The sequence below is a fragment of the Eretmochelys imbricata genome, chromosome 1 (genome assembly GCF_965152235.1).
Source record: "Eretmochelys imbricata isolate rEreImb1 chromosome 1, rEreImb1.hap1, whole genome shotgun sequence".
Classification (NCBI taxonomy): Eukaryota; Metazoa; Chordata; order Testudines; family Cheloniidae; genus Eretmochelys; species Eretmochelys imbricata.
In genome coordinates this window covers 322,111,706-322,183,794 of record NC_135572.1, presented here as the reverse complement: position 1 = coordinate 322,183,794, position 72,089 = coordinate 322,111,706, and the positions used below count along the sequence as shown (strand labels likewise).

Here is a 72,089-nt window from a genome sequence, read left to right as displayed (position 1 = left end):
TATGGGGTGTGGAAGAGCTCTGTTAGTAGTAGGGAGGTACCAGTGGAATTCTGCCCTCTGTACCTAGCAACCTCCTGTGGACAATGGAAGGGAGTGGGGGCCACAAAGGCTATGACTCAACCCCTTTCAGATGGCTGGCACTTCCCGGGAAGACAGCAGAGAGCCCATAGGCTTATAAAGCCTTATCTAAATTCTAGCATGTGTCTTGCCTTTACAAGGGGAGGATCCTTGAGTCCTCTCCCTTTCTTGCACACCCATAAAGGCAGTAGCAAACCTAGCTAAAACCTGATTGGTTGACAAGCTGGTCCTTATGTTGCGTAGCCAAGGGACTACATGGCATTATAATTACTGGGAAATGAGTACTGAATTTCACAGGAATTTGTCCTTTCAGGAAATAATTTGTGGCACACATTGTCAAGTAAATTAGCATAAAAACACATTTAATTCCAATTATTGTGAACTACCAATTACTACTAATGAATTGCTGAATAGGTATATTCTTTTCCTGAGCCTAATGAGGTCTGGCCTTCTTCATGACATAATTTAGGGGGTAGTGGAATATTCTCTCTAGGAGATACATGTACTGTTGATCGCAAGCTGCAGCTGAAGGGGCAATGTCTACAAGACAGAATGTGTTTTGCTGAAATTTTTCTTTCACTCAAACAGACATGACCCGGACCTCGCTCCCCCTCGTATAAGACTGGGGTGTGACGTTATCTGATAAAATATGACCATGTAAATCATTGTTGCTAACACTGTTATATAATTGCAACAAATCTTGTACAAAGTATGTTGAGTAAAGTGTCTAGGGAAAGGTTATGATTTGCTGAATATGATTATGCTATTTGTATGCATGTATCATTTTTGTATTTGAAGTTATGAGTATTGGCTCTATACCTGTACTTCAAATATGTTTGCTCCTGTGGCAATGCCCACAAGGTATTTAGCTTGCACATCTTGAAGGGACTATTCAAGTTAAATGACTCACTGAGGAACACTTAACTCACAATGGGCCATGGAAGATGCCTATCTACACTTAATAGCCTTTCCTGCGGTGACCTCTGCTAATACTAAGCGAAATCATGCGTGGACATATGACTCCAAGCACCATCTTGTTACCTGTAATTTTCCACAGTGAGACAGTGGGTTTCCCTTCACTTGGCAGAAGCTATAAAAGGCTCTGGAAACAGCTCCATTTTGCTTTTTCCTGCTCAAACCTCTGAACTATGAACTTATACTAATGGGAGCATTCTAACCAAGGGACTCAGGATATTCCAATGATTCGGAAGCCAGCAGTTTATTCCATGTAGAGGAGTGATCACCCTGCTCCTGCCCTGAAGGGGTTAAAGCAGTCCTGGAGAGGGCTGTGGCTGTGTAAAAGGGATTAAGAACAGCTGGGGAAGCTGAGTGAGTAGCTGCCCACAGCTGTGGCTAGCTCAATCAGGGCCCAGCTGGCCCTTATAAGAGGGCTGTGGGCCAGAAGTAGAGGAGTCTCACTCTAGCCCTAAAGGGAGAAAGGCTGGCTACCTAGGAGCTGAAGGTTCCTGAGTGGAGCAGGGCAGGGGATAGGGCAAAGTGAGCTGGGGAGCTCTAGCCTGGTAAACTCCTAGGCTGCAGGCCTTGGTAAAGGCCCAGATAGGTACTGGGGCTGTAGAAGGGCAGCTTGGGAATAAGCAGAGGCAGCTGGTCCTAACCCCTTGCCAATGATGAGTGGCTATTACATTGCAGTCTGCACTAGTGAAAAGGGGCTAGATGGTGACTGGCATTAGCTACTGAGGCAAGGTGGGGATAAAGGGTTGTGGGTTCCCCTGGATGGGGAGACCCAGAGTGGGGGTACTGCTGGGGCAGACACCCAAGGTAAAGGGGCACTGGGGTCCAGGAGGTACATGGGGGCCAGCAGCAAACGAGACATTGGCCTGCAGTGGGTGCTCTGGGCTGGAAAGACCTAATTCCCAAGATGACTAGCAGTGAGTCTTTGCTCCTCTACATTCCATCACTCCCATAAGCTTGAACCAAGAACTTTGTAATTAGTGTATATATTTGATTCCTTTAACCAATTTTAACACTCACCTTTCTTTCTATAAATAAACTCAGATTTTTAGATACTAAAGGTTTGGCAACAGCGTGATTATTGGGTAAGATCCGAGTTGCATATTGACCTGGGTATGTGGCTGGCCCTTTGGGATCAGAAGAACCTTTTAGTTTGATCAAATTGGTTTTAAAGAACCACTCATCTTTAAGTCTAGTGGCTGGGTGTTGACTACAGGACTGAAATGCCTAAGGAGACTGCTTTTCTGGCTTCTTGTTAGCTAGTGTGGTGAAGCAGAAATTTACTTTTCTTGCTGGTTTGGTATATCTTATGGGAGAATAACCACCAGTTTTGGGGTGTGTCCGTCCTATTTCTCAGCAGTTTGTCCTGAATTTGGTATTCTCAGTTGTGACCCACAAAGGCACGGTGACATGGGGATAGGAGAGAAATTCTGTGCACAACATTTTAGGCCCGCTCCAATTTTTGCTGTGTTTTTCTAAAAGCTATCAATTCTAAATTTTCATTTTAAAAAATCTCTCTGCAGCTATTACAATGAATGCTGCTGCCTTTTTAACCCAGCCTTCCAGAACTCTGCCTCTGGGAAAGCACAGCACCAACAATGGGAACTGTCACAGACCCATCAGCCCATCATTTGCCTTTCTGAGCAGGGAGGTAACAGAAGAGTGTGGGTGGGTTTTGTGAAGGATCAGCAGGGCGACCTCCCATATGCTTTTGAGGATCCCATCCATCAACTGAGAAGAGCTAAGCAGCCAGAAATGCAGGCGCTGATTCAGTTTAACCAAAGCATAAGTCCCGCAAGTGGTTGGCCCTCTCCTACTGCAGTTACTATATCTCCTGTGCAGAGGGCACTGACTGCTGCTGAGCATGGCTGGTGCTTTAGGGTCACTCTAATAGCTGGCCACCCTTCTGGTAGCAGCATGATAGCAGCTGTTCTGGTGCAATCATTTCCCACCAGGCATTGTGAGCTTGTCTACATGGCCCCACAGTGCAGACTGCGGGCAGCGGGGGGGAAATGAACTGCAGTGCACACAGAGTGTAGAGCCGTAACTGCCCCATGTAGACCCTCCTACCACAAACGAAAAAGTGCCTAGTTTGCATGAACATAGCCCCATTTACAGTTGGTTCTAGCAGGTTCTATGTGGGGCAGTTACAGCTCAACACTTCAGTGGGCATTGCAGCTCACACTGCAGGGCCAGGTAGACAAGCCCTATGTCTCTAGCAAGCATCCAGGATCAGCTGATAGCAGGCTACTCACAAAGTAAAATGCCAAACATTTACTAATCAAGGAAAATAATGAAACAGCCAAGAACTTCATAGTTCCCCCATGGCTTGAGAGCAGATGTAATATGGACTTCCAAACTAATCTTCTCTGAATTGTCCCAGTCTCAGTTCTAGTTTCCTGATCCAGTTTTTATAGCAACTGGAACACATTATCTAAGCATCTTGGGAGCGCTTGCCTCTCCACAGGATTCCTTAGCTCTAGCTGGTCCTAATTGAAAATGCAGCCTCTTCAGGTCTCGGAATACAGAAAAGAGGATCTAGATGAACCCGAATGAAACAAAGACAAAAGAAAAGGGAAGCTTCTGAATGTGTGCTGGGGTGAACAGGTGACAGAGAGGAAAGGAGAGACATTCATTCCTACTTCATTCATAGCACAACAGATTCCCAAAGCAGACAAGGGGCCCATCCCCAGGCTACTGAAAAAAGAAAGGACTAGACTCTTGTCCTTCCCCTCCAGGACCACTACTTTCAGTGTAGTCAAGGAAGGGTGGTCTACTGGTTGGGAATGACCATGGGGTTTGGGTAACACAGGTTCAGGTCCCTGCTTTGCCTCAGACTTCATGCATGATGTTGGACAAATCATCTAGGGCCAGATTTTCAAGGGTATTTAGGTATTGAAAGAAGCAGACAGGCACCTCGTGTGGTTTTTCAAATGTGCGTAGAATTCATACTTCAGTTAAATGCAACCTGAATAGTCCATCACTTTAGGCTGAACTCCCTGTCACGCAGTGGTGGAAGCAAAGCCTTTGTAGGAGGGGAGCCACAACTATTCTTCAGGAGAGAGATGTTCAGGAAAAGGCTGAAGGCTCTTCCCCAGAAGTAGCAGAATCAGCTACTGTAGATTTTTCCTAAATCTAGGACTTCTTTGGGGCAGGCCCTTGAGATGAACCCTCAACAGCATGATGTGCCTCTGGGAATCCCCAGATTGCAAGAAGTCTTTCCTTTCTCGCTGAAACTGCTAATCGCACATGGACAAAAATCTCATATGCTTTAGGCACATCATCACAATTGGTACTGTGGGGCCCAACTCACTAGGGAAACCCCAAAGTGACCTCTAAGTGCAAAGAAGCAATAATAGGTTTAGCAGACAGACTGCTGGATTCCACTGGCAGATCTTCAAAGGTGGTTGAGAGAGGCTGTCAGGGTTCCTTCCCCACTCTGAACTCTAGGGTACAGATGTGGAGACTCGCATGAAGGACCCCCTAAGCTTATTCTTACCAGCTTAGGTTAAAAATTTCCCCAGGGTACAAACTTTGCCTTGTCCTTGAACAATATGCTGCCACCACCAAGCGTTTTAAACAAAGAACAGGGAAAGAGACCACTTGGAGATGTCTTTCCCCCAGAACATCCCCCAAGCCCTACACACACCCTTTCCTGGGGAGGCTTGAGAATAATATCCTAACCAATTTATTACAAAAATCATCAAAGACCCAAACCCCTGGATCTTGGAACAATGGAAAAATCAGTCAGGTTCTTAAAAGGATTTTATTTTAAAAAAAGAAAGGTAAAAATCACCTCTGTAAAATCAGGGTGGAAAATACTTTACAGGGTATTCAGATTCAAAACACAGAGAATCCCCCTCTGGGCAAAACCTTAAAGTTACAGAAGACAGGAATAAACCTCCCTCTTAACACAGACCCAGGAAGGTGGAAGCTGTGTGAACTTTGTGTCCCAAAGACAGGCTGCTCGTAGGAAGGCGACTGCCCCAGAGTCCTGACTGGCTTCATGGGGAGCAGTTCCAGAGCATCACCCAGGGACTCCGTGACAACTGGTGGCAGAGGTGGGATGTACTGCACCCCATGGATGGCACTTCCTGCAGTAAGTGTCTGGGGAGCAGTAAAACGAAGGGGGATTGACGAGGACCAGGCGTGCTGAAGGCTCAGAGAGGAGCGGTTTCGGGGGGCGGTTAATCCCTGGGAGTGTGTGACCAGTGAGAAGGACTGTGCAGTAATGGGGTCCCCCTGGGGACTGCAGTGAGCAGTCTCAGGGGCGGAGGAGCCTGCGGCTTGGCCCTAGGAGAGAGAAGGACATTTGCAGTAACAGGGTTCCCCTGGGGATTGTAGTGAGCAGTCCCAGGGGCAGAGGAGTCTACAGCTCGACCCTGGCAAAGAGGTGGTGACCTCGAGAAGGGCTGGCACACTAGGGGTTCTCCCTGGAAACCGTGGGGAGCTGAGAGCACACAGGCCTGTGAGTCCACAGCAACTTGGGAAGAGCAGAGTGATGGCCTGTCACCATCTCCTTAAGAAGAACATTGTAACCCTGTGCAGAAAGAGAGGGTTGAGCAGTGGAAAGTTCACCAAAGCATAGTTAATCGTGCAGCTGGAGGAGGAGGATCACTCTAAGGAGCAGATTCCTGACCCCAGATGGGGCTATAGCAAGATCTGGGAGCAGCTGGAGTGGTAGCAAGGCACCGCCAGGACTCCTGTCCCTGACCAGAATTAGTTCCAGAAAAGGGTGTAGTTTTGATCCAGTTCTTATTTTGCTTTAGCCATTATTAGCCAGTAAGGAGCTGTGTAGTGTCATCTGGTTAAGTCTCCTAAACCAGCTGTAACTGGCAGCATTAGTAAACTGTTATCCTTTATGTGAACCAGTTATTAAAAGGGTGTGGGGACATAGCATTCCTCTACTTCCAGGAAATAGCTGTGAAAAATACTGGAAAACTGAGACTGAGGACTCCTGGGTCCCATTCTAGGTCCTGGAGGAGAGTGTTCTATAGTGGTTATAGACCCTTCCGCCTCTGCAGCCCCCGCCTGCCTCTGTCCCCTTCTATTCCTATCCCACCCCTCCAGCTCCTGCCCGAATCCCTCTCTGCTCCTGTTCAATGCTCCCACTCCCTCTCCCCCTTCCTCCTTTGCTGCTATCCCCTTTCTCTTCTGCTCCTCCCCATCCTCTGACTTTTGCAACCTGTTCCCCCAAGCCCTCATTTCTCACTACTCTGCATTCCTACATAGCTAATTCCACTTTCTCCTTCTCCTCCCTGCTCTCACTTCCGGTACTTGCTGCCACAGCAGCCCCTGGCTGCTGGGAGAAGCAATTGCAGGGGAAGTACGGCTTAGCTTCTTCAAAGAATTTAGCTGCTAAACTCTAACATCTCTAGTGAGCATGTACCAAGTGGAGTTTTCCAAAGGCTCATAGCTTGGCCATGTTGTGCAGCTTTTCATAGGGATAGCAAAAGGCACATCCCTGACAGTAGGGATGGTTAAAGTTTGAAAAAATTATAGGCAAATGAAAACAGGGTCATAAATTGGGAAGTGTCAGGCAACCTTAACTATAGGCATAGCCATCAACTCTCCCTCTCAGAAACTAGTAATTGGAGGCTACATTTTCTGTAGTTACACCCATGTAAATCCATCTTAATTCCATTAAGTTCAGTGCAGTTTTACACAAGCACAGGGGCCAGATTCCACCACATTTACTCATAGTGAGAAACCCTAATTCAATTTCAGTTTGAAGGGTGACAGGGTCAGATTGTAGGCTAAGATGTTATTGCAACAAAGCACATTGGACCCAGTCCTTCCTTCTTAGTGAACAGGTTTTGGCTTTGGGTAGGGGTTCTCTGCTGGGGACAGATGAAGAGAATACTAACCCATATACCCAGATTGTGACACACCACTGAGAAGTGGGAGGAGCCAGGATTTGGTCCAATATGAGCAAAGAACTGTAAAATATCAGGAGGGTATTTATCTCCACTGTCCTGCAGTGATTCTGATAGAAGTGTGTATACAGTTATAGGGGGAAAGAGATATGTAAATTAACCAGTGCTTCAATTATAAATCCATTTCATAGTGCAAAGCTCCACACTTTCAGCTAACTGGAGGGTTTAGAGAGGCTATCTGTGCCCCCCTGCTCCTTGAGCTCCAGTCCTGGAGAGGCAGATCTTCCCCAACCCCAATCCTCCCTACCATCTCAGTAAAATGCACATTTGGTGTAATAGGCTTTAACATCAAAGAAGCCAAGAATTTTTTTTCCTCCCTCAGGCTCCTAGCGAACCATATGTTTCAGCTCGGCAAACATGTCTTCAATTGACACACTTTTTTCTTTTCTTTTTTAAATTGCCCCTGGAGGATCCTAAAACAAAAAGGCATGCAGATGGAAAATATATTTTATTGATCAAACACTTGTTCCACTCCCTCCTTCCCTCCCCTGCTCCCAACCTCCCATAATCAATCCCACATGGGTTTCAGGCATCAACATTGTTCATGTCTTTGTTAATGTCACTTCCTTATTACACAAAAGGAATTAAGAATGTTTGATAGGAGTTTGGAGAGTTTTAAAAGAAATAAATGACAAACACTAAACATTTTGTATTGTATGTGGTATTATTTTCAGTTGCAAGTATAAATAGTAGCATTATAATACAAGACAAACACTTCAGTTCATTATTTTGACAAAATACTTTTCTTAAGAACTATATTTCATGTAAAAGTTTTAAACAACCAAGAAACCAGAAGCCTGATCTGCTTCTCTTTGAAGTCAACGGGGGTTTTCCCATTAACTTAATGGGAGGAGGATCTAGTTCCCTAGAGAGGAAATGTCATTTTAATTTGGAATTATTTAACAAAGCTGTAAAGTTGTTTCCAGAAAAGAAAACAGGAAAAATGCCTTTGACTCAAAGAAATACAATACATAAAATACTGAATGCAGTTATGAGATAGACCTGAGAAGAATTTCAGGGATACAGGTCTGTCTATGGCAAGATTTGCCACAGTGCTCTAAAGTTATCAGAAAGGCTCTAGAAAATAAAGAAAGCTACGGTTCAGTTCACTAGAGGGAAGTAAATGTATTAACATTGATAAGAAATCTCTTCCATTCCATAACTTAGTAATTTAGGTTTATGGTTCTAAAAGGAAGATTAGAAATGTGTAATTCTTGAAGTACCCATAATACGGCAACTAGAGTGCAAAACTTGCCCATTTCTGGCATCTTAAATAAACCATTCAATTCACAGGAAAATGTGGGACAGATTCTCTACCCACATGATCTAACCAACATTTACTGTTCTTGAGATATAGGCAAACAGACTGATACTCCCTCATCTGAAGATGTAAAATGTTACACTCTGCACTTGTAAAGCCTTTTACACTTGTGAATAGTCCTACCAAAGTCGGTTTGCATGAAAGTGGACTATTCATGTGAGCAAGTAACATGTAAAGTCAACCTGATATTGAGAAGGACGCTGAGGATCTTGAAAGAGTTCTGCTAAATTCACCAGCCACCATCATCAATGCAAGGAAGAGGTACTCTTCGCTCTAGTGGAGAAACTAAACAGGACAGGAGATTGGCATTTCCCCTCATTTGGAACAGTCTATTGCAACAGTATAGCATTAGGATTTATACAGTTCTAAGCCCTTCTCAGCAACTCAGGGACTTGGCTGCTTGAGTGCACAGGTGTCCAAAAGAAAGAAATTATTACACTTCATGCTAAGTGGCATAGTTTTGCTTCTGGAAAGGCAGCGATTGGCATGGTGTGAGAATGGGAGCACCCTCTCAGCTGAGCAATGATCCCTCCACATCAAGCTTAAAGTATATTTTTTTCCTCTTCCCTGACTGTTTCCCTCTCTCCCCCTGCCCTCCTTTGCCTCCCTCTTTGGGCTGGGCCTTTTCAGTTTGAGAGCTTGAGGTGCTCTCTATCTCTGTTCATCTCACCTCTTCTGGGGGAGGGTCCAGAGCTTCGTTCTACTCTTATTATGGAGAAGTCTACTTTCCCCTCTTTCTCTTCCTTTATTCATTTATTCTTTCCTTTCCCAGCAATGGTACCCAGTCAGTTCTGACATCATGAGGTGCAGGCAAGAACCCAAAGAGAAACATGTGCTTCCAGCAGGGGCAAGAGTTTTATCAATGGCAGAGAAATATCAGGACCACTTCCAGGTATAATGGGATCTACAATACTAACTCCAGTACAGATATTACAAAGCCATTGCCTCTGCTTTGTGGACAGAGGGTTTTACCAAGGCTTCTTCAGGACTGTCAATCCCACATCTCTCACGAACATTAAAAAACTGACATGCTGTACACTGAAGAGAATTGCTGACTACCTCTGCCTTATGATCTGTGCTGGACTTCTGCCTTCATGTTTCTTTCTGTGAAAAACTGAGAAATAAATCATAATGTAAGATGCCATTTTATTTTCACTTTAATTCATACATTTATTTTTGCAGTAGCTGATTGGAAATAGTCATATCCCTTAAATTGCAGGGGGGAAAGCAAACAGCGGTCAAATGGAAAAGAATGTATAAATTAGAGAAGCCTTGCGTCTTAGGCAATGCTTTTAAAAATGAGGGTCTGACTACCCAGTTCTTTAAGCTCTGTTGCTTCAGAGGGAAAGTCATGCTGAATACAAATTTCAATGTCTGATGAAAAAAATATAATGTATTAAATATGCCAGTTGGACACCTTGCCTTGAATTTGGAAATAGATTAACCTTCATGAGCATGAACTAATTTTACCTCTGATATAAGGGTTTTGTAATTATTGGATGCTGAATTTCTGGTAGAAAAATAGAGTGGAAACATTAAAACCATTTTGAGAGGACTGCTGCTGGATGATGCTTTTACAGATGTACATGATAATTTCATTGTAAAGACATGCAATATATCTGGCATAAAACTATAAAGATGATCTTTTCTTCTCAATCCCATGCCACAGCAAACCAGGAAAAATCATTTACAAATATTTGCACAGTGATCTGATTGGGAAAGGGTCTGATAGTCATTCTAGCACCATGAGTCACAACTGAAAAATAGCACGGCCGCTGACTGTTACCAGCGAGACAAGCGCAGTGTTAATGGGGGAGTTTGAAGTATCTACTTTGACTAAAGTTTTTTATCTCTTTGTATGGTTTTGCACCCCTTACATAGCTCCAACAGTACTTATACTGATCATTACAACAGCCACCCTCTGCATGAAAACCTCGGTTACAATGTAGGACAAATCCTACTCTTACCCAGTAAAAAAAAACGTGAGATGAAGTATGAATGCTGAGGGCCAGATTTTGATACCTAAACTCATGCTCAGAGTATTTTCTACAGTTTTTACTCCACTTTCTCTGCCCTGTATTGACTGGCTGTTTTCTCCAACCCCGTCCTGCTCTCTCCCAGTCTCCTCACCTCTGCCTCATTCCTCCCCTTCCCCTCACACCCTTCTCTCTCTCCTCACAGTCTTTACTGCCCTGTCCCCCTCAGTCACCTCTTCTCTTCACTGTCCCCTCTCCCTTCCCTTGTGATGCTGTTTGGCTAATCCCCTCCAACTAAGCCCCATCCCCCACCCATGAGAGAGAGAGAGAGAGAGAGAGAGAGATTATGGAATTAACAGGATATTTGCAGGCCATCACACTGATTACTCTGTGTATGCTATTTCCCTTTCCCCCACTCTTCGCCTGTCTTATCTAGTTAGGCCATGTCTACCCAAGCACTTATGTCGGCAAAACTTTGTCACTCAGGGGTGTGGAAAACACACACACACACCCCTGAGCGACATGTTTTGCCGGCATAAGTGCTCATGTGCACAGCGTTATGTTGGCAGGAGACGGTCTCCCACCACTCATTAAGCTGGTTTTATTATGTCAATGGGAGAGCTCTCTGCACGAGCACTCTTAGGCCACGTCTACACTACCCACCGGATCAGCGTGTAGTGATCGATCTATCGGGGATCGATTTATCGCGTCTAGTGTAGACGCGATAAATCGATCCCTGATCGCTCTGCCGTCGACTCCAGAACTCCACCAGGGCGAGAGGCGGAAGCAGAGTTGATGGGGGAGCGGCGGCCATTGATCCCACGCCGCGAGGACGCAAAGTAAGTGATTCTAAGTCGATCTAAGATTCAGCTATGCTATTCTCGTAGCTGAAGTTGCATATCTTAGATCGATCCCTCCCTCCCCCACAGTGTAGACCAAGCCTTACAGCAGCACAGCTATATCGGTACAGCTGTGCCACTAAGTTTTTAAGTGTAGACATTGCCTTAGACTACAAGTTCTTTAGGGAAGGGATTGTCTATTACACCATATTTGTACTGTGCCTAGCACAATGGGGCCTAATCTTGGTTGATCCCTAGGCACTACCATAATAAATAATAAAATGCTGATTAGCACCTTGCTTCACAAATAGTACCATTGAAATCAATGAGTCAACTCTTGGAGTAAGGCACTATTCAAGGTGATTAAGGATTCCAGAATCTGGCTGGGAGTAAATGAAGTCTAATTGTCCTGATGTTTTGCAGACATCTACTTCTTGGTACATACTTGGGAGCCAGTTTTGTTTAAGCTAGCTGCTTGAGAGACTGCCTCCCTCTCTGTGCAATACCCTAGGACCCATGACCATCGCAGAGACTTCAGCAAGCAGTCCCCTTGTTTAAGAAGAAAGGGGTTAGCAAGAGGACATTGTCAGTTGCAGGCCCTGAGCTTTGGCATTAACTTCCTCTCCCTTAGTTCACCAGAGCCCAGATCTAGAGACCCTCAGCAGATGCTACAAAACATGCCTCTTCTTCCAGGGTTTTATCTGGGGCAGGAGTCCAGGGTACTGTGTGAATGATCAGGTGGGGCATCTGGGCATGGATAATGAGGAAAGCTTCATTCTGGAGGCTAGGGAAGGATTTTTAACTATTTTTCCACTATATACCATTAATGTCCATTCGTTTTTAAATCTATATTCCAGATTGTCAAGAAAATATGGACTGATTCTCCAATTAACATTCCCTTGATTATGTACCTGTTAAAATTTTATGTCCAAGGAGAGCCATCATTGTCACCAGGATTAAAATTATTGCTGTCAGCGACATGATCCTTATGGAGTTTTCATCATCTTCTTGACTCTCGGAAGATAATGCTGGGAAAAATGTATTTGTTGTTATGGAAAATGCACATCTGAGAATAAATAATTTCTAAATAGTGACTCTATTCACTAAAAACATAACACTTGCTGTAGACCACAAAGTGCATTTCTTTTAGCCTCCAAACAAATAGCTGGAACTAGGCACCCATACTGGATCACAGTGAGGTCCATCAAGTCCAGTATCTTGCCTCTGAAGTAGACAGTTTCAGTTGCTTCAGAGGAAGGTATGTGAACATTGCAATAGGCAAATGTGGGATAATCTGTATGACACATTAGATCTTATCTTGATCTCTAATAGTTAGAGATTGGCTTAGCCTTAAAACCTAAAGCATGAGGTTTTGTAGTCCCTCTACAAAATTTTAATTAGCTTTAATTATAACTGGATATTCTCAATATTCATATATGTGTCCAATGCCTTTTTTTAATCTTGTTGAGTCCTTTGTCCAAAAAACTTCCTATGGCAAGGAGTTCCACAGTTTAGTCACATTATGGGGGAGAATATTTCCTTTTATCAGTTTTTAATTTCCCACCTTTCAATTTAATTAAATGTCTCCTTGTTCTTATGTTATAAAAGACAGAGCAGAATCTCCCAGTCCACCTTTTCTAACCTTTCAGTATTTTATATGCTTTTATCATGTCCTGGAAAGTTATATCCTGATAACCTCAACTGTAGTGATGAATGTGTTTAAGTATTTGACTTCATGCGGTATTGTATTTTTCAAAGAAAATGAGTTACCAAGTCCCATACAAGCACTCCCTCAGAGCTCTGCCACCAGGATACAATTACAGGCCCCACCGTTTTTAGAGCCAGGCTTCTTAAAGTGAACTGTGAAGAGCTTTTATGGTACAACCAAAATGTGTACTAGGAATTATATCTCTAAAGCTATGTTTTTCAAAGGGCCTTATGAGCAGGTGATTTTCGTATCTGCTTTTAACACTCCATAGACCACATATGGTCTCAACCCTCACTCCCTTCCTGTGATTTGATTTGATTTATTACAGCAACTGAACAATAAGATGACCAAGTGCAATTGGAGTCTTCTTCCCAGCTTGACTGCACCTAGAGTTCTCAGTTCAGCGCTTCTCCTATTGTGCCTTAGATCCAAAATCCCTGTCTCAGGGCTATCCCTGCTGTGAGCCCTGATCTGACCTCACTATTGCTTATTGCTAGGACTTAAACTTAAACACAGTTGAACCCATCATTGTATCTGAGAACTTTTCAAACTATTAATTAATTTATCCTTGCAATACCTCCATGAGGTAGGGAAGTGCTATTATCCCCTTTGTACAAATGGGGAACTGAGTCACAGAGGGATTAAATGACTTGCCTAGAGTCACACAGAAAGTCTGTGGCAGTGCTGGGACTTTACCCTTGAAGGTTTACTGAGTTCCAGTTCCGTGTCTTAGTCACAATGTCACCCTTCCTCCTTTACTTACGGAGTAAAGAGATCAGGATTTGACTCTGAAATCTGCAGCCCAGAAGGATGGGGATTGTTGTGTCAGTCCCAGGAGACCCTGATTCTGCTGTCAAACCCATCTCATCTTCTATCTCAATCTTTCATGTGACACATTATTAGTACTTACTGCATTGGATATCGCAGATCTGTAGTGGAACAGAATAATCTACATCTGTCCTCCCCACCTTTTATAAAAGAAAGAAAAAAATGGTTATATCCCTCTCAACAATATTGTTTATGATCATTTGTTTTGGCAAAATAAACATTGGCTTGTTAGTTTACTGAAATGAATGCAGATTTAAAAAAAAAAAATCTGTTTAATGGTTTAGCTTATACTTGTGTCACTCTTAGTCACTTTCAGGGTTACAGAAGATGTAGCTACCAGGGAATTTTCTGCTGGAATGATTTTCTGATGGAAAATAAGGGTTCCCTAGTTGCCTTTCTAGATGGCCCTTGTCACTTTCACTTTCTGACTAAAGACAGAAAGTGACAACAGCCTTCCAGGCCAGCTGCCAGAAGAAGAGCACCAGAAGAACTTTCTACCTCCCCATGCCTCCAAGCCTATCTGACTCTGGATGTTTATTTTTAAAAAAAGTGATTTTTGTTTTCCAGTGTGCCTAGCATACTTTTGGGTGCTATACAATAATAAAAATAGTTCTAAGTTTCTGGTGAAAATACTCATAAAAAACAAATGTAACACTCACTTTCCAGGTGGAATCAGACCTTTGAGTTTTAAATTCATTTTCTATGAACATATCTGTTAGTAAAATTCAGTTCTACAGATATGTGCTGGCATTTTTGCATATTATTTGCCCAGCTCTGTTTCAATAATAGTCATTTAAATATGTATCAGTGCACTTAGTATGCTGCATGTCTCCTTGTTTACTATTGTATACATATGCCTGAATGCGCTAAAGTCCTTAGACTTGTTTTTTAGAAAATGTTAATACATTTGTTACTTCCCTCTGCCCTTCTGACTCCAATCTTTTCATCATAAGAGGTTTTATAGATGGAGGGGTTAATTTAATAGCCCTTAATATTCCACTGTTGCCATCTACAAAAATAAGAGATCAAGAATGGACCTTAAATAATTAATACAAGCTCAGCAAGGGACAATAGCAGCACATTCAAACTATTAATAATGCTCTTTGCAACCTACAAGTGGGTCATGGTCAGATTTGGCTGGGAGGAGGCAGCTGCGACACTGCCCACAGTTTCTTATTTCCACGCCAGCTTGTTTATTTAGTGCAGAGTATATCTACAAATCAGCAGACCTACCTGAATGCAAACTTCTGAGCCACATATTTCACCTGAAATATTGACAGATGTGGGCTGAGAGTCACCCTGATGAAAACAAAGTGGAAAGCTGTTAACTTCAGAGCTTGTGGGCAACCAAAATGCATAGTCTCCCTCCAGCTCTTTGGCTCTTTTGTCAGTAATGTTATGTATTTAACTACCTTAAAATATGTGGCAGATTGTTTTCATTATTGAAGGTTCTTTTCCTTTTAAGGACTTCCCTCCCTCAGGGGTACGGAACGCCGTGAGCACAGTGCAGCCAGTTTGGTTCTCCTGCGCAGGAGGTGCAGGATTTGAGGAACCCATGAAGAGGGCCCATATCCCAGCACATTATGGAGCACAGCACTGTGTCGAAGTGCATAAGGTGGATTTGGGGGTGGACCAGGAAGGGAGACTGGGTAATGATCCACTTTCCATTTCCCCCACACTCCCAGAAGGGGAGGATGCCAGTCGTGGAGGTTGCTAAAGATGGGAGGCTATGGCAGAAGCCATCGAAGGCTTCTACTTGTACTCCATGGCCTAGCTGGGCCAGAGGGGAGAGCCCTGTGTGCTGCAGATCTCCCCATCCCACAGCCAGCTACTCAGGCTGTGCTCTGAGAAAGGATTACCCTGATAGTAAATTTCAGAGTAGCAACCGTGTTAGTCTGTATTCACAAAAAAAAAAGGAAGACTTGTGGCACCTTAGAGACTAACCAATTTATTTGAAAATTTATTTATTAAAGCTCCCATAAGCTTTCGTGAGCTACAGCTCACTTCATCACAAAAGCTTATTTGAGCTTATGCTCAAATAAATTGGTTAGTCTCTAAGGTGCACAAGTACTCCTTTTCTTTTTGCAAATACAGACTAACACGGCTACTACTCTGAAACCTGTCATTGTGCAAGGCACTGAATTTAGCTGTATGGAGTGGAAATATATCAACTTCATGAAAAAACTTGCACCTGATGGTAAAGTTACCCTAAAAAAATTGTTCTGCTGCTTAAAATAGTTATTTGTGGCTTGTGCGCAAAAAGGAAAATGACTATTTCTCTGGAACTATGGGCCCTGTACTGCTTTTCCTTCCTCAGCAAAGCTCCTGAAGACGACAGGGATAAATTAGGTAAATATGGCCTTAACCCAAAACTATTGTGAATACATTAATATTGAGGCTATGAACAATTGTTTATGAGAACAATAGCTCAGTGTTAAGTCATCATGAGACCCTGGTGGAAATTGCTCATGGTCTTGGGGCAGGGAACCATGTGTAATCTACGCGAGTTCCCATTGTATCGTCACTAAAGAGACCAGGTCAATCTGTACCACAGGACAATGGAAACAATGGACATTTCTGAACAGACTGGCACTCTGTTTGATATGTCCAGTTTCACAATAATATCTGGCTCGGATCCAATCCTACTTAGCCCTGGTCTACACTATGAGTTTAGGTCAAATTTAGCAGCATTAGATCGATTTAACCCTGCACCCATCCACACAACAAAGCCATTTTTGTCAACTTAATGGGCTCCTAAAATCGACTAATATCCTAAGAGGGGATTAGCGCTGAAATAGACATCGCCAGGTTGAATTTGGGTTAGTGTGGACGCAATTAAACTGTATTGGCCTCCAGGAGCTATCCAACAATGGTCCATTGTGACCGCTCTGGACAGCACTCTGAACTTGGATGCACTGGCCAGGTAGACAGGAAAACCCCTGCGAACTTTTGAATTTCATTTCCTGTTTGGCCAGTGTGGAAAGCTGATCAGCACTGATGACCATGCAGATATCAGCAAAGGTGACCATGGAGTCCCAGAATTGCAAAAGAGCTCCAGCATGAACCGAATGGGAAGTACTGGATCTGATCACTGTATGGGGAGACGATTGCGTGCTATCAGAACTCTGTTCCAAGAGATGAAATGCCAAAATATTTGAAAAAAAAAAAATCTCCAAGGGCATGAAGGAAGAGGCTATCACAGGGACCCACAGCAGTGCCACGTGAAACTTAAGGAACTTAGGCAAGCCTACCAAAAAACCCAAGAGGCAAAAGCCTGCTTGGGGTCAGAGCCCCAGACATGCTGCTTCTAGGATGAGCTACATGCAATTCTAGGGGGTGCCCCTACCACTGTAGGTGCCCCACCCCTCTACATGAACTCCTGCAAGGGTGGGGAGTCTCACGCAACAGGGACGAGGATTTTGGGGATGAGGAAGATGAGGGGGAGGTTGAAGATCACTTGCCTGGTGTGCGCTGAGAAGCCATTCTCCCTGACAGCCAGGAGCTGTTTATCACCCGAGATCCAATACCCCTCCCAACCCAGGCTCCCAGATCTTGAAGGCAGAGAAGGCAGCTCTGGTGAGTGTACCTTTATAAATATAATACACGGTTTAAAAGCAAGCGTGTTTAATGATTACTTTGCCCTGAAGACTTGGGATGTATTCGTGGCCAGCACAGCTACTGGAAAAGTCTGTTAATGTGTCTGGGGTTGGGGCAGAAATCTTCCAGGGACATCTCAATGAAGCTGTCCTGGAGGTACTCCCAAAGCCTTTGCAAAAGGTTTCTGGGGAGGACAGCCTTATTGCGTCCTCCACGGTAGGACACTTTACCACATCAGGCCAGTAGCATGTAGTCTGGAATCATTGCATAAGAAAGCATGGCAGCATGTGGTCCCGGTGTTTGCTGGCATTCAAGCAACATCCGTTCTTTATCTCTCTGTGTTATCTTCAGGAGAGTGATATCATTCATAGTCACCTAGTTGAAATAGGGGAGTTTTATTCAGGGAACACTCAGAGGTGGCCGTTCCTGTTTGGCTGTTTGCCTGTGGCTGAAAAGAAATCATCCCTGCTGTTAGCCACGGGGTCGGGGGAGGGGTGAAGCGATCATCTCAGAGAATTGGGGGGGGGGTGGTAGTTGTGTTTGTGCTGCACATTAACCCGAAAACATCAGCCCTTCCTTTTAAATGGCCAGTGTGTCTTTTTCAATTTTAATCTCCCTTTTTTCCTCCCACAGCTGCAAATGTTTCAACGCTGGGACTAGCATCTCTGTCCCAGAGGCTAGCACAGATAAGAAGGTGAAAAAAAACGCACTCGCGATGAAGTGTTCTGAGCTCATGCAGTCCACCCAAACTGAAAGAGCCCAGCAGAATGAGTGGAGGCAGACAATGGCAGAGGCCAGGAAAGCACAAAATGAATGAGGGCAGGAGGGATGCACGAGAGGATAGATGGCTGGAGCAACAGGAGAGGTGGCAGCAGCATGATGAGAGGAGGCAGGATGCAATGCTGAGGCTACTGGAGGATCAAACTGATTTGCTCTGGCATATGGTTGAGGTGCAGGAATGGCACAGACCGCCACTGCAGCCCCTGTGTAATCAACCGCCCTCCTCCCCAAGTACCATTGCCTCCTCACCCAGATACCCAAGAACATGGCGGGGCCTCTGGGCACCCAACCACTCCACCCCATAGGACTGCCCAAGCAACAGAAGGCTGGCATTCAATAAGTTTTGAAGTGCTGTGTGGCCTTGTCCTTCCCTCCTCCCCTACCCCACCTGGTGCTTCCCTCACCCCTCCCGGGCTACCTCGGCAGTTATCCCCCTATTTGTGTGACAAATTAAGAATGTTTCAAATTCATGCAATGACTTTATTGTCTCTGGAAGCAGTGATTGAAGTAGGGAGGGAAGGGTGGTTGGCTTACAGAGAAGTAGATGGAACCCAGGGGGTGGGTTTTCCTCAAGGAGAAACAAACAGAACTGTCACACTGTAGCCTGGTCAGCCATGAAACTGGTTTTCAAAGCTTCTCTGATGCGCAGCGTGCCCTGCTGTGCTCTAACTGCCCTGGTGTCTGGCTGCGTGTAATCAGCAGCCAGGTGATTTACCTCAACTTCCACCCCACCATAAATGTCTCCCCCCTTACTCTCAGATATTGTGGAGCACACGGCAAGCAGTAATAACAGTGGGAATATTGGTTTCGCTGAGGTCTAAGCGAGTCAGTAAACTGCGCCAGCGCGCCTTTAAACTTCCAAATGCACATTCTACCACCATTCTGCACTTGCTCAGCCTGTAGTTGAACAGCTCCTGACTACTGTCCAGGCTGCCTGTGTATGGCTTCATGAGCCATGGCATTAAGAGGTAGGCTGGGTCCCCAAGGATAACTATAGGCATTTCAACATCCCCAACGGTTATTTTCTGGTCTGGAAAGTAAATCCCTTCCTGCAGCTTTTGAAACAGACCAGAGTTCCTGAAGATGCAAGCATCATGTACCTTTCCTGGTCATCTCACATTGATGTTGGTGAAAGGTCCCTTGTGATTCACCAGTGCTTGCAGCACCATTGAAAAGTACCCCTTTTGGTTTATGTACTGGCTGCCTTGGTGTTCCAGTCCCAAGACAGGGATGTGTGTTCCGTCTATCGCCCCACCACAGTTAGGGAATCCCATTGCAGCAAAGCCATCCACTATAACCCACACATTTCCCAGAGTCACTACCCTTGGTAGCAGCAGCTCAGTGATTGCGTGGGCAACTTGGATCACAGCAGCCCCCACAGTAAATTTGCCCACTCCAAATTGATTCCCGACTGACCGGTAGCTGTTGCAAGCTTCCAGAGGCTATTGCCACTCGCTTGTGAGCTATGAGGGCTGCTCTCATCTTGGTATTCTTGAGCTTCAGGGCAGGGGAAAGCAAGTCAAAGTTCCATGAAAGTACCCTTACGCATGCGAAAGTTTTGCAGCCACTGGGAATCATCCCAGACTTGCAACACTATGCGGTCCCACCAGTCTGTGCTTGTTTCACAGGGCTCACAATCTGCATTCCACAGCATGAGCCTGCCCCATTGCCACCAGGATGGCCAAATTGCCTGGGCCCAAGAAGTCTGTGTCCTTGTCCTCATCACTCTCGTCACCGCGCTGCCATCACCTCCTCGTCTGTTTTTGCAGGCTCTGGTTCTGCATATACTGCATGATAATGCCTGAGGTGTTTACAATGCTCATAACTGTCGAGGTGATCTGAGCGGGCTCCATGCTTGCCGTGGTATGGCGTCTGCAGGAGAGCAGAGTGGCAGCGGAAGCGGTCGTTCAATGACGATGGATTGCAGACCTACTGCACCGTCTGCTGCCAGGAGACAACAGCTGAGCGGGCTGCACGCTTGCCGTTTTATGGCGAGACAAGAGCAGCGACCATAGTTGCAGCGGAAGCGGCCCTGCGAGACCACCAGAGAGCAGAGTGGAAGTGGAAGCAGTGGCTGATGACCTGCGAGATGGATTCAGGAGAGCAGAGTTGCAGTGGAAGTGGGAGCCCATGAGACAAAACATGGAGAAATTCGCTATCGAGACAAGAGCAGGAAAGCAGAGTGGCAGCGGAAGTGGTGGTTTGATGACAGTTAGCAGTCCTACTGCACCGTCTGCTGAAAGATCAGCAAGGATTTCACTGTTAAGCCAAGCTGGTCGCCTGCCATATTTACTAGTCTTTCCACGCATCGGGATGGTTTGTCCCTGTAACCTCAATAAGGATTCTTTAAAATATAGCCAGCTCTCCTGGACTCCTTTCCCCCTCATGTTATTCTCCCAGGGGATCCTGCCCATCAGTTCCCTGAGGGAGTCAAAGTCTGCTTTTCTGAAGTCCAGGGTCCGTATTCTGCTGCTCTCCTTTCTTCTCCTGGGCCCAGGTGCTGGGTTCAGGGAACCCAGCCTCACTCTCTTCTTCTCTCTCCTCCATCCTCCTGAGGAGTTGGGGGTGCTCAAGCCCAATGTGGGTTGCCCGAGGGGCAAAGATACGCCTCTGGGTCCCAGAGAAGTCCAGCCTGATTCCTGCCCCATGTGGTGCCCCCAGACCAGACCAGACCAGCTCTCTCCTCTCCCCCACCCAAAACATCTGCTCTATGAGCTCCCAGGACAGTGTCTGCTGCTGATGCTGTGCTGGTAGCAACATGAGGCCAGCCATAGAATGTTTGTGTATAATTATTATTTTGATATGCTGCCAAAACTTCCTGAGGAATGTAAGGGAGAGGAGAGGAGAAACAGCAATTTTTAATCTCAGCAAAAGCTGATCAGAATGCCATGGGACAGGAAGAGGCACTTTGCTAGCCAAGGGCATTCTCCCTGCAGAACAACAAAGGCCTGCTAGAAAGGAAGGCCATGAGAGCATCTCAAAAAAAGGTTGCAAGAATCCTTTACAGTGGAAATTTAAATATAGGGATCGCTAACAGTTTCCCCATAGCAATGCAGAAATGAATACATATATGGCCAAGTGCATCCAGGATCAATGCTTAGCTACCAAGATAGGTGCCTTAGTAATAATAATAAAATAATGGACTTTAGATAACAGAAAATTCACTGATAAAGAGAATATTTTCCTATTTGAATATAGCCAAATACGAATGTGAAACTAGGCATTCCACACAGAGCAGGTTTAGAAACACGCATTGAGTGCTCTAGCCTAATAGGAATATGAGTAAACTACATGGAGTGCCTGTCAGAAGACTGCAAGCATATTCCCCTAGTCTGCTGATGAATTAACCACAAGCTATTATTTCCATAACCATAAACAATGGCTTGCAGCCACAATAACTGAGTGTAACATGTTAACAAGTATAGGTAGTCAGGAATTTTCCAACAAAAATGGTTTTTCCATTGGAAAATGCCAATTCATCAAAAACTGAATGTTGTTTCTAAATGAAACTGTTCAGAATTTCCTACCTGCAAGAAATTTCAAAACGTCTCATTTCCATTCCAAATCAGAACAAAAGCATTTTTCAAAATGTCGGGATTTCCCACAGAACAGAAATTCTGAGTTACAACCAGCTCTATAAAAATACTGTTGGCTTGAGGATATTCCCGCAATTCTCTCATTGTACTTGTATAACATGCAGTGCATGGTTCTCAGTGACACTAAGGCATCTTTACACCAAACTGGCAAAGAAAGGGGCCTTAACTAGGGTGTGGGGGGGGATAATATATGTCCATTTTAACGTTCCTTTACACTGGTGTAAAGATGTCTTAGTGTAAGTGAGAATGAGGCCCACAGTGCTTGCTAATTCTTCAAGAAAATAAGGGTCAAAAATAGCCAGCTGTGTCCATGGAGTTCAAGGATAGGCTGTACAGTGGTACTGCATCCACAAGTGTCCTATGAAAAGCCCAGCAGAGCATAAAGCTGCCCTCCCTATCAGAAACCTCAAAGGAGGTCAGACGTGGGATCCACTGTATGGCCCTGTCTTGTGTAAACTGCCTGCAGCACAGCAAATCAAGCTGGCACAGGGAGGTACAGCTCTGGAACATCCCTGCACCAGTGGTAATGAATTGGGCCTATGAAGTGCACATATTTAGAACAGTACAACAACAAAACATTAAAGGAACATTCAAGTTACAAAGTCAAGCACTCAAAAGTCACTTCCACTGGTGTGACTCACTTAATTTCAGTGGTTTCTCCTGTCTTACATCAGGGTGAGATCAGAACTAGGACTAAATGCTTTAACTATGGATATTGTTCCAAAGTGCGTGTGCCTGGCTTTTGCTAGTTTTGTCCAGGCATCAGAGTTATGGATGGCAATAAATTCAAATTAAACATGTTGAAGCTGCCTTATTGATAGCAACTTCTGATAAATAACGCATACCAACCGCTGAGACTGAGTGGCGTATCCCAACAGAGTCACATGAAGACAGCTGTGCCTTGTTACACACCAGCACTGAAAATTTTGCCTTGGTTTGTGACATGAAGGAGACTTGTATCTGTTCCGCCCGGGCAGCAATTCTCATTTTCCAAGCTTTGAAAATGGGGAGAAAGGCTGTTATTTTTAAATGTAATCACTCACACAATGAATGACGTATGAGATACTATAACAGTAGATACCATGCTGCGCTAAAATAAAACCATTATCAGCTTGAATACCGTCAACTGTTATATCAATAGCTATCTTGATTTTGAACAGGTTACTATTTATCTTTACAAATACTTGATTAACTGTGGGAGCTTACAAATGGAAAACCTGCACTGTTAAATATTATTGATGCAATTTGGAGGATATAACAAGACCACAAGCTTTACTCGATGAGAGTGGTTGTAGTCTAGTGGTTAATTTAATTTAATATAATTATTAATGTGTCATTTTAATTTAATAAAATAAAGTTATTTACCTGGGAAATTCCCATGAGCAAATGGGCATCGAACCCAAGAGCCTTGCTTGGTTGTAAACTGAAAAATAAAGAAAGCTGTTAGAAGAACAGAATTTTGAAGTTTGAACTTGTGGCTATAGATCCAGCTAAAGCCAGCCACTGAATTCCAGAAAGCAGCAAAAGAATTATTCACAGCTTACCTCCCACGTTATGCTCCAAGCTCTGATACTCACTAAGGGCCAAATTCTGCAAACATTTATGCAAGTGTTTAACTTTACGTTCCTATGCAGTCCCACTGACTTAAAAAATCCGTTGCTTAAAAGCATTTTAAAAACAACAACAATAGGGAGCCCTATACTGACTTCATTGGCTATTTTGCCTGAACAGCAGCAGTATGATTTGGTCCAGGGATGCATAGCACAAGTATTCAAAGAATTCACCATTACTCAAGTACATAAAGTTAAACACATGCTTGAGTGCTTGCAGCATGAGGGCATAAAACGTTCTATTCTGCTTTTTTGTATTGTCAGCTTAAAGCTGTGCCGTAACCATTCCTATCTCTTAGGGAACAGTAACTGTCCTGATTTCTTCCCCTTAATGAATATTGTTTTGTTTTTATCTTGAGTCATATTTCTTTTATTGGCTGTTAGTTTTATTATTCTATTTTATGGCCTTGATACTATCAATCATTAAAGCTGCATATGGTAAATGTTCATGATGATACTGGAAACATGTCAAATCGCATCTCATTTTGTATTTCACTGCAAACTCAAAAGTCAGACCAGGTCCACTATTAGGACTGGAAACTTTTCCAGTGTGGATGTAGAATCCAACAAAGCCACACTTGGGTGTGGACTCAGGTGAACACTAGGCAAATATTCATATGATTTAATGTAATTTGGTTCAGCTTTACCTATGAAATTCTTATGAGGGTTGGAGAGACACTGAGTCTGGAGTTTTGGTATTTTTCAGTGTCTCAAGCGCTATTTCTCTCATCTGCAGTTGAACACTTGGAATATTGGCTTTGAGGACCTGATTCTGACCTCCCTTCCATTACTTTGATATTGGTGTATTTCCACTGATTCCCATAGGGTTACTTCCAGTTTGCACCAGCATGAATGAGAGGAGTCTTGAATTCTGTGTGCTTGATTTTCCATAGCTTTCTACCTTGCCTAGCGATTTACATCTGTGTAAAGTCTGTATAAAATACTACCCAAACAGAAGCACAGAGCTGCACACCCACTTTGTCCAGGTGTCCATAACTACACACTGCAATGGAGAATCAGGCCCTGAATTTTAATTTCAGTTCTGGTGGCAGGAATAGGTACTAAAGTCCTTCTTTGTAACAGCAGGGAAAACAGAACAAATGAATGGCAATATACATTGCTTTTTATCTACATCTTCTCATTCTCAAATTTGCCGTATTGTAAAAGCACATTTCTATTAGCCATGTTATGCCATCAGCTTTAAAGCCCATTAAAATAAAAATATTGATGCCAGAATATGGTCCCACATGAGCCATTTTTCATATCTGACATTTTATTGACTTCCTTAACACAACATCCTCCTATTCTAATATTTCATATTAAATATTTCTAAATATTTCTAATATTCTAATATTTCTTATTCCTATTTTCTTTTCATGGGTTATATGGTAAGGAGTATTCTTCCAAAAGATTAATGATGCATCTTTTGTAGCTGATACCTGCAAAATGAGGAGGGATGGTGTAAATGGTTAATCTACAAAAAAAGCAATTTACCTTCATGCAAAGTCTTGGATGAGTGTCTACACGGGAATATTTTACCTGCTTGAAAAGAGAGTGCACAGATTAGTCAGCTTTACAAACCAGTATCAACAGAAAGAACAAACCACTGAGTTGCAAACACTTGTACAATTGATGTATTAGAAAAGGAACTGAAGGTGTTCTCTTTTTTAAAAATGTGTCAATCAGTTAATCACATAAAGCAATTTAATTATAATGGACCAATCACTACCTTCAGTGGGAGTTTTCACTGAATACAAAGGTACCAGGATTTAATCTGGTAATACCTAGCATGAGTATAGCATGTCTCATTTTCAAATCACATTACAAACAACTAATTAATTTTGAAGTGAAATGTAGTTAATTTTTTTATAGTATGTTTTATACAATGGTTCATACTCTACCCTCTTAATTAAATAGGAATTCCTATGATGTCAATGGGAGATTTGTGCAAACACGAGAATATGACCCATTGAATCTAAACCTAATTGATTTGGTCATGACTTGCTTTCTTTAATTCAATAACAAACCGATTACACAGCTCTTGTTGTTTCAAGCATGTGCTGAAGTCCCGCTGACTTCAGTTAGGACTTCACACATGCTTAAAGTTCAGCATGTGCTTAAGTACCCTTCCAGAAAAGGTTGTTTTTCAGAATCAAGGCCTCAGTTTTTTTTAAAAAGGGGCCACATCCTTCAAAGACTCATTCAAGTGAGTGATCCTTACTCATGTACGTAATCCTATTGAAACGAGTGGAAGTGCTCGTGTAGTAAGGGCTTTGTGCCCAGGTAACAGCTTGCAGTGTCATGACCTAAGTTTGATTTCTATGCCGTAGACAGTTTGAGGACAATGTGAAGAATGTCATTGGCTGCACTTCTGTACCCAGACCATGTCCACAACTCAGCTCAAATCCCTTTATAAAGAAAAGAGAAAGAGAAAGAGAAGGAAAAAAAAAAGGGGGAGGGGGAATGCACCCTGCGTTTGAACACTAAAATTAGCCCAATAGCAACAATGGGGAAAGCGTTAAGTGAAAATACAAAATTCACTAGGGCATTTTTATTTTAATATTTATCTTCTGGTGGCAAATCCATTGTCCGTTTGAATGCTGGGTAATTTTACATGACAATTGCCAAGCATAGCAAACTTAGGCCTTTATTCTGCAAAGACTTGTACTGTAAGCACACAAGAAGTCCCACTGGGACCACTGACATGTGTGACATTAAGCATGCATGTGTTTGTGGATCAGGGCTTTATTAAAAGCTAGACATCAGGACAATTGTAAAGGCTGAATAATCACTAACCACCCAGCCAGGATATCATACGATTGGCTTAACAATTATGAGACTTAAATTTTAAGAATTTGTGGTTCTTTTTATTTGCCTTCTGGTGTTACAGTCTTTAGGTGTCACATTTTCAATCTTTTCTCCACAACCATCAGAGATAGAACCTTACTTTTTTTAAAAAAAATGAAAGCTGAGATTCTTGTCTAACCATATGAATCCAGAATCTGGGGCTTTAGGAAAAGCACTCAGTATCACAAGACTCATGATTAAATCACAAGAGTTGGCAACACTGCTGAGTTATAAATTCTCTTAGTTCTGAAAATAACTTTTCAGAAAGGATCAAGCCACCCACAATTTCAAGGAGACTGATTCTTATTTACACTAAGGCTCTTTACACCAGTCTGGGAGTGCAACTGTACCTTAAAGTGGGTACAAATGCTAAGGTGCCATTACACTTTCAGTGTGAAGGTTTCAGAGTAACAGCCGTGTTAGTCTGTATTAGCAAAAAGAAAAGGAGGACTTGTGGCACCTTAGAGACTAACCAATTTATTTGAGCATAAGCTTTCGTGAGCTCACGAAATTGGTTAGTCTCTAAGGTGCCACAAGTACTCCTTTTTTTTTTTTACTTTCAGTGTGGTGTAAAGGGGCTTTGCTGTACATGAAAATCAAGCCACAGTTATTTTAGGAAACAAAAAAAAAATTGTTTTCAGCAAAAATTTCTAGGTTCACAAGAATTTCTACCATGAACCATTTTATCAACAGCATGTATTCAGTTCTCTGAATAACTCATGCTGTTATTATACAATAACAATCTGACTGCTGTATAAGAACCTGTGTAGATAGGATAGAACAGAAACAAGTATTTGCAACTGCCCTTATTCCATATCCTAGCTACTTATGTTATGCATTGGATTTAGGATATCACCCTTAGTCTTACAGTCCTAATGACACTAAATAATGCTTACTTTCTCTGGAGCTGTAGTTGATGCGTTTTGTAGATCTACACATTGGTCATTCGACTGTGTTAACCTGCATAGGTTAACAGTGACGTGCACGGGACAGGCTGGTTTCCAGGCCAGTGTTTGTGTGGCTGAATTATATACAATGTTATCCCACAGTGCCTTTGTATCTATGCACAAACAGTAGAAGCATTTTTTGAGATCAATTAAATGAATCTAAATGGTATTGAAACAAAAAAAATTCATGCATCAGCACTTAAAATAAAACCTAAGGACCAGCTTCTCCTTTCCCTGGCCCCTTGGGTAATCATTTCCACCCATGCAACCTTGGCTCAATCAGAACGGAAGACTTTTTCACGCACTTTAACTGTAAATGACTATGCAAGAGGGCATGGTAGTGGTAAATTAGACTCACTCTATAGAGAGCAAATAAACTCAGAGGTGGAGTTCTAGGGCTCTGAATAATGATTAGAGATAAGTGAATAATTCACACAAGTAAACTGATCTGCATAATTAGCTTCTTTTTCTCTTCCCTGAGCATCACAAGCAGACTGCAATTTCACAGATTTATTCAACTTATTTTCTGGGGAGGGGGAAGGTATGCGTGCTTTCTGGTTTGCAAACAGTGTACTGAACACTCACTGTTGAAAACTGGAGCTGTCTTAATTATTTGCGATTGGTTTTGTTCCCTGATTGGATGAATGTGGAAGAATTTCCAGCATGCAAATTTAAAATTGTAATTCTGCAAATATTCATGTAAGCAACTTGGAAATTTGGATTTGTCTAATACCTAATAAGAGGAAAATATATTTCTGCAAGTAGGTACATCAGTAAAACTAGGTCCTTTGAATGTTCACAAAAAAGTGAACACAAGCATGACTAGCATCATGGGAGATGTGATCTAGCTGAGAAGCCCAGCCTATAGTGGACAATAGGGGGCATGAGGTACCTGAACTACAACTTCCCATGAATCATAGAATATCAGGGTTGGAAGGGACCTCAGGAGGTCATCTAGTCCAATCCCGTGCTCAAAGCAGGGCCAATCCTCAATTTTTGCCCCAGATCCCTAAATGGCCCCCTCAAGGATTGCACTCACAACCCTGGGTTTAGCAGGCCAATGCTCAAACCACTGAGCTATCCCTTCCCCCAGCAGGGCCTGAGGAGTACACAGTTTAATGCTGAATTGACTCAGAACAAAAAAATTTTGATATTTCCTAATCAAAACCTTTCAGAACTGTTTGTTCTGCCAAGAGTTTTGGTATTCTGACTTTTTGTCCTGGTTTGAGATAAAAGTGTATGTTGAAATATGAGAATTTCCTGCAGGACAGAAACCCTTCACCACACAAAATAATAAAAACCTATTTCATTTTCAGTTGTTACCACTCCCGCAAGCCAGATTGTGACTTCAGTGGAAGCACCTGTGTGAGTAACTGCTCACCCAAGGAAGAGGTTTGCAATCAGGCTCACAGTCTGCAAATAATTTTACATTTATTATCGGCTTCCTATTTATTAATGCACCAGATTCAAGCTCTACATGCTTTAAACCGCTACACATTTTCCTTCACATCATCTCCTACTCCCACTCAGGTTTCCTCTGCTCCTCCCTATTAACTACTCCCACACTCAGTTCGTCCTCTTCCTTTATCCACCCTTTACATTTGCAACAGCCTCCTCCTTGTCTGCCAGGCCCCTGCCTTCAAATACTTCCTTAAAGCCAACTTTCTTCATGAACCCTTCCCAAAGCTGAGCTCCAAGCTGTTTCATTCTGGCCTCCTCGTGCTTGAATTAAAAAACAAAAATTATATTAGTAGAGCCAAATTCTGCTCCCATTTACACAATTTTGATATCAATAGAGTAACTTAGCATTTATGTTGGCGTGAACTGAGAGCACAATTTGGCCTATTAGAAAAAAATAGGACGAAAAATATACATAGTAATACCTCATTTCAAAAATTATTTTCTATATTACAAATAAAAACTGTCACTGCTTAAAATGGAGCAATCCAAGCAGTGTCATTTTATATACAAGCACATTTAAGGAGATGGTACATGTCAGGAACTGACTAATAATACTCTGCCATGCAATAATTACAATCTACTTGCCATTTTTAAAAGGGCAAAGTTGTGTCCTCCTTGCATCTGGGATCGCCGACCAACCCTGCAACCCAAAGAATTGCCATTAGCTAGTCAATTATATTCTCAAATCTGCTATTTTTGAGGCAGTTCAACCCACATATTCAAAGTCAGAACACATCAAAACATCCCAGCCAAAGATGTGTCACAATAGCTGTTGGATTATTCTGGTTTTCTTTCATATTTTCCATAATTGAATGTCTATGTTTGGATTTTCATTTAATTTACTTGACATTCCAATTTAAGTTTTATTAGTAGCAAACTCTTTTAAATTCCTGAAGTGACACAATATCATTTCTAATATGTAACACTGTTGATGTATAAATTTTGGGTCCCAAGCCTACTCACGTTTAAGGCAATGGGTGTTTTGCCATTGATTTCAATGAGTTTAGGACAGACCCTAGACCTTTTTACTGATCACTAATTGAACACTTATATCCTGATCCTGCAAACACATATGCATGTGCGTATTTCCACTGGCTTCATTATTTAAGCATGTGCGCAAGCTGAAACTATGCAACTGCAGACTGGAAATAAGGCATACATTGTTAACATGAGGATAATTAACCACTGGCCAATTTACCAAGGGTAGTGATGGATTCTTCAGCACTTACAATTATTAAATCAAGATTGGATGTTTCTTCTAAAAGATCTGCTATAGGAGTTATCTGGGGAAAGTTCTATGGCCTGTGTTATACAGGAGGTCAGATGACAATGATCTCAGTGGTCCTTTCTGGCCTTGGAATCTATGAATATAAGTGTCTGCAGGCTCACGGACATAGAATCCAATCGCTGCAGTTTCTAAGCACCCACAACTCTCACTGATTTGCTAAGCCTGGCTCAGAATCTGGCCATTCATACTACAGAATTTGCTGTAAAGAGATTGGCAGGAATAATGCACTTTTGGTGATCGCCTTTATTTAAGGCTGAGATAGATGCTGAAGGTTATCAAAACATTTTACCTCAATGCAGAGACAAGGCAGTAACTGGGAATATTGCAAGGAAGTTGACTTCAAAGACTCCTTCCTTTTTATCTGAAATTAAATAGAATTACTGGACTCACCATCTTCTATGCAGTAGCTGGCTTTCAATGAAAATACATATAAAAAGATTAGGCCAGATCGTACAAACACATAAATACGAGCAACATTACTCATGTTACTCATTACTCAGAGTAGTCCCACTAAATTCAAACGAGAAAATACTCCCAGCCTGTAATAAATTCTTACTCACCAAAGCAAATGACCCCACGTCTTCACAGGTAAACCATTTGTGACATAAACGAACATAATAGTCTTGGTCTTGAAGAAAGTCTGATACATTCACAGATATGGTTTTCCTCGCCCTGTCCACATTATAATCCAACTTCCCAGCTGAGATAAGAACAAAATAAACACATTAAATTATTATACATAGGTTCCTAGTTACGTTGTCAATCACTGATTTTTTGTGTTTATTCCCCCTCATATTGATACATTTGATTTCATTCAATGTATATTTAAGTCCTCACAAATATCCTCTTCTTTTATGCTACTTAATGATTTTCATGAGATTGAAGTTCAGAGCCATCCAGTGTTAGTTAAAAAAAAAATTAAACTAACAGTTATCAGGCCAAGATAGCTGTTACTGTCCCTTAACAGCGTTTCCATCTGTAAATTCTAGAACTTGAAGAATCTAGTCATGGGTTATTCCCCCTGCCTGTCTCTCCCGAAACTGATTATGGCTAGAAAATATTAAATTTAAAAAAGATGTGCAGCTTTCTCTTAGACCAAAAGCATGTTTTACTTTCTGAACAAAATCTTTTATTGCCAAGCCTCCACGGGCCAGGATAGCTGGCTGTTGGGTAAGTTAATTTCAGTCTAGCTGTGGGGTCCCCTATGGTGGTCTAACTAGGAATCTTCCCGGCCCTTGCAACTATGGTCCAAGATGCACAGAAGTCTGGGTTTTTTTAATATATATTTGCAAATATTAGCATATGAGTGGGAGCATAGTGAGCAGAGTGGTGGCACAAGTAACTTTTTCCTGATACTCAGTCTAAAAATGTCTTTGAATAACAACTCCTATGTATACTTCTTGTGGTCTTTGTCAAAGCTGCACACATCATTGAGAAAAGAAATATTTGCTGTAGCAGCATCAATCTGCTACATGGCTTGAGGGATGAGGATTTTGCACAATGGCTCAGCTCTGGCACTAGAATGTGTTTGTTTGGTTTCTTGGATGATAGTACAGTCTATCAACTGAAATAGGGCTTAGATTCTTCTGTAGAACCTTTGCAGCCTGTAGTTTGGCACTAGAGCTGAAAAATTAGGCAACAGAAAAATAATGCAGTTTTCACAAAATCCAAATTTTCCCATGAGAAAATTACTACAAAAAAATTGTCAGGAAAATATAAATGAAATATTTTGATTTGGGTCAGTTGGACCCAAATCAGAATATTTTGTTTTGTTGAACTGATCTGAAACATTTAGTTTCAAATCAGTTCAACAAAACATTGAACTACATTTTCGTATCAGCACACTGCCTTATGAGAGTTATCTCTCTTATGGGCTGGGCTCCCCAGAAGAATTCATCTCCCATAATACAATGCAGATTTCTCTCTGACTGAGCTGCCTGGTACATCAGAGGAGTCACAGGACTCTAGGTGCATCATGGGAGGGATAGCCAGGGAGCCTTGCCCATAGGAAAGAATGAGGCATCAGGCTCCCAAACAACGACTGCCATGAGGCAATGCGCCACTATATGCTTCTTCAGTTCAATAAACTAACACAAAACATTTCAATTTTGGGAATGTAAATAATGTTTTCTTTTGATCAAAAATGTCAAAATGAAACAGTTTTGATAGTTTCAGATCAGTTTTTCAGAATTTCTGTTCTGCAAACAAAATTTATTTGTTCACAAGGACAAAAACAAACGTTGAAATGTCTGGCTTTCTGGCTGGACAGACATTCCAAATTTTGCTTAGCTATAGTTGGGGCATAGGGACTTTGTTGGTTGCATCAGGAACCAGGTATATTAGAATTTAACAAGGACATCCTACCTGCTGCTTTTAATTATTCATTGTGTTACATTGTTCAGCGTAAAATTGGAGCTTTGGTCTTCCAATCATTTGTGTCCATTCATTCATTTGAAGAATGGTATTGATAAACTCCACATTGTCCACTGTACATTCTACAAGAAGCTGACCACCTAGTGAAAATACTGCATGTCTCTGAGGGGAACATAAAACTTTTTGGTGGTGATGGAGGGCTATGGAGGTGGAAATTAATAGACACACGTCAAAGGATAAAAATTTAAAAAACAGGTCTATCCTCAATAGGGTTGTTTTTTAAGGCTATCAGCCTTGACGCTGCCCCTTGAAGCCCTCTCTCTTTAAAATTACACTTTGAAGCAAATGGGTATTGTTGGCACATGTGATTTTCATTAAACTTTATTCACTGTGCACACATGACTAACTTTCCGTTGCCCTTTAAGGAGCAAGCATATGCTAAACTCTTGCCCCCCTTTTTGTTGGTAATGGCATTATGTGGTAAGTTCTTTGTTTACATGATCATATAGCACTTGACACAGGGTTATGCCATGTAGGAAATAGTTATTTTATAAACATGCATTAACCACGCTGAAAGTATAGAACACTTTAATATACTAACTGTAGTAGACAAATATGCAAGAGATCCCTTGTCGTGTGGATCTACCATAAGACTTTACGGGGAGTTGCGGGTGCTCATTTTTTAAAATGTGTTTCTTTCCCCTGTTGCTGTGTGAAAGACCCACACCAACAACAGGAGAAACTGACTGATTGACAATATAGAGGAAATTGTGAACCTAGCTGTATACAAAGTTCTGTCAAATGTTCAAACTGCAAAATCACAGAAAATGCTGGGTTTTCCTCTAATCTCTTCCGGTTATAACCATCCTAAGTGTTACTTGTAAGAATAGTAGGTAGAAAAATATTCAGCATGATTTTTTAAATTGGCCATATCCGTTTAAATAGAAAGGGACCTTTCCTGTAGTCTGTTCACTCCAGCAATAGTCACTATAAATTTAACTGATGTCAGTAGGAATACTCCCATGCTAGTTAAAGTCTGCAGCAGAGGTCCCTGAGTGTATACCTGGAGGCCAAACCTGTGTGTGTAAGATTTAATATTAAACAAAGTGTTAACCCCACTTTATCTACAGTTTCCAAGTCAATGTGCCCAAACCCTTACATTTGGCAGAATACCCCATGCTCTACCAATTGTATAATTTTTGTTGATAACAGTTGGAAATGCAGAAAATATTATAGATATACAGGTATAGACATAACAGGGAATGGTCCATTGGAATATTTGGCAGCTGTAAAATATTTATCCATCTTGATTGCTTGACTGTATGCAACTGTACAAGCACAATGACAATGTGATGCATGTGTTTTATGTCCAGTGATGCTCAGCTCACCAAAACAGACTGGAATATGTTTTCCCACATCATTGTTCCTGCAATCTGCAAAATATAGAACAAGAGTTTTCAGCAGTGTTGAGATAACTATATACCTACAAGAAATCTATCTGGTATTTATGGGGCTTTCATCACCATAGTCCTGAGCACCTCCTAGAAGGAAATTGCTCTAATGCACTTGAGGATCATCCCCCTGTTCTGTTTGTTGGTTTGTTTTTGAAGGCAGAACATGTATGTCCAGTACAAAAAGTCATAGAAGATAATGGCACATAGAAAGTGCTTCCTTCCTTCTCACGCACTGATCACTTCACACTAGTATTAAGGAAGTTCTCGCCAGTTTGGGCTCTCTCTCTCTCACTACAAATGTTCATGAGAACCTTAAACAAATTTGCAATCTGGGCTGTTACACCACATTTCTTTATCCATTGTTACCTGCAATTAATTTAAGACATTCCTCCCTAGTTTCCCAACATAATTATCTTATACAAATGTTTGTGAACATTTTTCATGCTGATTTCCTCTTAGGTTTATTGTTATGAGAAATGAAACTTCCTAGGAAGTTTGCCCAACATAAAGATCAATTTAGACCCTGAGCCACATGCGGCTCTGCAGAAGTTAATATGCGGCTCCTTGTATAGGCACCGACTCCAGGGCTGGAGCTACAGGTACCAACTTTCCAGTGTGCCGGGGGGTGCTCACTGCTCAACCCCTGGCTCTGCCACAGGACCTGCCCCCACTCCACCCCTTCCTGCCCCCTCCCCTGAGCTTACCATGCCCTTGCTCCTCCCACCCCCCAGAGCCTTCTGCATGCCACAAAAGAACTGATCAGGAGGTGTGGGGAGGAATGGGGAGGCACTGATCAGCAGGGCTGCCAGTGGGCAGGAGGTGCTGGGAGCTGATGGGGGCAGGGGGATGCTGACATATTACTGTGGCTTTTCATCAATGTACATTAGTAAATTCTGGCTCCTTCTCAGGCTGAGGTTGGACACCCCTGATTTAGACCCTGGCAGATAGGACTAATTTCTGACAGCATGTTAAGGATTGATTTAAACATGCACTTAACTAACTCTATACATCTCCAAGGTTGCTTCCTAGACTTAACTTTTTTGGCTAAATCAATACTGGAGCAGGCTTTTGTTTTCTTTTTTCCCATACAATGCCAGGAGCAATTTTTCAGTGTATATCTTTGTTCCTTCTTCCATGTAATATGGTATAAATGAAAAGCAGGTTTTTAGAAAGCCCAATTTGATGTTACACACTATATTTCTCATGCAATAAAAAGTGAGGTAATGTAACATGAAATTGAAATGTTTGCTAAACATCAAGGTTTTATATTTATGGTAGGGCTGTCAAGCGATTAAAAAAATTGTGATTAATTACACGATTAATTGCACTGATAGCTCATAACGGAATACCATTTATTTAAATATTTTTGGATGTTTTCTGCATTTTGAAATATATTTATTTCAATACAGAATACAAAGCGTACAATGCTCACTTTATATTTATTTTTTATTACCAATTTGTAAAAAACAAGACATACTATTTTTCAGTTCACCTCACGCACATACTGTAGTGCAATCTCTATTGTGAAAGTTGAACTTACAAATGTAGAATTATGTACAAAAAATAACTGCATTCAAAAACAAAACAAAGTAAAACTTTAGAGCCTACAAGTCCACTCAGTCCTACTTCTTCTCCAGCCAATCACTCAGACAAACAAGTTTGTTTACATTTGCAGGAGATAATGCTGCCCACTTCTTGTTTACAATGTCACCTGAAAGTGAGAACAGATGTTTGCATGGCACTGTTGTAGGAGGCATTGCAAGATATTTACATGCCAGATGCGCTAAAGACAGGGCTGGCCTTACCATGAGGCAGCCGCCTCAGATGCCAGACTGTGGAGGGGCGCCACTAGGACCCAGAGTGTAGAAAATTGTGTCTGCTGCTGGTGTGTATGCATTCTCTCTGCTCTAGATGCACAGAGATGGTGGAGTGCTGTGCTGGAGGAGGGCACAAGAGACATAACAGGCAGGCAGGAGAAAAGAAGAGAGAATAACAAAGCAGCAGGAGCTGCAAGGAGAGAGAGGAGGAGAAGCCTCTTATGTACCTCTCTAGCACCCCCAAGAGCCTGGACTGATTAACACCAGCTTCTCAGGGAGTTCCTGTTTCCTGCTGTTTCCCTGAACCCACTTGAGGAGAACAGTCAGTCAACTGAAGTAGTAGGAGCCAGTTAGGTCCTTAAGACGCTGGTATCTTCCCTCACTCAGGACCTGCTACCAGCCTGCTTATTTGTCCCCTTCCACTGAGTGTTGAGAGCCACTATAGCTGGCACAGAACAGCAGTCCTGAGTGAAAGAAGAAAACGCCCCTCTGGGGCAGCATTCAGAAAAAGAAAAAGCAAAGGAAACTTTTCTATCTAAGCAGGAAGGAGCTCTCCTGAGAGACATAGACACAAATGTTCACGGTGAGCCTTACATCCTCACTGAGGCTGGGAGTGGTGAGGAGATGACTGATCTTCCAGATAGTACAGGTGACCTGGCAGCTACTGCAGCATCCATATCTCCATCTCAAAAGGATGTAACCATGCACATTCCTGAAGAAAAGTGTAGATCAGAGAAGAGTGTGGTGGAGGTGCAAGAAACAGCTGCTGCTGCGTTTAGTTCCTTAAGTCTAGATGATCCAGGATTGTGGACCCACTTGAGCAGTATCCTGAGGGACTTCCTTGTACAGAATGAGCCACAGCAAGTGAAAAACTTCATGTTCCCCAAAGACAATAAAATAGAAGTTTCCATCCAACACATTACTGGTGTGAAATCCCCAATGGTGACAAAGTGGAGAGGCCATGGCTTATGTACTCAAAAAACCCAGAATGCTGCATACCGTTTTTGTTGCAAACTCTTCCAGTCTAACATTCCAGAAACATTGGGTTCTACAGGAACAAGGGACTGGAAAAAATCTGGCTAGAAATCTGGCATGCCATAAGAAGGCAGCAAAAATCACTAGAGAGCATTCCATAGGTGGAAAGAGCTTGAGATGAGACTAACATTAAAGGCCACCATAGATGATCAGCATCAAGAGAAGATTGCATCAGAGTTTCTTTACTGGCAAAATGTTTTGAAAAGGCTCATTGCCATTGTGAGAATGTTTGCTACCAAAACCTAGCACTGCGTGGCACTTCAGATCAGCTGTATGTGCCAAACAATGGAAACTTCCTTAAAATTGTGGAGCTGATGGCTGAGTTTGATGCTGTACTCCAGGAGCATCTAAGAAGAGTCACCACCCAAGAAATGTACACACACACCACTACATTGGAAAAACAATTCAAAATGAGATCATACAGTTACTGGCAACAAAAGTCAAACTGAAGATTGTGGCAGATCTGAAGTCAGCAAGATATTACTCTGTTATTCTGGACTGCACACCTGACATCAACCATACGGAACAAATTACTTTAATGGTGCATTTTGTAACAGAACCTAGTGAAAATGTCCCTGCAATGGTGACTGTCAGAGAGCATTTTCTAGAATTTATTGACATTGACGATACTACAGGAGCTGGTATGACACATGTGCTTCTTAAAAAGCTGGAAGATACAGGAATTGCGATGGCTAACATGAGAGGTCAGGGCTATGATAACGGTGCCAAAATGAAAGGAAAGGACAGAGGAGTGCAGACACGGATCTGAGAGTTAAACCCTCGACTTTTTTTTTGTCCCAAGCAGTTCTCCTTCATTTAACTTGGTGGTCAGTGATGCAGCATCAGCTTCTAGTGATGCTGCTGAATTTTTTAATGTAATTCAAAGCATCTATGTATTCCTCTCTGCATCAATTCATCGATGGCAAATTTTGAAGCAACAACATCTGGGAACATCCCCTCTGACACTGAAACCACTGAATGCCACACGATGGGAAAGTTGAGTGGAAGCGATAAAGCCTAACACACACCAAATTGGGAAGATAGATGATGCCATAGTTGCTATTAGGGAGGATAATGCTATAACAGGAACTGTTCCTGGGAGAACAGTGGCAGAGGGAAATGGAAGCACCAGAAACATACGTAACTTCAAATTTCTATGTGGCTTAGTGTTGTGGCATGACATACTGTTTGAAATAAGTGTTGTAAGCAACAGACTCCAAGGTGTTGACCTTGATATATCTGGAGCAATGGAACAACTGGACAAAGCAAAGTCAGACCTACAGTCTTACCGGTCAGATGAGGGATTTCAAAACATTCTGAAGAGTGCACAGAAGCTATTTTTCCACCTATTCAAGAATACAAGAGGCACCAAAGAAGAAGACATTTTGATTACGAGGCACAAGATAATCCCATAAGAGACCCCAAACAACAATTCAAAGTTGAATTCTTTAACCAGGTGCTAGATTGTGCAATACAGTCAGTTGAAGAACGTTTCATGCAGCTCGAGGAACACAGCAGTATATTTGGGATGTTGTATGATATTCCAAAACTCCTCACTATACCTGAAGAAGACCTACACCAGCAATGCAGGGCACTAGAGACAGTGTTGACACATGATGACATGCGTGATATTGATGCGAGTGATTTAGGTGACGAACTGAAAGCCCTTTTGAGATACATTTCAACAGGATCAACTCCAAAGGCTGTTCTGGAATATATGTGCACAAATAAGATGACCGTCCTCTTTCCAAATGTTTTTGTTGCTCTGTGCATACTTCTAACACTTCCTGTAACAGTTGCCAGTGGAGAACGCAGATTCTCCAAGCTGAAGTTAATAAAAACACATCTACGCTCCACAATGACACAGGAGAGGCTGGTTGGCCTTGCAACCATCTCAATAGGCATGAGCTGGCCCAGACTGTGGACCTTCTGGAAGCAGTTCAAATCTTTGCAACCAAGAAGGCACAGAAAGCACCACTTCGATTATTAAAACAGATAAAAATGCCAGTATTTACTATACAGACAAGAAAAGTTACATTTGCTGTTCAGGCGTTTGAAAGTTAAGTGTTACTTAAAAGTTTTGAACAAGGCATTTTAAGTTGTTAGTTCTCCTTTATTGGGGTAGGTAGCAGAGCAGTACCATTGTTGGATCATATTAAAGAAGTTCTGTATTAAAATCACAAATGAGTTTGATTCCCCAGAGTTTAAATTCCAGGATATTACTAATTAAGAGGTCTCTTGGTTTTTGGTACTGTTTCTCTCCCTCTATGTGTGAAACTTGCAAGCTGCTGATTGCGTTAGTACATTCTAGGACAGAGTCTGTTCTCAGAGCAATTCACAGAGAGAGAGACTCAAAGCAATACTCTGTAACAACAGAAACAGCACCCAGAGACTCCCCACCCTTTTGTTGTATTAACAATTGTGATTAAAATAGAGATAGAGGATGAATGTGGATGGATGCTTGGTGTGGATAATAACTGAATGATCAGGGAGGTGCCAGCCTAAGAATCCCGTGTCCATCGGCTGAAGAAGGCGTCAAGTGGAAATAACCAGAGGACCCCCCACCCCCCCGGGAGGGCAGACTGGAATCCACCCAACAGCCTCAAGAATGGGAGCACCAAAGAACAAGATAACATCTAGCAGCACGGAGCCCTCAGGAATGTGCTATCTGCTGACTGATTCAGCAACAGTATGATCAAGCAATTCCCACAGACTGGCATAGGAAGAAATTCCTATAAAAATAGACTCTAGAAAGTGAGAACTTTGGGGGGTCTGATTCTGCAAACCAACTTCCAGGAGCATCAGATGAGCATCTGACAAGGCCCTGCTCCCTCCTCATGTCCAGGCCACCTGGGCAGTGGCTTGGCATGAGCAACTCTAAGGCTGGTAACTATGATAACAACCTTGCAGAACCTGTGTGTGTGTGTGTGTGTGTGAATGAATGTGTGAATAAATATGAAATTGAATGGAATGTTATAGCTATAACTAACTGCTTACTATGATTCTTTCTGTATTCACAATAAATGTGGTATTTTGCCTTTTCTCCTTTAATAAGATCCTGCTGGTTTTTAATTTATTGGTATAACACCATGAGAGCAGTAGAACAGGAAGAAGGCAGAATTGAGACCTTTCAAAGTTTTGGCCCAAGCAAGGGGTCATGGGGGCATCATTTGAGCTCCCTGCCTCAGGTGCCAAAAATGTTGTGGGCCGGCCCTGACTAAAGATTCAGATGTCCCTTCGTCATTCCAGAGGACATGCATCCATGCTGATGATGGGTTCTGCTTGATAATAATCCAAAGCAGTGCAGACCGACACATGTTCACTTTCATCATCTGAGTCAGATGCCACCAGCAAAAGGTTGATTTTCTTTTTTGATGGTTCAGGTTCTGTAGTTTCCGCATGAGAATGTTGCTCTTTTAAGACTTCTGATAGCATGCGCCACACCTAGTCCCTCTCAAATTTCGGAAGGCACTTTAGATTCTTAAACCTTGGGTCAAGTGCTGTAGCTATCTTTAGAAATCGCACATTGGTACCTTCTTTGCGTTTTGTCAAATCTGCAGTGAAAGTGTTCTTAAACCGATCAGCATGTGCTCGGTCATCATCCGAGACTGCTCTAATAAGAATGGCAGAATGCGGGTAAAACACAGAGCAGGAGACATACTATTCTCCCCCAAGGAGTTCAGTCAAAATTTAATTAACGCATTTTTTTCTAACGAGCATCATCAACATGGAAACATTTCCCCTGGAATGGTAGCCAAAGCTTGAAGAGGTATGCGAATGTTTAGCATATCTGGCACGTAAACACCTTGCACTGCCGCTACAAAAGTACCATGTGAACGCCTGTTCTCACTTTCAGGTGACATTATAAATAAGAAGCCGGCAGCATTATCTCCCGTGTCAATGTAAACAAACTTGTTTGTCTTAGCAATTGGCAGAATAACAGGATTTGTAGGCTCTAAAGTTTTGTATTGTTTTGTTTTTGAGTGCCGTTATGTAACAAAAAAAAATCTACATTTGTAAATTGCACTTTCACAATAAAGAGATTGCATTATGGTACTTGTATGAGGTGGCATGAAAAATACTATTTCTTTTGTTTGTCATTTTTACAGTGCAAATATTTGAAATGAAAATATAAAGTGAGCACTGTACACTTTGTATTCTGTGTTGTAATTTAAATCAATATATTTGAGAATGTAGAAAAACTTCCAAAAATAGTTAATAAATTTCGATTGGTATTTTATCATTTAAGAGTGCGATTAAAACTGCGATTAATCGAGATTAGTTTTTTTTAATTGCGATTAATTTTTTTTTAAGTCAATTGCATGAGTTAACTGCAATTAATCAACAGCGCTAATTTATGGCAACACGTAACAGGATATAATAAAAATCTGTGAAATGTCATTTGACCAGTTTTATAGACAAGTGGCATGCACTGTGCTTTAAATAGTTTAGAACTGTTATCATCAACCTGTATACAAAGAAACAAGTAGTAGATCAGAACATTAATTGAAAACAAAAAGCTTCCCTAGAAAGCCCTGTGCATTTCTTCTGAATTTCTACGTACAATCTCCCAAAAGGGCTTATTCTAATCTTTGAATATATTTGTTCGAAACTGTTTACATCTAATGTAAAAAATTACTCTTTGAGCCAAACTTTCAAAAGGTACCAGAGTCCCAGGTCAAGGTGCAGAGCAGTTGTGTAACAGCCCCCTCAGGACTGAACTTGAAATAGGGTAACTGCAAATTCAAAAACAAGGAGTCCAGTGGCACCCTAAAGACTAACAGATTTACTTGGGCATAAGCTTTCATGGGTAAAAACCACTTCTTCAGCATCTGTTGTGGCTGCAGACTAACATGGCTACCCCCTGACACTTGCACATTCAAAGACAATTTAACTAGCACAATTGCATTTCTTGCAGATACATTTGTGGTTGCAGTTTCGCAAACACACTTGTGTGTGAACCTTGAGACTCCATTTTGCGCACACCTAACAAAATCATTAAAATAACGGCCGAATGGATCCTCAGCTGTTGTAAATCATCCCAGGCACACTGACTCAGATGAGACTAGGCTGACTTATACCAGCAGAAGGTCTGGCCTTAGTCATTGTTATTTTTCTGATACATCACTTTAAAGATCGTTTCCTACCTTCAACATAGTACTGCTGACTCAACTGGACTTCACAGTAATTTGGTATTGTTTTCATGGTCACATAGATGTGTTGTGCTACATTGACTTCAAAGCAATTAAACTGCACATGCACCTGTTTAAAACATGTATTTAAAATCAAGTTTTTCCATAACTTCCAGAACACAAGGTACATGACATCACAGGTCTAAGCAATGAGTCACTTTTGCTCAAACGGGCTTCTGTTTACAACACCACTATACATTCTCAGAGATCATATAATTGTTTGTTTGTTCGTTTGTTTTTACATTCTTCTCAGACATTTTCAGAAGGGATTTCCAAGAGTTTCTGAATTTCTGATCCAAACTCAGCTAGATTTTGACATTGGATACATAGATCTGGTACAAGTCATTGCTGGCAGAACAAATTCCAATGTGAAATCTGACCTTTTCCCAAAGGATTCCCAAAGATGAGGTCTCTAAAAGGTCATCAGTTGTTTCTCAGATTTCAGAGTCTCTTACATGTGTATTAGAGGTAATAATTTACAATAATTACATTAATTTCATCCAGGAATTATTCATTTTCAGTCTGTGGCATGGAATTGAGGGAAGTAAGGATCAACTGAGGTCACCAGTTCTGTTTACTGGATGTAAGCCAAGACAAGCTGCTGGGAAGTGCACATGAAATTTACCTCAATTTCAATGTTACAGGCAGTTCACGGCCAACTGAATGCTGCACTAGGGTACGTTTGATCACAGGATAATATTACAGCGATAGAGGCAAAACACTAGCCTGATCAAAGAGACCTCATTTCACCCATCATGAGGCAATATGGTCCTTTCATAACATATACACAAGCACAAAAAACAACATGCTTGAGATATTAATAAAAAGCTATAATCTATCAGTCATTAAAATAAAAAAAACCATCTTGTTTTCCCACATACTAGGTCATATTTTTCAAAGACACTAATTCTGGATTTAGTCTGCCCCTGCGATATATTTTGCAGTTAAAATTACCACCACCTGACCACCTAAGGTAAGTAATGAATACACACATACTTAGCTGTCTAAATGACGTGGTCCATAAGCAAGTGCAGGTTCAAAACAGCACACACAGGCACAAAATGAAAGGTCATGTTGAGGCTGGTTTGAAAACTAGGCTCTATAAAGCACACTAGCTCTTGCAAAAGGACAAATGAAGCAAGTATTAAAGGTGGTAAAGAAGGAAGTCTGTAATGGGGCGAGACTCACCCCTGTGGCACCTCCTCTCGGTCATCCTGGAGCACCCTCTGCAGGCTGGTGCCTCGCTGCCACTGGCCCCCTTGTGTCCCTCCTGGACCCGGTGCCCCTTGTCCTTGGGCCCTGCCACCGGTAGTACACCCGCTCTCTGGGTCTCCCCACCCTCCCACTATCCCCACCTCACCTCAGTGGCTACTGCCAGTCACCATCTAGCCCCCTTTCACTGGAGCCAACTGCAGTCTGTATAAGCCAATCATCCCAAGCAAGGGGGGGTTTAGACCGACTGCCTCTGCCTACCCTGGGCTGCGCCCTTGCACCTTTCTGGCCTTTGACAAGGCCGCAGCCTGGGGCTTTTCCGGGCGGGAGCTCCCCAGCCCTATTCCTCAGCCCTGCTCCCCTCAGGTACTCTGTTCAGCTTCCCAGCAGCCAGGCCCTTCTCCCTCTAGAGAGAGACTGTCTGTTCCTGGCCCACTGCCCTCTTCTAAGGACCAGCTGGGCCCTGATTGGGGCATGGCCACAGCTGAGGCTGCTTCTCCATTCAGCCTTCCCCAGCCACAGTCCTCCCTTAGGGCTGCTTTTAAGCCCTCCGGGCAGAAGCGGAGTGACCACCCCACTACAGAGTCTATATGTCATAAAGAAGTGATGCAATTTGAGTTATATTCTCCTATCAGCAGGTTTTCAGGTAACATAATAGAAGTATAATCATCACGTACACACTTTGGCAAAGTCAGTGGTGGGATGAAGAAAAGAGAGGCATTAAATGTATTCTTGTTTTTTTTCCTCCAAAGGCTCACAATATTTTTATGCTAAGCAAATCAAAAAGAGGGAACCTACCTTCCTTCCACCAAGCTTGTTGCTTGTTTTTCTAGAAAATCTCACATTCACACACTGAGACTGCTGCGTGTCCACTGACAGAGAACAGATTTCGAGACCACGAATATTTTCTGAAATTAATTTTTAAATATGTTTTAAAAGGATGATCCTCCAACATCTTAACAAAACATAAACTAAACTACAAAACTTGCAGTGCATTCATAGGTTTCCTTCTATGTGCAAGATACAGAGATTTTTCTGAATGTCAAAATAAGGTCATACATATATATGTTCTTATTTTCATAGGGTATAACTATTGCTAGAGATTAAAGCATTGATCCTGCAAACCCTTATGCACATGCTTAACTTTAAGCAGATGAGTAGTCCCATTAACTTTGTTAATCACAAGATTTTGCAGGAGTGGTACCTAAATAAATGCATTAATAAAAGAGGAGGGATATTAGATTAACAATACCTCAAAAATAGCTATGATACTGAACTCCTTTTTTATACATGCTTCACTAAGAAAAATAAAGAAAATACATCTCAGCAACTAGGACCTGTAGAAAAACTTATATTTATGAATCTGCCAGACTTGACAATATACAGCCTGGAATATTAAGAAAATTAGCATATTAATATGTCATTGACAATTATTTTGTCATAAAATAGGGCAGTATTGTCTTGAAGGACTGGAGAAAGTAAATTTACTTCAAAAAAGTAAAGAAGAGTGATCCTGGCAATTACTATCCCATCAGTTTAACTCCCATCCCTAGCACAAAAAGACCTGGAACACAGAATTCAAATCCAAGGTCTTGACTCTGGAAAGTCACAGAGGTGCTTAAAGTTACGCACTTGACTTTAATCAGGCTACTCACAGTTTGCAAAGTTAAGCATGTGAATAAGCCTTTGTTAGGTCAGGTTTCATATTTGGATCTGAATGCACACCACTCCAAAGGTCAGAGGGCTTGGACACAATGTTCTGGTTGGAATGCATCTTTATCCATGGGGAAATAAAGGAGCAAGTCATGAGAGAAAAAAAAATAATGAAACAGCTAGAAGGTCAGAGAATTGTCCACATAAAGAAGCAAGGTCTTACAAAGAATAGCTCATGCCAAAAAGCTTGATTACTCTTATTTTATTTTTAGACAGAATTACAACTTTAGGCCCCAATACTATAGCTGCTTTTGTGTGGGTGGACTGTTGGGCCATCATGAAGTCAATAGCGTGTCAGACAGGTACAAAGATATACCTATAGAAAGGCAGCCATAGGCTCAAGACTTTAGTGGAAGAATCATAGAATATCAGGGTTGGAAGGGACCTCAGGAGGTCATCTAGTCCAACCCCCTGCTCAAAGCAGGACTAATCCCCAATTTTTGCCCCAAATCCCTAAATGGCCCCTTCAAGGATTGAACTCACAACCCTGGGTTTAGCAGGCCAATGATTATTGTAATATACTTGGGGTGCAATCCTTGTTCCACTGAAGTCAATGGCAAAATTCCCGTTGACTTCCATAGGGCCAGGATTTCACTTCTGGATTTTAGTAAAGCAGTAGATACACTGTTCCATAAAATCTTACTGATATAGTTAATTCAACTCATCTTGGATATGAACACTGCAATACAGAACAAAATCTGGCTGAAGGACCATAAACAAACAGCAAAACAAACCCCAAAATGGTTTAGTAACAAATCTGCTGGCCTACCATCAAGAGTCAGTGTCCCTTTGATGCTTAAGTGAAGAGAGCATTGGCTTCCCTGTACACACTTCATCACAGTTGAGAGCTTCATGCTTTTCAATACAGTAGAAGATAAAGAGGCAGGAGCATCACGGCAGAAACTGTTAAAAATACCAGCTGTGAATGTCAAAAATACATATAGATATATATAAATCCAGCTGGCCATATGGCATTTTAAAGAAGATCACAAACATGGCCAAAAAAATCCAAAGGTGAAATCCTGGGCCTACTGAAGTCAATGGGAAATTTTGCGGTGACTTCAATGGAGCCTGGATTTCACCCCAATGCTTCTATGAGAAGAATCATGAGTAAAACAGAAGATCAAAGGCCTGAATAGCAAATCATTTGAATTGGTTGTACATTTGGGTGGTGTCGCAGCTTCGGAAGGAAATATCCACCAGTCACAGTTCAGGGACAAATTGCCCAGCTCAAGAGAAGAAAAGGAGGTTCCTACCCACAGTTGCAGTCGCCGAACATGACTGCACTGTCAGTGCTTTTAGGCTTTCTCGCAACAATTAAGTGCATTGTTTTGTGATCAGAGGCACTCTTGGGTTTAGTATTTAATTCCATGGGGGCTAGGGGACCGTCTGGGCAGCTAATAAATGTCATTTTTACACAGGGGGGCACCGTTGCTTCCCTATTCATGGGCAGACATTTCATACCTATAGGATTTTCTTTGCCCTTCAGCCCACGAAGCTCACAATCAGTGATAAGTGTGAGGCATATTTATCATGGCTGAGGTTTTGTTCGTTATGTAGATAGTGGTTCATTTCTACATCCAAGACATATTGACTATTTCTTCGTTTATTTTCCTTCTCAGAGTTGTGCATCTCCTACACGTCACTGCTTGGGTCTCCATGCCAATCCTATGTGAGACTATTGTGGAAAGCAAAGAGGGGTTGAGTGGTGGTCGTGTGGCCCCAAAATCCCATGCAACTTGCTGGGCTTCAGCAGCTCTTTGCCACCTCTTCAACTCCCCTAGCCCCCACCACATAGAGCATGATTATTCAGGATTTGTGCAGGAAGAGTTGGTTTCACCCCTCATGTATTTGTTATGCTTTTCTGTCTAAAAGATGTTGTCTTGCAATCATGGGTGAAGAATATCTGATTAATCGGGCTTTGGTATAGATCTGTAATTACATGGGTAGTGTTCTGAAGTGAGGAATTTTAACACATACCCACCTAGAGGTTGTTTGAATGAGTTGCTGGGCTGCATTTGCTGAAATCTCCATTGCAATACATTGGCTTTGCCACATACACTACAGCACCACTTCATTTTAGCTGTGTTAGTACATAACAATGCAATGATTACTAATATTAATCATATCTGCAGAACTACAGGAGTGCATGGCACTAGCCATACAAATAAAAGACAAGGTGCCTGCCCCAAACAGTTTACAATCTAAGGGCTAAAATGTGTCCTTTGGGTATGTGGCCAAGAATAGCTTCCACACATGGATGTCTATTTGCTCACATGGAAGGTGAATGAGCCATATCCACAACACTAACCCTACAGAGGGAGGTGAGGGGTGAAGGGAGAAAGACATGGGCACATCATCTTCCCACCAATGATGCAGAGAATCACTGATATATTAATACTCAGAGGCATTATTATCTCCTGAGCACAGTCCCCACTAATTTGTGGGGTTCTCATTTTAAGAAGGAGTTTCAGCAGCTGCTGTTGGCAGGTGAACCCCATCATAATAGATCCACAAGAGGCCAAACTGACACCTGATGCAAATGTGTGCATCTCTGTTGATTTCAGTGGAGTAGTACCCACTTACATTGAGTCTGAATTTGACCCGAAACAGAAGAGAGCTATATATCAAATGCAACCACAATACATAAACATTATGGCCCTGATTCTCTACTCCTTTACTCTGATTTTATGCACTTGGAACTCCACTGAACTCAATGGAGATACACTAACGTAAAACCAGTGGAAAAGAGTGGAAAATCAGGCCCTTTTACCCTAGTTCATACAATTTCAGAGCTACCTAGTATTTAACAATATGAATCCTAGATGGCATTCAGCTTTAGTTGCAGCTCTTCAATTAGAAAAAATTGCTGCAAAATCCCGAGATCTTTTCTTGAACAGCATTGTCTGACATATGATGGTTCATATTCTGTCACGGCAGCCCAGAGTAACCAGGCTGCACTGTTTTCATATGAGCAAATTATTAAACAACGAGTCAAATAATTAATTTATAGGCACGTGGAGGATAATAGGGTTATAAGTAAGGCTACAGTATTATCATGGAGGTCGCGGAAGTCATGGAATCCATGACTTCCAAAGACCCCTGTGACTTCAGCCCTGGTGGCTGGGAGCTACAGGGTCCCGCTGCCTCCTGCAGCAGCGGGGAGCTGTGAGGTACCCCCGCTGCCTGAGGCAACAGGCCCCCAAGCTCTCAGACACCATGGGCTGTGGGGGTACCTTGCAGCTCCGAGCAGCTGCAGGCAGGGGGGGTACCCTGCAGCTCCTAGCTGCTGCCAGAGAAAAGGGGATCCCTGCAGGTCCCCACCAGTAGCGATGGCAGCGGGACCCCCACAGGTTCCAGGCCACCGCCACGGGGCAGGAGGACACTGGAAGCTCCCCACCACTGCCGCAGGGCAGGGGGCCCCTGCCACTTCCCACAGCACCCCACTGCTATGGTGGGGCAGGGGGATCCACGCAGCTCCCCAGACACCGCCATGGGGCAGGGGGATCCTGGCAGCTCCCCGCAGCTGTGGCAGGACAGGGTGACCTCCACAGCTCTCCACTGCCATAGCAGGGCTGAGGGACCCCGCAGCTCCCACCATGGTGACAGGAGGGGGACACTGGCAGCTCCTCGCTGCTGCCGTGGGGTAGGGAGACCCTCACAGCTCCCTGCTGCCATGGCAAGGCAAGGGGAGTCCCGCAGGTCTCCGCTGCTGCAGTGGGGCAGGGGGAAACCCACAGCTCCCTGCTGCCATGGTAGGGCATGGGGAACCCCCCACGACCTGTCCATGGCTTTTACTAAAAATATCCAAGACGAAATCTTAGCCTTAGTTGTAAGAAATAGTCACCATGGATTTGTCAAGAACAAATCATGCCAAACCAACTTCATTTCCTTCTTTGATACGATTACTGACCTAGTGTATAGGGGGAAAGCAGTAGATGTGATATTCCTTGATTTTAGTAAGGCTTTTGACATGGTTCTGCAAGACATTCTCATAAGCAAACTAGGGAAATGTGCTCTAGATTAATTTATTAAAAGGTGGATGCACAACTGATTGAAAGACTATACTCAAAGAGTAGTTTTCAATGGTTTGCTGTCAAATTGGGAGGGCATATCTAGTGGGGTTCCGCAGGGGTCAGTCCTGAGTCCGGTACTAGTCAATATTTTCATTAATGACTTGGATAATGGAGTAGAGTGTTTGCTTACAAAATCTGTAGATGACACCAAGCTGGGAGGGATTGCAAGCATTCAAAATGATCTTGATAAATTGTAGAATTAGTTTGAATTCAACAAGAAGAAATTCAATAAAGAAAAGTGCAAATTACTTCACTGAGGAAGGAAAAATCAAATGCACAACTACAAAATGGGGAATAACTGTCTAGGTGGTAGTACTGCTGAAAAGGATTTGGGGGTTATAATGGACCACAAACAATGAGTCCTCAATGTGATGCAGCTGCAAAAAAGGCTAATATGATTCCAGGGCATATTAACAGGAGTATTCTATGTAAGACACAGAAGGCAATTGTCCCACTCTAAGTGGCACTGGTGAGGCCCCAGCTGGAGTATTGTGTCCAGTTCTGGGCACCACAGTTTAGGAAAGATGTGGACAAATTGGAAAGAGCCCAGAGGAGAGCAACAAAAATTATAAAAGGTTTAGAAAACCTCAGCTATGAGGAAATGTTGAAAAAAACTGGACATATTTAGTCTTGAAAAAAGAAGAATGAGGGAAAACCTGAAAGACTCCCAATATGTTAAAGGCTTTTATAAAGAGGATGGTGATCAATTGTTCTCCATATCCACTGAAAGTAGGACAAGAAGTAAAGGGAGATTTAGGTTAGATTTAGGAAAAACTTTCTAACTATAAGGGTAGTTAAGCTCTGGAACAGGCTTCCAAGGAAGGTCGTGGAGTCCCCGTCTTTGGAAGTGTTTAAAAAACAAGTTGGACAAACACTTATCAAGGATGGACTAGGTTTACTTGGTCCTGCTACAGAGCAGCGGACTGGACTTGATGACATCTCAAAGACCCTTCCATCCCTACATTTCTATGATTCTATGAATATAAATGGCAACCAGAAGCAATAACGTCTGCATTAAGTCTCCAGGAGATGCTACATGCTTGTTGTACAATATTGCTTTTTCTCATATTTGATTATAGTTAATTTTAGGGAAGATCTATGCATAGTCTATTAAATGGAACAAACACAGAAGAATCTTTATCTTGAAAATTCATATATCTTACAAATATTCCGTTTGGGTGGATTCAACAATATCTCCTTCTGAGTTTCAGTTGGCATTGTTATCACCTTAATTTAATTTGGCCTTTTGCTATATCATCTTGGGGTTTGATATTATTGGATCCCAGAATTTAGATCCCGGGGTTAAAGGCCTATTCCGCAGCTGCATGGGAGAATTTCAGGCAATGCATAGCTGATATGCATTCTTCCCTTTGGCTCAGCATTTGACAATTGCCCAAGAGTGGTTCTAGGGATCAATATTGCGGAAGATGTTCCTTCAGATCAGATCTAAAACTAAGATCTTGACCATTAGTAGTCACTAAAGAGTCATATTTTATGGCTATAAGGGTGATAACTGTAGTGTAGAGGCCAAAATCCAACTTTATTTTACTCTCAGATCCCACTCCATCACAGCTGTCCCTAATAATGGCTATTACATTCAACCCAAGAAGTGGTAGGAAAAGCAAAGTACTGCGTAAAAGTGAAGTGATCCCTTCACATTAGTTTTTTTCAGTTCTATAAAACTGTTTGTAAACAAATAAATAATAATTTTAAATACCTCATAGCATGGATTTTGCATGACTACATATATTTTGTTTCAGAACAAATGGTCAGTAGAGGGAAGAGATGACAGAAGAAAAGAAGAATTCCCTCCTGTAAATGTTCTCAGACACTCCTGAAATCAGAACTATGAGACTGACAGTATCTGCCCTATTTATTTCTGACTAATTCTTCAACATCATAAGTGCTATCTTTATCACCTTTGTTATTTTTCCCCCTCATTAGACAGTTACCTTTAGAAAGTACACACACTTCTTTACATTCCTGATTAGTAATTGAACCTACACTAAAGGACAGCTGTAAGATACACTTTTCTCCACAGTGCAGGTGCAACCTACATTTGGCCTGAACATGAAATATAACTATAATTATGGTTATAATCCCTCTATCCTAGTGTTTTGTTAATAGAAATATTGCTAATTATGGACACCCGTAATTTGGTGGTCTGTCAGACATCTGCAAGGGCTTGCTTTTCAGCATGAACACAATTTCCATGTGGTTTTGCCACCAGTCCAGCCACAGCTGATTCTTTGTTATATGATGCAGCAAGCAAAAAAGAAATGTATGATATCTGGTAGCTTGGAACAACTCAACCCTTTCCAAGTTGGACTGAAGAAACTATGGTTGTGAGGTGAATAAGGAATGGACATATATTATTTCAATCATTTGAAGCCTGGGGCAAGAAGCTCAAATTAGACAATAACCTTAATCAGAGGACATACAAGGTAAATGAATCACAGATACAATCTGACATCCTAGCATAGTTCTAATTATTTTTAACCTGAAATTTCACCCTTATAAGTGTTTTAAAGTATTGAGTATACTTGCAGTATATCTCCAAATATATCTAAAGGTATACTAAAACTGCTTCACAGGAATATGAACCCATAAAGCCATTTTGCATAGCACTTGTAAATTTACCCCAACATCTTCTGGATCAATTTATTATGATGATTCAACACACTTCCAAATCAACTTGTTATACTCCCACATGAAGACAACTGAAGTTCAACTTGTGGTTAATGAATAGCAAAACATACTTGCTACATACATCAGTTCAGAAGTTAACTAGATTTTCAAGTTGACAATGTCCGTTTAAAATAGATATCACCATGTAGTAAATTCTGAAAAGTTTGCACTCATGTTTTCATGAATTCATAGATTCCAAGGTTAGAAGGGACCATTGTGATCATCTAATCTGGCCTCCTGTATAACACATGCCTTAGAACTTCCCCAAAATAATACTTAGAACATAGCTTTTAGAAAAACTTCCAATCTTGATGTCAAAATTGTCAGTGATGGAGAATGCTCCACGACCTTTGGCAAACTGTTCCAATGGTAATTAACCTCACTGTTAAAAAATTATGCCTTGTTTCCAGTCTGAATGAGTCCAGCTGTTGGATCGTGTTATACTTTTGTCTTCTATGTTGAAGAGCCCATTATCAAATATTTGTTTCCCATATAAGTACTTATAGACTATGATCAAGTCACCCCTTAACTGTTTCTTTGTTAAGGTAAACAGGTTGAGCTCATAAGAACTTAAGAATGGCCATACTGGGTCAGACCAAAGGTCCATCTAGCCCTGTATCCTGTCTGCTGACAATGGCCAATGCCAGGTGCACCAGAGGGAGTGAACCTAACAGGTAATGATCAAGTGATCGCTCTCCTGCCATCCATCTCCACCATCTGACAAACAGAGGCTTGGGACACCATTCCTTACCCATCCCGGCTAATAGCCATTAATGGACTTAACCTCCATGAATTTATCTAGTTCTCTTTTAAACCCTGTTATAGTCCTAGCCTTCACAACCTCCTCAGGCAAGGAGTTCCACAGGTTGACTGTGCACTGAGTGAAGAACTTCCTTTTATTTGTTTTAAACCTGCTACCCATTAATTTCATTTGGTGGCCCCTAGTTCTTATATTATGGTAACAAGTAAATAACTTTTCCTTATTCACTTTCTCCACACCACTCATGATTTTATATACCTCTATCATATCCCGCCTTAGTCTCCTCTTTTCCAAGCTGAAAAGTCCTAGCCTCTTTAATCTCTCCTCATATGGAACCCGTTCCAAACCCCTAATCATTTTAGTTACCCTTCACCAAACCTTTTCCAATGCCAGTATATCTTTTTTGAGATGAGGAGACCACATCTGTATGCAGTATTCAAGATGTGGGCGTACCATGAATTTATATAAGGGCAATAAGATATTCTCCATCTTATTCTCTATCCCTTTTTAATGATTCCTAACATCCCGTTTGCTTTTTTGAATGCCGCTGCACACTGCGTGGATGTCTTCAGAGAACTATCCACGATGACTCCAAGATCTCTTTCCTGATTAGTTGTAGCTAAATTAGCCCCCATCATATTGTATGTATAGTTGGGGTTATTTTTTCCAATGTGCATTACTTTACATTTATCCATATTAAATTTCATTTGCCAGTTTGTTGCCCAATCACTTAGTTTTGTGAGATCTTTTTGAAGTTCTTCACAGTCTGCTTTGGTCTTAACTATCTTGAGCAGTTTAGTATCGTCTGCAAACTTTGCCACCTCATTGTTTACCCCTTTCTCCAGATCATTTATGAGTAAGTTGAATAGGATTGGTCCCAGGACTGACCCTTGGGGAACACCATTAGTTACCCCTCTCCATTCTGAAAATTTACCATTTATTCCTACCCTTTGTTCCCTGTCTTTTAACCAGTTCTCAATCCATGAAAGGATCTTCCCTCTTATCCCATGACAACTTAATTTATGTAAGAGCCTTTGGTGAGGGACCTTGTCAAAGGCTTTCTGGAAATCTAAATACACTATATCCACTGGATCCTCCTTGTCCACATGTTTGTTGACCCCTTCAAGACCGCTTCAAGCTCCTTAAATGTATCACTATAGGGCACGTTTCCTAATCTTTTAATCATTTATTTGGCTCTCCTTTGAACCCTCTCCAATTTATCAGCACCCTTTCTGAGTTGTGGACACCAGAATTGGACACAGTATTTCAGCAGCAGCTGCATAGTGCCAAATACAGACATAAAATAACCTCTCTCTCCTCCTTGAGAGTTTCCTGTGTATGGGTCAAGCATAGCATTAGCCTTTTGGCCACAGTGTTGCACTGGGAGCTCATATTCAGCTGATCAGCCACCATTACTCCCAAATCTTTGTCTCACTGCTTCCAAGGACAGAGTCTCTCATCCAGTAGGTATGGCCTACATTCTTTGTTCCTAGATGCATACATTCAAATTTTGCCAAAAAATGCATATTGGTTGCTTGTGCCCAGCATACAAAGAGATCCAGATTGCTCACTCTACATGACTTGTCCTCTTCATTATTTATCTCACCTCCAATGTTCGTGTCATCTGCAAACTTTATCAGTCATTGTTTTATGTTTTCTTCCAAGTCAACAAAAAAAATGGTAAATGGCATAGGACCAAGATATCACACCATTTTAAACTTTCCAGAATATGGGGTTACATAGCGATGCACAGATGCCAAACCCTTTTTCTGACAAAAATCTGATTTTATAGACATTGTTATTGAATGGACACCATCAAGTTGAAATCTAATCAGTTTTTAAAAAATGAATTAAAAGTAATTTCATCTATTACACTTGTTCCTAAATCCTCTTGAGCCCCAATTTTTATGGGGATTTTACTATCACATTTTCTTATTTATAAACAGTATTTTCTCTCTCCAGTTGCTGACAAAAGACGCACATAAAAAAAGGGGAAACGAAGACCTCAATCCTGAGAACATTTACACATCTGATTAATTTTACTCACGTGAGAAGTCCCACTGAAGACAATAGGATGTCTCATGCAGTTACAATTAAGTGCATGGTTGATTTTTTGCAAAATTGGTGCTCAAGATTGCAACCTCTGTGAGACAGGGCCCATCTTTTGGCTATGTATGAGTACAGTGTGTTGTACCTTAGGGCTCTAGTACCTGATTGGGGCCATTTTAAGTGTTTTTACAATATAAATAATATATAATAATAATAAATGACTGACTAGACGGGGGAACAGTAGAAATGACAGTACACAAAATGCTGTCAGATGCACAAATGAAATACAATGAGGACAAAGAGAAAAGTTATTTTCTAATCTCTTTCGCTTCTAGCCACCCTTGTGTGTCTTGTAATAATGATAGTGGGTACAAATTTTCAGACAAAAGTGTGATATAGGCCCGATCCTGCTACTGGCTCTGCTTGGCTGGACCCTCACATACAAACGGAATTCCTTGCAGTACTGGGCCTTCAGTTCAGTGACAGTATCTACCTCTGTGTTTATACAGTATCTAGCACAATCCGGACCCAATTCTAATTCTGGGAACAAACAAACTAAATAAATGTTACAAGTGACCTTCCCTTTAAGGCCAAAACATCATGCTAAAGGGCTTCCTCAGCCTGCCCCAAGAAAGGATAATATGGCTTGCTTTAGCCAAGGCAGAGTACAGGGTCAAAGCCCCCGCTTCTTCTATCAGGTCCTGCACTTCCTTCTGTGAGAGCTACAGAATTCAGTCTTCAGGGAATCGATACCTAATCCCATAGGTGCTAGAACTAGGGTTGCTGGGGGTGCTACTGCACTCCCTGGCTTGAAGTGGCTTCCATCATATGGTTTAGAGTTTGGTTCAATGGTTCTCAGCACCCCCACTATGCAAATTGTTCCAACACCCCTGCCTTATCCTAAGTGAGACTCACTGGTACCTGCCACAAGAACCTGACAGTCCATTCATGCTGGTCAGCAACATGTTGCAAGAATGTTTGGCTGTTTGAGAAGGCAGATGTTTTAACCCCATCCCTTTCAAAGCTTTGCAGATTCTCTTCACTCTATCCTAGAAATCATAGAATATCAGGGTTGGAAGGGACCTCAGGAGGTCATCTAGCCCAACCCCCTGCTCAAAGCAGGACCAGTCCCCAATATTTGCCCCAGATCCCTAAATGGCCCCCTCAAGGATTGAACTCACAACCCTGGGTTTAGCAATGCTCAAACCACTGAGCTATCCCTCCCCCCAATCTATCTATCACATAGTAGTAGTAGTTGTTGTTGCTATAGATTATTATTAATTATTATTATTATTATTTTACAGCTAATAATAATAATAATAATAATAATGATGATTGTAGGTCATTAAAACCACATTTGGGTGGGGTGGCTGAAGAAATCTTAGCAATGATTATACTAGGTAAGGAAAATTACAAAGCAATAAAGCACAAAATTCAAGAACATAAGAACGGCCATACTGGGTTAGACCAAATGACCATCTAGACCAGTATCCTGTTGTCCAACAGTGGCCAATAAGAACTATTATCCTAACATTTATTGTAACCCATCAGTTTTTAAAACGTTTTACTTTAGGGAAAAATTCTGTGAAACTGGTTTTAAATACCATGTCAAATGATCACGCTGCCCTGATGTGGCCTTGGAGGGGATTTATTACTTGTAGAGATCTTTTTTTTTGTCCATAATTTAAGAATAACACAAAATGGAATAGCTTATACTTACTGGAAGGTTTGCTTTTACAATGAAAGCCCTGCAAATAAAAATAAGGATAATTAAAAATACTGTTTTGAGGAAAAAAGATGCTTCAAAGTTAGTGTACAAGTAAATATAAACATAGTTTAACAAATAGTCCCCATATTCGCTCATTCGATAAATCATTTTTAAAACTGAAGCATGACTTACCTTTAACAATGCAATGATAGAAACATGCACAATGCTAAGACATAAGGGCCTGAGTCAACCCCCGCAGAGTCAATGAGGCCAATTTGATCAATTTACAATCTGTGTATTAAAGTTCTTTACAAGAACTACATTATAACAATTCCACCAAACCATATCCCTTCACATAACACAAGAACTCCAGGTCACCCAATAAATTAATAGGCAGCAGATTTAATAACAAAGAAAACAAAGTACTTCTTTATGCAACACATAGTTAACCTGCGGATGCTGGAAGGCCAAAAGTATAACTGGGTTCAAAAAAGAATTAGATACGTTCATGGAGGGTAGGTCCATTGTAATGTGCCTCATACCAGCACAGAAGGAGTTAACTCACCTTGTTGGGCTCTGCTAATCCCACCCCTTCCCCCTCACAGAAAGTGGGGGGGGGGAGAGGAAGTATAAGAACAGAGCTCTGCAGCTCAGTTGGAGCCAGATATCTTTCCTAGAAAGCCAAACTGCCCATGGAGCCCACAACCAGCTTGGCGGGTGACGACTTCCTGAGCCAGCCTGGAGACAAGGCCAGCCACTGCCCCAGGAGACTGAGGAACCCAAAAAGGAAGCAGAGAGTGAGCCACACATCAGGGTCACTGGGTACCAGGCCACAGTGGCCACAGAGCAACCTAACCTGATACCAATAGGAAGCAGCCCATGGGAATGAGACAGTTGGTCCTGTTGTGTTGCCGGGAGGCAAAGCAGCAATCTAATGTTTCCAAACCAACCTAGTGACAGAATCACCCATCCCTTCAAGGTACCTGGGCTAGGACATGGTGGAGCAGGGTAGGCCCAGGTCCCCCTATACTGGGCCCCACACTCTTGGCTGGACGAGCGCTAACCCCCACATCCAAGAGGCCTGAGCTATTGCTCATTTGGTTGCCTCACCACAAGCCATGATGCTCACAGATCTGGTGTGGTTGCTGAGTTCCCAGCACTGCCAAAGGAGGCGCCCTGACCCTGAGACGCAGGAATCTTACATCCACCAATGGCTATTAGCCAAGATGGTCAGGGACACAACGCATGCTCCGGGTGTCCCTAAATCTCCAACTGCCAAAAGCTAGAACTGTACGACAAGGGATGGATCACTTGAAATTGCCCTGTTCTGTTCATTCCCTCTGAAGCACCTGGCACTGGCCATTGTCAGAAGACAGGATACTGAGCTAGATGGACCCTTGATCTGACCGCTATGGTCATTCTTATGTTCTCATACAACTATGATTTAATAAATTGGCAATGATATTTACTGTGTCAAAGAGTATATTAGACTGTCTGCATTTCCAATACAAGCTGATTGTGCAGGGATCTTGTCCTATTTGTGCTACCCTCCATACACTTTTGGAGCTATATATATAATAATTGATAATATTAACATTAGTCAAATAATTTTTAAAGAGGATTTATGTATATGACAAGTCAAATCAATCACCTCCAAATCAATAAGACTTGCTTTTTTATTTAAGAGTATTCAGGCCCCAATCCCACAAATGGGATTAATCAAGTGGGTAAGTGTTTGCAAGGATTTGGGTATAAAACAGTAGGGAGAGGGGGCCTGATTTTCCACTGCCTTCCTCCAGGTATAGTCATCTACCTCAGGGAAAAGCCAGTACAAAGAAGGTGTTAAATGCTACCACTGGTCTGAACAGAGAATTCAGATCTGATAGAATTTTACACCCACTTCACAGAAAAAAGAAAAATCTTAAACTAAATACATGCAAAAGTGGGAGGAAGTGATACCAGAATTGCAGGATGAGATTTCCGAACTCTGCTTGTAAATTTATTTATTTTTTTTTAAAAAATACATGGCAAAGATAGTGAACAAATCTATGGCGCCTGTCCTGCAAATCTATATGCATGCTTAACTTTATGCAGATATCCAAGTAGTAGCCATGTTAGTCTGTATTCGCAAAAAAAAAAAAAAAAAAGGAGTACTTGTGGCACCTTAGAGACTAACAAATTTATTTGAGCATAAGCTTTCATGAGCTACAGCTCACTTCATCGGATGCATGCAGTGGAAAATACAGTGGGGAGATTTATTTACACAGAGAACATGAAACAATGGGTGTTACCATACACATTGTAACAAGAGTGATCAGGTAAGGTGAGCTATTACCAGTAGGAGAGAAAAAAAACCTTTTGTCATGATAATCAAGGTGGGCCATTTCCAGCAGTTGACAAGAACCTGTGTGGAACAGTAAGGGGGGCGGGAAATAAACATGGGGAAATAGTTTTACTTTGTGTAATGACTCATCCACTCCCAGTCTTTATTCAAGTTGAGTGGGAGTGGATATGTCATTACTCAAAGACTGGGAGTGGATGTGTCATTATACAAAGTAAAACTATTTCCCCATGTTTATTTCTGCCCCCCCTACTGTTCCTCCCACGTTCTTGTCAACTGCTGGAAATGGCCCACCTTGATTATCACTACAAAAGGTTTTTTTTCTCTCCTGCAGGTAATAGCTCACCTTACCTGATCATTCTCGTTACAGTCTGTATGGTAACACCCATTGTTTCATGTTCTCTGTGTCTATAAAATCTCGCCACTGTATTGTCCACTGCATGCATCCGATGAAGTGAGCTGTAGCTCATGAAAGCTTATGCGCAAATAAATTTGTTAGTCTCTAATGTGCCACAAGTCCTCCTGTTCTTTTTATGCACATAGTAGTCCATTGACGACACTCATGTATCTAATGTTAAGCTCATGAATAAAAGTGTTTGCAGGACCGAGACTAAGAAAATAGCAAGTTTAATGCTCTAAAACAAAACCATTTTTAGTTATCTGAGCACCGAGGAGCATCTGAGAAACCTCTTTACAAGAGAAAACTGATACCCCAAAACAGCTTAAAAGATTTGTATGAAATTTAAAAGAAATCTTTTGAGGAAGTTATAAGCACCTAAAAATAGAAGATTTGAATGGCAAATAATGCATTGAGCAGGGCAGAACCTCTGAGCGAATGGGGGAATAGAAGGGGGAGGGAGGTGAGCTGAGCCCTGAGGGGAGGGAGGGAGGCTCCAGGCTGGGGAAGGGCATCCCAGTAATTCCTACTGCCGCTTCTATGGCAGTTACTTGGTGGGTAGAGCCCAGTGTCCCCACCTGACCAAGTGCTGGCGCCCTATCCCGTCCCTTCCTACACCCCATACGGGCAGCTGGCACATGAGCTCCTGCCCCTCCTTGGGCCAGGTGTCTCCGCTGGGACCCACAGTGACTGTAGGGTGGGACTGGGCTAGGCTGGGGAGTCCCACCTCCTCTCTGATGGTAGGATTGCCAACATTGTATTTCAAACATAAGGGACTGTTTTCTTAGCACCCCTGCCTCCTGCCTCCTCCCAATATTATCATTATTATTAATAATTAATTAATAATAAGCAGTACTCACCTACATTTGCCAGTTGTATTTCTTGCTGCTTTTTGCAGCACTCAGCAACTCCTGATCTTGTTGTACAAAGATGAAGAAATCTTTTCAGGATACTGGAAGTTTATGCAAATTTGGAGTTCGCTTTTAATTAAATCTACAATGCATCTGTTTCGTACGTCAAACTATTTATTCCCCATTAATGAAAAAATCCTCTCTACAAATGTGTTTGATTCTGGCACACTAAGTACAAACGACACAATTGGGAACAAGTTTCTCAAGTTTTCTTTTCCACACTTCTGAAACACGTACACCCATTTTTCACTGATCAATTTGGAAATGTCATTTCTTGATGTTTCGATCACATCTTGACTAGTGCAGAATTCCTTATAGAGCTGGTCCATGTTTACAATTTCCCTCATTTTGATTGCGCCTGTTACATTCTCAAGATCTGAGAAACTAAATTTCTCAGAGAGACTAATGAGTTTCAGCTTCATCACTGCATTGTCAGTAGAGAAATCAAACCATTTATCACTGTACAAAAACGCAGAGTCATAAAATTTAATGAAGTCTTCTTTAACTTTACGTTTTGTTGTGGAAGTGGCTTTTCCATCAGTTGTTTGGCTTGGAATAAAAAAACAAAACGCAATCCTCTTTCTGACTTAGTACCTTCGTCTTAAATTGGCAACATTTCAAGTTGCAGTGGGGGAGGTTTAGGTTGGATATTAGGAAAAACTTTTTCACTAGGAGGGTGGTGAAACACTGGAATGCGTTGCCTAGGGAGGTGGTGGAATCTCCTTCCTTAGAAGTTTTTAAGGTCAGGCTTGACAAAGCCCTGGCTGGGATAATTTAATTGGGAATTGGTCCTGCTTTAGAGCAGGGGGTTGGACTAGATGACCTCCTGAGGTCCCTTCCAACCCTGATATTCTATGATTCTATGATCTCTGTGTACATGTCAGTAATGGATAACTTTGATTCCTCCAACTTTCTTACAAATACATCAAAGATACAAGCCACGTTGTGGGAAAAACACATGTAGGTTTCCATAATACAGGCATACTCGCCATCTTCTGCGAAAATATTCTTTAATGCTACTGGACAAGCCTCCCCTAGTGACTTGAAGTAGGCTGTAATTGCTGGCCAGTTTCTCAAAAATCGATCGACTGCTGAGTTAAGGGATAATCATCTTGTATTCACATGTTGCAGTACTTCTTTCTATTCAATGTCAACAAACTCAAAAAAACTTCAGAGTTCTTTTCTGTGTATTGCAGACATAAAAAACGGTTGTAAATTTTCAACACAATTGTTTCTATGTCAACCGACAGCTGATCACTCGCATGTTTGCAAGTATTGTGGACTATGTGTGCAGGTTTCAGAGTAGCAGCCAGGTTAGTCTGTATCCGCAAAAAGAAAAGGAGGACTTGTGGCACCTTAGAGACTAACAAATTTATTTGAGCATGTGTGCAGGGCATTTCACCTTCAAAATGCAGTCATTTTCATAACATCATAACTGATACACCGAACTGTGTTTCCCATAGTTCACATTTGCATTATCAGCAGAGTATGCAGTGAGACAATTAACATGAAGATGGTGTTTCTCTAGGCAGTTTGTTATAGCGTGATGAATGCCTTTTGCAGAGTCATCACTGTCTTCATAAAAATCAAGCAGCTTGCACTGAATGCCAGCTGATATGGTGAAATATTGTAGGCACATTGGAAGCATCTTCCTATTCCCCTTATTTGAAGCATCGGTCACTACAGAGAAATACATATGCTGTTCTAGTGGCGATGGTAATAAATCCCATAAACAATCCCCCACAGACTTTGGGGCCAAAATATTGGTCACTAATAGCTCTGCTCTGGTACTTCCACAACACAACTGGTTTGCAATATTTGAATCACAAAACTTGATTTGAATCACTGGCAAGCTTATTATCACAGTCCTTGCTGTTGTAACATAGGCTGTGTTTTTCCGTGTGGTAAACTGTTGCAATTTCCCATGCTGCAATTCTGTGACTTTCAGTGTTTGAAGAGACAAAGAATTTGCTAATATTTGTCATACCTTTGGCCTGAGTGTTTTTCTTACATTCATTGGCTAATGCGTGCTGCTTCAGGTCAGTTTCACCTCCATGCCTGAGAGGGAATTCACACCAGCACAAAGTACAAAAGGCCCAGTTGTATTTTTTCTTCTCACCGACTTTTATATCTACACAGTCTCCTCATTTTTGTCTCTTTAAGTCTAAGAGACCTGCCTGGTGTTCCCACTACTTCACTCATATGATTAGCCACTAATTATATGATTTACAAATATTAGTTCCGCTATAGCCGGAGGTTCCCAAACTATGGGTTGTAGCCCCCAAAGGGGGCACGATAAGGTTATCAGGGAGGCACAAAGACCTGGGGCCATGCTCAAAGGCAGGAGGGGGCTCTGTCCAGCAGGGGAAGCGGACAGGTCTCTGCAGAGGTGGTCTCTGCTGCCAGAACCAGGCTCCCTGCCCACCTCATTCCCCCCACCGCTGCAGCTGCAGCAGCCAGCCACCAACCAGCAGTTATGATCCTCTGCTGGGGATGTTGGCAGAGACTCTGCAAGTGAGAAGGTTACAGCCCAGAAGTACTGACCCCCTGCCAGACAGAGCCCCTTTCTGACCCTGGCCCTTCAGCACAGCTCCAGGGCACACAGCCCTGTCCACTTGCCCTGCCTGCAGAACCTGCACAGGGAAAGCAGACAGCCCGCACTCTGGGGCTGGAGTCAGCAGGGGGCCCTGTCCAGCAGGGGTCAGTACTTAAACGTGCATCTTTCCACTTCCCACCTGATCCTGGCCCCAGAGCACGACCCTGTCTACTTTCACTGCTCAGCATTAAAGGGCCAGAGTCTGGAGGAGAGTGGAAAGATACACCCATGAGCGCTGGCCCCCTGCTGTTGAAATACGCGATAAAAGGCATCCTGTATAGTATGGGACAGGCAATTTTCTATTTAAATAAGGGATATCCCTTGTAATATGGGACTGTTGGCAACCCTACGTTGTGGCCATCCCTATCTCATGCACCACCGTGGCCACTCCAGCCCCTCCTCTGGGTCCCACTCTTGTCTTTGCCCCTCATTCCCGCAACGCACATGTGCATAACATAGCTGGGGCCCACTCTTGCCTCCACAAGATATTGCGGGGGCAGAATCCATTGGGGAGGCGGAAAATAGACCCATCCTCCCAATATTTCCATTGCAGGGGCACACCGTGTTGCAGTGCCATTCGGGTTTGGCCCAGCCACCCCTCGGTCATGAGTGGATTTGCAACATGGCACACAGGGTCACAGCACCACTCGATCCTGTGCAGTATGTCACAATGCCCCAAGCGGGGAGTTGGGCCCAGCCCCACAGGACAGGAGCCACCACTACTGGATGAGTCTGGAGCAAGCTCACTCTCCAGACCTGTATGAAAAGGTGCCACACATACACCTAAAGTCCACTGGGGGGGGGAGGGGGAGGGGGAGGGGGAGGGGAGGAGGCAGCTTCCCTATTAGCTCCGCTACTGGCTTGAGGTAGGCCATCACCTTTGCCATGGGAGTAAGTCAAAAGTGAACCATAAAACCAGACATGCCCGAATGGTGGTGTTTCAAATACACTTTCATCAATGATAAAAAGAAACAGGCGGCCACGAATTTTCATGGGCTAAAAATTTAATCAAAATTTCTCACAGACTGACACTTCTCACAAATTTCTGTTGGCTAGCCAGGGCCTACTCAGTGTAAGTTCCGTGCAAAGGCAGGTATCACCTTTATAAAATACATCAATGTCACCTAATAAAGAACACCTAAGGAAAACCAATCTTACTTTACACAATTGCTACTCGATTGGAATATATCTAAGTCAAAATATTTCAAGTGACTGACATCACTGGGATTTGTGGCTGCCCTGGACCTTTGAAACCCAGATCATGGGAGAATGAAATGAATGCACATATTGGAACATGTGAGATCTTATGTACAAAACCATGTAAAATCATTTCTACTCAGAGAGCATTTTTGCATAACAAAAATTCTTAAACAATATCATCCAATTTCCTTATTTGTATTTCCCAACACAGTATAGTCAGTAGAAAGAAAACTATTACTTTCTCTGAAAAAATGCAATGCAATAGTAAACTTTAAAAAAGCAGAAATGGAACAAGTCATCCAATATAAAGTTCACTCTCTAATTTTAGCTGCTGTTACATATATCTATTTTTAATCCATTTCTTTACTGGACTCTGCAGCTCTATGCAGAAGGACAAGTTTCACTAATTGAATTTCTGGATGTACTTGAAGAATTGCAACTGACTACCTGCAAAATTGACTCAAGCCCCTGATAGGTGTAAAAATTAAGTGGGTGAATTGGGATGTTGGCTTCCTTGGTCAGAGTTCTCAGCAAGATGTTTAAGGCAACTGTTGTTCAAGGGCCGAGCAACTGATCACTGGGGAAGCAATCTCTCTTGCTGCTGACAATCTTGCAAATTACCACCCTGTTTCTAACCTCCCATTTTAGGGTCAGGCTATTGACAAGGCTGTGGTTAAGCAGCTCTGGAGATTTCCCTGACACCTGTCAATATTGCCCAAGAGACGATCACTAGAATAGTTAACTATTTTTCACTATCTATGCTTCCTTTTTGTTTGTTTGTTTGTTTGTTGTGGGGGAGGGGGGGTTAAGATTATTGAGAAGGTTATAGTGCAAAATCTCCCTGGTGAAATCCTGGCTCCACTGAAGTCGATAGCAAAAATCCCATTGACTTCAGTGGAGCCAGATTTTCATCCTCAGAGTGATTAGATGCCTCAGATCTCCTATTAATGGTACCTAGATCACACAAACCATACAGTGATGAGCATGTTATGGCCTTGAACCTATGATGAGAACCTTGCAGGCAGATCCTTGCACCTGCACAGGGAACCATTCACTTCAGTAGGGTTCCCTGCAGATGCAGAGCTCCTCAGACATGGAGCTCTTGCAGAAAATCCTTAGCTAATCAGACAGATTTTCACAAATACCAGACAGTTACAGTGAGCACTTGGTTGCAATTTCTTGTTTTCGTACCTGATTTTTTTCCCCATTATATGGGAGCTGGGTTTTTTCCCCTTCATACACATTTTGACAGAGTCATAGAGACCATTTGCCAAAGAAGAACTCACATACATTAAAGAAGTTCATCTTCCACTTTCTATGTCTTTGTTTCAGGAAATATCTAAACTGAAGCCGATGAAAAAACCCACACATTAATTCAGGAATCTGAATTCTTCTTCCTCTTTCAAAAACACTTTCTGAAAAAGGAAGTGCATTACAGTGTTCTTATACCTATAAAATCTCTGATTCATATCTGTCTTGGCAAAAAGCCTAAGCAAAAAATACTTACGCAACACAGAAACAGTTAGGGGGTTTCCTGTTTCTCTAGGGTTTCCCCCATTTATGCAATTGACCTATTGTAGATAGAGGTTATCTAAACAGATACAGCCAAATCCAGTCTTCTGAATAGAGGGTGCGGGGCAAATAGACTCCTTTTTAGCTAGCACAGCAGGTTCTCAGAGAACGGAGGCTATGTTGACAAGTTTACTTTTTTTGTGGTAGGGAGGGAGTGCAGAAGGCAAAGCGGGATCAGGAGGAGAATGCTTACATTTTTGGGTGATTTATTTTTTGAATGAAACTGGCAGAGAAAAGAAGAGGCAGAAACGTTCCCCTTTCTGCCGAATGCCCAGAGGAAATGGGGGCAAGAGAAGAAGAGGTGAGGCAGTAGAATGTGCCTTCTGACATGTGACAATGGCAAAGAGTCAAAGTAAGACTCAGGCTCAGATCCTCAAAGGTATTTAGGCTCCTATCTTCTATTGAAATCAATGGAAGTCAGGAGCCTAAACACCTCTGAGGAGCTGGCCCTCAGTTTCATGTAACTTTGACCAGCTTTCTTTTGTAGGGGGTGTGTCCAGCTCACAGGTGAAGGTGGCATACTAGAATTCTTAGCAACTTCAGGTCAGTGGGATAGTTGTGTGCGTGTCAGAGGCAGACTTTGAAACTTGCTAAAAAATAATGATTTTTAAAAGATCATGGGCTTGATCTTGGGCCATTCTCTGGTCACTTTACATTGATCCATTAGTGTGGCGGCTTTCAACCTGTGGTTCACGGACCCTTGGGGCTCCACAGACTATATATAAGGGGTCCACGAAAGGTTGCCATTACCATAGAACAATGGTTTTCAGCCCGCGATCTGCAGACCCCTGGGAGTCAGCAAACTATGTCTAAGATTTCCAAAGGGGTCTGCACCTCCATTTGAAATTTTTTAGGGGTCTGCAAATGAAAAAAGGTTGAAAACCACTGCACTGGTGCAAACAGCCCTAAAGTCAAGTGGTCTGGAAATAGAAGTTCTTTCCTATATTGGCAGATCTTTGGGTGAAATAGAGCCACCATAGCAGTTATCACACTACTACCCGCAATGCAGACTGCCAATGTAGAAGGTGTGGCCAGAAAAAAAGGCTTCCCTCCATTCTGGCAATTGCAAATTCCTATGACTGCCCTTTGGGGCAGCTTTACAGCAACCTTTGGGCTATTCTAAATCTGCACACTGGCCAAATGCAGTGACCCCAGAATGTGGGGTGCATAAAGGACACCTTTAAGTTTTCCCTTTCTCCCCAGAGCTGCACCAAAAGCTTCTTGGCTACAACTGATCTTGTTCTTTATATTGTAACTAAGTCTGTCGTTTAATCGCAGTTAATTCACGTGATAACTCAAAAAAATTAATTGCAATTAAATAAATTAATTGCGATTAATTGTAGTTTTAATTGCCCTGTTAAAAAATAGAATACCAATTGAAATTTATTAAATATTTTTGGATGTTTTTCTACATTCTCAAATACATTGATTTAAATTAATATAACAAACACAAAGTGTACAGTGCTCACTTTATATTTACTTTTGATTACAAATATGTGCACTGTAAAATGATAAACTAAAGAAATAGTATTTTTTCAATTCACCTCATACAAGTACCATAATGCAATCTCTTTATCATAAAAGTTCAACTTACAAAGGTAGATTTTTTGATTACATAACTGCACTGAAAAACAAAACAATGTAAAACTTTAGAGCCTACAAGTTCACTCAGTCCTACTTCTTATTCTGCCAATTGCTAAGACAAACAAGTTTGTTTACATTGACGGGAGATAATGCTGCTGGCTTCTTATTTACAATGTCACCAGAACGTGAGAACAGGCGTTCACATGGCACTTTTGTAGCCGGCAGTGCAAAGTATTTATGTGCCAGATATGCTAAACATTCGTATGCCCCTTCAGGCTTCGGCTACCATTCCAGGGAACATGCTTCCATGCTGATGACGCTTGTTAAAAAAATAATGCATTAATTAAATTTTGACTGAACTCCTTGAGGGAGAACCGTATGTCTCCTGCTCTGTTTTACCCATATTCTGCCATGTATTTTATATTCTAGCAGTCTTGGATGATGACCCAGCACACGTTGATCATTTTAAGAACACATTCACTGCAGATTTGACAAAACGCAAAGAAGGTACCAATGTGAGAAGTCTAAAGATAGCTACAGCACTCAGCCCAAGGTTTAAGAATCTGAAGCGCCTTCCAAAATCTGAGAGGGACGAGGTGTGGAGCATGCTTTCAGTAGTCTTAAAAGAGCAACACTCTGATGCGGAAACTACAGAAACTGAACCATCAAAAAAGAAAATCAACTTTCTGCTGGTGGCATCTGACTCAGAGGATGAAAGTGAACATGCGTCGGTCTGCTCTGCTTTGGATCGTTATTGAGCAGAACCCATCATCAGCATGGATGCATGTCCTTTCAAACAGTGGTTGAAAATGAAGGCACATATGAATCTTTAGTGCATCTGGCACATAAATATTTAGCAATGCCGTCTACAACAGTGATATGCAAACATCTGTTCTCACTTTCAGGTGACATTGTAAACAAGAAGCCGGGCAGCATTATTTCCTGCAAATGTAAACAAACTTGTTTGTCTGAGTGACTGGCTGAACAAGAAGTAGGACTGAGTGGCCCTGCAGGCTCTAAAGTTTTACATTGTTTTATTTTTGAATGTAGTTTTTTTTTACATAATTCTACATTTGTAAGTTCAGCTTTCATGATAAAGAGGTTGCACTACAGTACTTGTATGAGGTGACTTGAAAAATACTATTTCTTTTTTTTTACAGCACAAATATTTGTAATAAAAAATAAATATGAAGTGAGCATTATACACTTTGTAGTCTGTGCAGTGATTGAAATCAATATATTTGAAAATGTAGAAAATATCCAAAAATATTTAAATAAATGGTATTCTATTATTATTTAACAGTGCGGTTAATCCTACAATTAATTATGATGATTTTTTTTAAATCTCGCAATTTATTGTGATTAAATTTTTTAATCGCTTGACATCCCTAACTGTAACCAAAAATGAGAAACACCACCACATAAATCGCTCCTGGGGCTGAGAATGATGATCCTGAGCCTTCTTCATACAACTGCAACTGCGCGCATTCTAAGAGGAAGAGTGCTTGTGAAAGAGTGTAAAAGTACAGTAATTATACCTCTGGCATTTCTTTGCTGTGTTGCATATTTGTCACACAAATGAAACACCAGTCAAAGCAATTTTGTGTTCAGGCATCACACCCAGGAGGGATATTTTTCCCCTTGCGTTTTTTCAAATGCACTGAATATATGTTGTGATGATAATATTGTGATACAAACACAAAAAAGGGCACTGATAGACACTGTGTCTTAAATTCAGACAGAGTGATGCTGATTTGAAGTGAGGATCTGGCCCGTTGTAGTGTGCCCATAGCTGCTGATGGGACAGAGGTTTGGAGACAGAGGTTTGTCTGCAGTGACAGCATGTGCCAACCTCTTTTTCTAAGCATTTGAGTTGATATTTTAGGAAACATGACACCAGTAATGACAGACAAAACAGAATCATATACTATGCACAAAATGCAGCCAAAATGCTCTTAATTGGCCAGATACTCAGCTGGTATAAATCAATGTCACGCCATATCTGGAATGTCAAAAAATTTTACCAGCTCACCCATTTGAAAGGCACAACTAGTCTCTCTCTAAGCAACATTTTCATCAGCATTCCTTGTATACTGATGAGACCAGTGCACTTTAATACAGCATTACTAGCTATTTGAATTTGCCACTTTCCACTATGAATGACTGAAATTGTCTCAGATGGAAGGTATCTAGTACTCTGATGTTACAACAGCCTCTGTACCACACAAATGGGCGCCAAGCACTACTATACAGTACAGTTTGGCCTTCGTCAAAACCAAACACCATGTTGTTTTCACTCATGCTTCTCTAGCTGATTAAGTGTTGAATCCAAAGACCACTGATATCCGTGGAATTCTTTCTTTGGATTAGGCCCCGAATGCAGAACTAGCTTTTTGCCTCTGTGAATTTAACTGACCTGTGAGAACACTGTTACTAATGGCATGAACAAGGCAAATTCTGTAGGTGCATTTAGTATTGCACCAGCAGTGGCTGGTAGATTGTGACACGTCAATCGTAAAACCAAAGTTTGCAATCAGTTGTAAACTGAGATTAAATCAGCTCCAGGTTTTAGACTATAACCCGGAATGGAAAGCAAACTTTAATACTTTCCCTATATTTTTGTTAACCAAGAACCTAAAACCTGTATTAAGACAAATTATTATTAAGTCAGTTAAACAGTGGGTGACTTCAGAGAGAAGAAGATGGTAAATTCAGGAAGTTAGAGATTGTGAAATGGATCCGTGCTCTAGGCATTTATGTTTGGAGACCTAACTTCAAGTTCTCTTTTCATCAAGGAAACTGAATTTGCTGGGCTCATCCCAACTCTTCTGGTGCTTATCACAGAACCACACCTAAATTTGACACTGCAAAGCGCAGCTGGCAATTTCTCAACATAAATACCAGGGATGCTGCATGTCAGGGCTGAGATACATTGGCAGAGCTGTGCAGGGGAATTTTCACAGCACATGCATACGCTATTCATGGTTCAATAATTATAGGTCTTCTGCGCCCTCAAACAGGGAAAAATATCACCTAACTTATATAGCCTTTGAACCATCACTTACTACTACAATTCCTTCAACTCAGAACTGCACGGAAGTATTTGTTTTTCCCCTAAAGTGCTTTTACAAACTAAACGCTATTTAGATTATTAAGGACAAGATTGCAACTTCCTTTTAAGTTGCTGCACAGGGAAATAGAAAGGGGTTTTAAGCACGTGGCTTGCCGGGAGCGCTGATCCAGAAGTGGGGTTACACAGTAGGCTGAGCAGGACTGCTACTCCCCACCATGTGCAAATGGACAGAGAAGGGGTGGAGTCAGCATGGTGGGGGAAGTAACCTACATTCTGTGAAGACCTACAGTAAATTACTTCCACTCAGCAACAAGGACGGAGGTGCAACTTTTTGAAGCACAGCTCCTTCCCAGGGCTGTTCCTGGGGTGTCATAACAAAAAGTTGTCCCTTACACAACACAAGAAGTAAAATCTCAGACTTACCCTAAGAGCAAGATTCTGCCTCTCTTACTCACCTTGAGTGGTAATTTACTCTGCAGTTAATCCCATTGGCTCTACTTGTGGCTGCACTTTCAATCTATTGGGAAGCTAATGCTTGTGCAGAAGGTGGCAGCCAGCTTGATAAGCAAATGTCCTGGTAATAGCTTATTCAAACAGTGCTTCCTGCTCTGAACTGGCTGCCTGTGGGTTTCCAGGTGGAGTACGATTTTGATCTCTAAAAATGATCTACACGGGCAATTTAAGATAGATCCATCTCAGTCTGACAGGGTTTCTGAAGAATATTCTCCATATTGGTCTCTTTTGTTAGGAATGTACTCTCTCCTTGATCCACAGCAGCCTGCATTTGTTGACCTTCATGGCACACAGCAAAGCAGACTCTCTCCAAGAAGGCTCTTAAAGAAGTGAATATCACTAAAGGGACAGGCAGAGGGAAAGTGGGGAATTTGTCTTATTTTTGTTTCATGGTTACTTGTTGATTAGCATTTTGTTTGTGGGGCTGCTGGTTATTTTTCTTTTTGACATATTCATCTTTTATATTATAATTCAGTGTCATAGGTGCCTTGAGCATTAAGATTGGTGCCTCATTGTTATTTCAAACAGCCAGATAAATACACAACAGGCAACTGGCTCAACATAAGGGAGGCCCTAAATATCAAGGTTGGGTGAATGCCCCACTATTCAGTTTTACTGTATATGTGGAACCACTGGCTCTACCCAATGGATGACATTAAGGACTACTGGAAGGACCTGTTGTGAAAATAATTGAGCTAAAAGCTGAAGAGACGTAAGTCACATCAAGTGTAGTCTAAATCTACCTATTGATTAGCTGGAATGTTTTAGTGAGAATTTAAAACCTTCCTCTGTCTCCTACCTCTGAACACAAAGCTTGTTCTTTTGTATATGCACATTTTCCAAGTTACTATTCAGAAATATTTTACAAAATACAGGGCACCTACTGCTTGAGTAAAACAAGGAAGCAATGAATGCACAATAGGATATAATGAGAAATACTAAAACAAAGGCTATAAAATGCATAAAAGAGTTTCAAAACAGAGATATGACAATTAAAAACTGTTGCAAATAATGAGTCTGTAGAAAGACGTAACTGCAATAACAGGAGGGAGAACAGCAGGTCAGGGAGGGGAAGAAGCTGGAAAAAAAACAAGGAAGTTTGCATGTTTAGGGATAAAAGGGGAAAACAAATTGAAGAGAGTATAAAGTATTTAGTGAAATAAATTCTACTTCCTCAATGTTTTTCAAGAGAAGACAATGAATGTACAGAAAGTGCTGTGAAATATTGCCCCGGTGATTCATACTTTCTGGAAAAGGGAAAGCAAGTAGGGGCAACTTCAAATAATCACAGGTTTCAGAGTAGCAGCCGTGTTAGTCTGTATCCACAAAAAGAAAAGGAGTACTTGTGGCACCTTAGAGACTAACCAATTTATTTGAGCATAAGCTTTCGTGAGCTACAGCTCACTTCATCAGTATGCTCAAATAAATCTCTAAGGTGCCACAAGTACTCCTTTTCTTTTTCCAGATAATCAGTTTTCCAAAACTAGTTGAAGGTTATCACAGAGAGTTCAAGGCAACTAGACAGAAACCTTTTCCTTCAAGTTAGACAATTGTAGATCATTTGCAGAGTATGAATTAAGCTCTAGATGATTAAGGGGACTAAGAGGATTTTTTATTGTTTCTAGCCATGCCTATCTTAAGTGGGTGTATGTCTCCTACACAGCTCAAAGGGTGAGTACTTTGGCCTATGCTGAAAGGTCAGAATATAGTCAGCCAGATACTCAGCCTTCTTATGTCTCCCTTGAAATGCTCCAGCAGCATGAAGCAGGCTTAAATATGGCTTGAATGACCGTCTCATCATTCTACTCTAAGGATATGCCCAGATGATCCGTGAAGATGACTCCAATCCCTTTTAAATCCCTCTTCAGAGATGACTAGAGAATTTGGTCCAATGGATTCACGCTGGTGTAAATCCAAGGTCAGAACCATAATCTCATAATCTAAGTGGAGTGGTTAAATGGAATGTTCCAACACACATTATTGTATCAGTTCAGTGATCGGCTTTAGCCACAAAGTTCCAGTCCAGTTTGGATCTTCCTCA

The 72,089-nt window shown here is 41.9% G+C and overlaps 1 protein-coding gene across 1 annotated transcript; it reads right to left on the bottom strand.

Annotated features, from left to right (window-relative positions):
• Positions 1-12,025: 12,025 nt before the first annotated feature.
• On the bottom strand, positions 12,026-59,839 carry IL17REL (interleukin 17 receptor E like). Its single transcript, XM_077805699.1, has 12 exons — positions 59,691-59,839; positions 59,460-59,551; positions 45,350-45,499; positions 43,666-43,775; positions 41,611-41,725; positions 30,345-30,484; positions 30,074-30,145; positions 29,082-29,136; positions 26,985-27,148; positions 24,736-24,780; positions 22,997-23,054; positions 12,026-12,150 (listed from the first exon to the last, which is right to left on the bottom strand). Exons 1-12 carry the CDS (start codon positions 59,837-59,839, stop codon positions 12,026-12,028), a joined length of 1,275 nt encoding a protein of 424 aa, XP_077661825.1.
• Positions 59,840-72,089: the final 12,250 nt, after the last annotated feature.

What these genes read in the sequence shown, in the direction of transcription:
- IL17REL (XM_077805699.1), bottom strand. Translation starts at nt 59,839, where the DNA reads ATGGACCAGCTCTATAAGGAATTCTGCACTAGTCAAGATGTGATCGAA. An exon ending in AACTTGTTCCCAATTGTGTC is followed by an intron (nt 59,552 to 59,690) that starts GTTTGTACTTAG and finishes ATAAACTTCCAG; the next exon opens with TATCCTGAAAAGATTTCTTC. An exon ending in CAACTACAGCTCCAGAGAAA is followed by an intron (nt 24,781 to 26,984) that starts GTAAGCATTATT and finishes CTTTTCAAGCAG; the next exon opens with GTAAAATATTCCCGTGTAGA.